The sequence below is a fragment of the Paramisgurnus dabryanus genome, chromosome 3 (assembly GCF_030506205.2).
Source record: "Paramisgurnus dabryanus chromosome 3, PD_genome_1.1, whole genome shotgun sequence".
Classification (NCBI taxonomy): Eukaryota; Metazoa; Chordata; class Actinopteri; order Cypriniformes; family Cobitidae; genus Paramisgurnus; species Paramisgurnus dabryanus.
In genome coordinates this window covers 41,935,623-41,999,198 of record NC_133339.1, presented here as the reverse complement: position 1 = coordinate 41,999,198, position 63,576 = coordinate 41,935,623, and the positions used below count along the sequence as shown (strand labels likewise).

General features: G+C 38.6%; 1 protein-coding gene across 1 annotated transcript; it reads right to left on the bottom strand.

The window, feature by feature from the left end:
• Positions 1-33,538: 33,538 nt before the first annotated feature.
• On the bottom strand, positions 33,539-34,661 carry LOC141281972 (5-hydroxytryptamine receptor 3E-like). Its single transcript, XM_073814127.1, has 3 exons — positions 34,559-34,661; positions 34,292-34,452; positions 33,539-33,853 (listed from the first exon to the last, which is right to left on the bottom strand). The coding sequence occupies exons 1-3, from the start codon at positions 34,659-34,661 to the stop codon at positions 33,539-33,541; spliced, it is 579 nt and encodes a 192-aa protein (XP_073670228.1).
• Positions 34,662-63,576: the final 28,915 nt, after the last annotated feature.

Sequence of the window (63,576 nt, the reverse complement as noted above, 5' to 3'; positions counted from 1 at the left end):
TAGATTAGTTCCTTTGTAACTACCTATTAAGTTGAAACAGTAGTATAAAGTGTTACCGTATGTTTGGCAAATATGATTTACACTGTAAAAAAATCTGCATTTTTGTCAAATCAACATATAATTTTTAGTTACTTTAACTTAACAACTATTTTTTTGAGTTATGTCAACTTATCACAGGTCAAAACTTAAAAGAGTAGGTTGAATTGGCTTGCAAAATCAAGCTGTTTTAACATCATGCTGCATTTTTTTTTTTACATTGTACAGCAGCATTCCTGTAAAATACACTACATGGCCAGGAACTCAGTTACCTGTGTTTCTCTGCACTGTAAAAATACAGTATTTTAAAAATACAGCAAAGTATTTTTACAGTGTGTAAATTAAATGCCATTGACATACTGTTAATGTACAGTAATTTACTGTTGTGTTGTGTTGTAAATGTACAGGAATGCAGTAATGAACTGCACATTTATTTGTAGTATTACACTGTAAATCTTAATACAGTAAAAACTGTAAACTAAACAGTACTGTACAGGTAAAGCTGCTGCCAGTTAATTATTGCAAACTTAAAGGTTTTAAAGTGTATTAGTATAAAGAAAACAAATTAGACACTTAGTTTCTTAAACTACATTACATTTAAAGTTTTACATTAATTTATGTTCATATAGACCCTTTTACTGTTTGGACACAATGATGACGTGGCAGCGTATGCACGCGCATCTTGGCAACGGAAGAATGATAAGAATCAGCAGTGAAGCAACACAGACAATGTTATTTTAAAAAGTTTACACTATCAACTTTTTCAACACAGCTACAAGATCCGTGTATTATAGTGGAGTGGATAGAAGATTTGAGCAGATGGCCAAAAATAAAGTTGCCAGATACATACGTATATTATTATGTTATTTTAGTGCAACCAAACGCAACAACCAGACATTTTGATGCTGGGAAACTGTTTTGATCAACTTTCTGAGTTGCTAACACATTAGAATAACACCACTTCTGTTGCCTAAATGCATGCAGGCTATTTGATCACGTGCGTTGTAAAAGGGTCTATAGCAAACTTATTGATATAACACAAAACTTTATGACATAGTCCACGACAATCATTAAATTAACTTAATCCACCATAAAAATACACCCGAAACAGCATTTTGTAGATGAAAGTGTCCCTGTATACCAAAACAAACAATAATAACTTGAACAGTGACTAAATATTCAGAAGCAAAGATGGGTATTCCTCAGAGCATTCACAACTTCCCAAGTTATGGATTTTGTAAGTTAAAAATGTTAACTAAAATGAGTAAGTTTTTTTTTTTACTTTATTTTTTTTTTAAATGTTTAAGCATTTAATCCCCCGGGTCACACTTTTTCATTAAAATATCCAACAAAAGAAATTGTTATGTGATTTAAATGATTATTGTTGTAAGCTCCACTAGGAGGCGCTACTGATTCCGGTGGTATTGTTTTTAGCGCCGCTGGTTTTACTGTGGCTACTTTCTGGTTATTGTTTTGTTGAAAACTACGTGATCGCCAATGTCATTCGTTCTTGGCAAATCATGTTAAGAAATCGTTGAAGACTATTTCCAGCAATCCGTTAATTCATGACAGAAATTTAATGGAAATTGCATTTTCTATGTTGATAGAAGCACTGGGGACCCAGTTATAGCACTAAAACATGAAAAAAGTCAGATTTTCATGAATGTCCAATTTAAAGGGACGTGAATAGAATTAAACAAACACTGGGGAGCCACATACACTAAAAGGTTGTATAAGAGGTTATTCAAAATGAAACCAATTCTTGCCAAGAACAGACAGAAACACAATAACAGTGATTATGTATAGAACAATAAAGGTCTCATCTATGATTTTTGCCACTCTGTTCCAGTATAGTGATGCCTTCTTCTGAGTGTTGACTGTACATGTCGGCTCTTGAATTCTCATGGGAAACGTGTCTACGCCATCTGTAAAAAGAATGACAAACAATGGTTTTGGGGGGCAGTTGTAGCCTAGTGGTTAGAGAGACTTGTCCCTGGCCCGAGAGTTGCTGGTTCGAGTTTCATGGCCGGTGGGTTGTGATTGCATTTAACCCCACGCCAGATAATTCTAAAATTATATTTAAATTAAAACAACAAAAAGTTTTTTAATTCAACTTTAGGTACTTCACAGCCAATTTGTTATTGTTTTAAATTAAAAAATAACTAGGACAAGAAATATATATTTAGTTATTTGTCAGTTCAAGTTGTTTACATAATCTCTTCTATATATGACTCTTTTTGACACCTGGCTGATATTGCAGTATTTTTTACATTAAAATCTATTAATACACAAGTGTTTATAGGATTATATATGGACCAATAATAAAAAATAATTTGTAAAATATAGAAAAGATATGTAACACTACATTAGTATGCATATAAAGCAAAAAATGTATGATTAACTCTTTCACCGCCAGCGTTTTTTTAAAAAGTTGCCAGCCAGCGCCAGCGTTTTTCATGATTTTCACCAAAGTTTAATGCCTTCCAGAAAATGTTCTTCTTTAAATATATAAACATACAATATACCAAATGAAAGAACAGACCCTCTGCTTTCAAACAAAAAAAAAAAAAAACGTTTCATCCTACCTTCAGTGGTTCTTTTGTAATCAGCTTTTGAATATGGGTACACTGTAAAAAAATTCCGTAGAAATTGCAGCTGGGTTGCCGGTAATATACCGTAGATTTACGTTTATGTTTTTTACTGGCAACATTTTGTTCAAAGTTAAATGAACATTAAACATTTAAAAGTCTTTGTCTTTACAGAGTAACACTAAAAAAACAGCATCAAGCAAACATTCTGGGAAACAAAATCTGAAGCAAAAAAAAACAGAAAAAGGTTGATGATGATTTCTGGTTCCCAGAATGTTTTGCATGAGGCTGTTGTTGTATAGTTTTATTCTGTAAAGATAAAGACTTGTTAATATTTAAAATTTATTTAACTTTGAACAAACTCTTGCCAGTAAATAACATAAATTTTAATCTACGGTAAATTACCGGCAACCCAGCTGCAATAACATTGTAATTTCTACGGATTTTTTTTACAGTGTAGGTTTCTGCAAAAACACCACATTTTGAGCAAAAAGCAGAGATAATTCCATTTTTGTGACGGACTTTTCATAGAGATCCCATTCAGAGCGATCTTTAAAACAGACACGGACAATGCAGCCGCTTGCCATAGGGCAATACTTCCGGGTTTAAAAAGTTGCCACCTGGTGGATAATAGCGGTATTGCGGAAAGACGGAAAATCTCGTCATTGGCGGGGAAGCTTTTTCTCTTAATTGACGAGATATCTCGTCAATGGCGGTGAAAGAGTTAAAAATAAAACCTGTCAATTACACAAGGGTTAACAAAAAACTGTATATTTTGCCCCCACACACACTTTTGAAATAATGGCTATCCCCCTGATGGGATGCAGGGCTTAATTTGAGGCGGACATGTTCCGGCACCTCTGACATTGGATCCGGAACCTTTTATTGGATCCGGCACCATATGTCACTATGGAAAATTAATAGCCTAAATTGAAAAAATTTAATTACTATTTGTGTAGTGTTCAATGTTTTTTATCGGTCTTGTTCGTCTTTATTCCCCTTTAAAGTTCCACAAAAAATTGTGTTTACATTTTCAATGTGTTTCGAGGTGAATAAGATAATTGCTGCTTGTGAAAACAATTGATGCAGTATATTTATTTTATTTTTTTAAATAAACATTGCCTTGATGTAGGCGTTGTTTATTTATTTTTTTTACCAAATTTTAAAGCCGCACCCGCCCGCCATCCGCTGATTGAAGATGCATGCTATGCTAATGCAAGCCTCGAGAAAAAAAGCCCTTGTCTGTTGTTGTAGAAAGGATCATGGTTCTTGCAGGTTTCAGTTAAATTTAAGACCTTTTTAAGACCATTATGAGTAAAATTTAAGACCAACACGACACATTACTAGAAGCATTCGAATGATCTCAGAAATTCTCAAGATGTTCTATTTTTATTGATTCAGTTATAGAAAAATATAAAATAAACACACTATTAAAACAAATACTCAAAATACACGGAAATACACTATGCTTAACCCTATTAGACCACGAGTGTTTGCGCCGACAAATTCTATCCATAGCCCTTTAGGAAGAGACTGACAATGGAAGTCCAAAAAGCTCTGCCGTCATGTGATTCATGAAGACTTCAGTTAGTTCCTGGAAGCTCATAGTGAGCCATTGAAATACATTGAGTTGGAGGCAAAGAGCTGTGATTTTTCTTAATTAATAATCAAGAAATGCAATGATTTACAATATTTATATATCCCACTAATATGTGCAAGTAGTATTTTTTATAAAATTCTATCAACAATGTTTTTTGACAAATAAAATCCACTAATAACAGATCACTTAAACTAAGGCCTAGTCCTGGCTTAAGCTGATCCCTGTCCAGGGAACCACCCCATAATGTTTATGCATGTTTATCTGCATTAAGAAAACGAAATTGACCATTAAAAGGCTGTTCGTGGTTTATTATGTGTTGCTAACGTTATCCACGAAGACCGTTTCTCAATCCGAAGGCTATAGCCAGGGGTTGCATTTCTAGGTCTTATTTCAGAATATTAAAGGAATAGTATGTAAGAAATTTATATCAATTAATCATAAAATTGCCCTGATATGTCACTAGCCATTAAGAAATAATTTTCATTTCAAATACTTATATCACTGACAATAGTGTTCTGGCCAGGATATTATCATTTAAAAAGTGGAGTTGCAGCCCTCAACTGATGTTTATGTTGTCATTTTGTGTATTGGCCACTAGTTGGGTGATTGCAGTACCAGTTTTAGCCACAAGTTTTGTGATTGCAATACCAGTTTTGGCCACAATCCTACATACTGTTCCTTTAACATTAAAATTAACTTTAAAATATTGATGATTATTTTTTAGTTAATCGTAAATTGTTGTAATATGCTTATTATGACTTGCGAATGTAATGCTCAGTTAACTAAACTAATAAACCAGGCTTGATAATGTATGCAGCAGCCTTCCTATTCGCCCTCCGAAGGATAAATCCTTCAGATTAAGAAACGCTCTGATTCTACCCTATTCATTTAACCGTAACTCCTGAAGCATTTGCGCTATGAAAAGTTTGAATGGTTCCTAAAAGAAGACAATTGCGCTTTTTGGCAATATATGGTTTATTACGGTACTTTCTTGCTTTCCGTCCGCCAATCGCTGCTGTTTGTTGAGAGCTGAAGGGGAAGCGCATTAGTTTCGAGTGCATTGCAGCAGAGAGCAATATTAAAGTCAAAGGAGTAAAAGTGCTTTGAGCAGTGAGGTAAACAAAATCCTCCAAAGTGAAAACTGTGTAACACTAAAGTTGACTCGCTGTTGATGGCTCGTGACTCGACGGCCCGACTATTTAAGTTGATTTTCAATAATGTTGATTTTTTTTTCCGCTTATGGGTCCTCTATGTTTCAGAACCTGGCAAATACTCAGATAAGCCACGGGCTAATTGGTTAAATTAACCCAGAAAAGATTTTTGCTTACACAAAACTAAGTTTAAGGTGTGTTTCTTGCCCAGCCCACAGTATACAGTCAGACAACAATCCTGTAATATAGCTAATGGCACGATTTGCGTGGATTATGACAAAGTGCGGACGCCGGTTTCTTTTTTAGAGACCCACCCATCTTTCTGCCTCCGCCACTGATTAGTTCTTCAGCGTTTTAAATTACTATTTTATTTTCTGCGGACAACGCTTTTCGGGAATGAAAGGAGGTAAGAAATTTAAGACTTGGGTAAATTAAATTTAAGACCTAGGATAAAAATCCGGGCGTTTTTAAGACTTTTTAAGGCCTTAAATTTAATATTCTGTATTTTAGACTTTTTAAGACCCCGCGTGAACCCTGCAGGATACTGATCCATCCAATGCAACAAATATATTTAATGGCTAATGTATACATAGACCTATGCTGAGTTTCATTCATTTATGATTAGATGGGCTTCAGTCAGGGGCGTCGCTAGACCCCTTTTACTGGTGCACGTGCCCCAGTGTAAATCTCAAGTTTAAATTGTAGCAGTTAACTAGTGCAATCCTTAAGACAATCGTGGCAAAAATTGATCAATTTGCAATGTAGTTACCCAATTTACGTTTGTAAAAACGACGAAGCGACGAAGCAGTAACTATGACTGAGATTATTTAGTATAGAAGTCATAAAAAGACTGGTTTCTTAAAATATTCTTGTAAAAATATTCTTGTAAAAATAAGTTATTAATCATTGCTATCATTGTATAATGTAGAAAATATTTATCTGCTTTCATTACTTCCAAACATGTTATGCCATTCATGCCTCCAAACATGTTAATAATGTTAGGTATGATGAAGATTGGCCTCTGCCATGTATATTTGTATCTTTTGCAGTAACTGTTGCACTATAGAATAGTGTGTTAAGCAAATGACATTGTATAGATAGAAGTGTTGCACACAGCAGGCTTTCAAAAAAAGTCAGCAAAAATTGGAGGGCGTGTGCCCCAGTAGAGTTTTATGTCTAGCAATGTGCCTCCATGTCACAGTTATTATATTGTCTGTTATATTTGCTTTTTATTTATTAAATACATGCAATTAGTTGATGCAACGTTTACTAAAATTAAAGCAACCTTATGTAGTTTTCATGTAAAAATGACTTACAGCTCCCCCATGTGGTTGAAAAGCGCAACAGTGCCTGGTATCAGACACTCTTCTGCAGGCAGGGGGAGGGGCGGGGCTGTGTTTCCTACGCTCCACCGCCACTTTCAGAGTGTGCTTGTAGCAGCTAGGAGGCTGCTCAGGTTGCAGCATCAGTACAATTTGTCCAGTTAAAAGTTGTTCTATCACTGAAATAATTTTAGAGACATTATTTAAAGGTAAAAAAACTACATAGTGTTGCTTTAAGATACAATTTATACAAAACAAAATTCACTTTAAAGAAAGGCTTTCTACAAAGCAAAACTTAATAAAAGTGGTAAAAAATCATGTATGCCGGATATATTGCTAAATGTTATATACACACATAGACACACACACACACACACACACACACACACACACACACACACACACACACACACACACACACACACACACACACACACACACACACACACACACACACACACACACACACACACAAGGCCTATATTTTATTTATGTGGCATGATTGTCATCTGTAATGATATATTGTTTATTATTGCAAATGTTTTTCATTTGTTTAATAAATCTCATAATGATGGCACATCTTTTGTAGTAGTCATAACCTGTAGCCTATTGCTATCTCAAATTATTGATTCGGTCAGGGCAATGGGGTACTTGGCTGAGAAAAAAAATGATAGGGGGTAATGAAAAAAAATTGAGAAGCACTGCTTTTGTTCCGTTACCTCCAACCCGCGTTTTGAGTCGCCTGCCCCCCCCACTGTGCTCCAGGATCTCCCACTTTACAAATTAAGCACTGACTGGATGGATGTGTGGATACAGATATGGCAATCCCTAACTGCACAATTTATGCCAGTCTTTAAGCAGCCATTTCACTTCACACTTATGTCACTCGCAGTATGACTACGATTAGCTTTAGTAGCTTACTGGAAGCCTTACGAAAAGAGCTTAAATATGGCAGTGCCAACATTTATGTCAAAAATTGTTCCATTACTCTTTTTTTTAAGGTATATTTTTTGGCAATTTTTTGCCTTCATTTAAACAGTGATAGAGGTGAGGACATGAAAGTACAGGGAGGATATAGGGTATGGGATCGGCAAATGACCACGAGAAAAGTGCAAAAGCACCACATGTCGGAGCGCTGCCCACAACATCATCGGCTCCGACCTATTATTCTTTTTGTACAGAATGTTGTAGGGATTCCAGGGTCTAAGAAAGCATATGTTTGAATCCAATGGCTACCTTTAACTAACTTTATTTTAACAATTCTTTTACTTTTGAGTTTTTGTTTTTTACATTAGATCACATGTTTCCATTATATGATCTCCTTTAAAAGCCTGCTGTTATTGCAAAGGCTGTAAGATGGGTAATAGATTTGGTTCTCTCCTGGTTGTTGCTAGGTTTGACTTCATTATTTTCAAGAATAACTGCCCAGATAGCATGCAAACCATTGAAACAATGTTAAAAACAGTTGATTTGTCAATGTTAACTGCATTGAATCAAAATCAGGTTTGCACCCTCCATTAATATTGAAAAAATATTGAGATTTCAACAAACCACAATTATTGTGATCAGTGTTTGCTTTAGTCGGTCCTTGACTCTTGTTATCACTAACTTAAATCTTTCTTTTCTTTTCTTTGAGTGTTTGTGTGTGTTTATGTAGAAACACATGTGCATTGGTAAAGAAAGATGTGTTTCAAAGTTAAGTTGAAAGTGATTGCTTTTTGTGAAGATGTCAAGATTTATATAAAATTAAGCTGCTTTACATGATTATGTTGATCCATTTTTGACAATTATAAATGTTTTGGTTTGTAAATACACTGTGACAAGACAAACAGAAAAATTGCTGACACATTCACACTGTAAAAAAATTCCGTAGAAATTACAATGCAGCTGGGTTGCCGGTAATTTACAGTAGATTCAAATTTATGTTATTTACTGGCAAGAGTTTGTTCAAAGTTAAATACATTTTAAATATTAACAAGTCTTTATCTTTACCGTTTAAAACTATACAATAACAGCCTCATGCAAAGCATTCTGGGAACCAGAAATCATCATCAACCTTTTTCTGTTTTTGCTTCAGATTTTGTTTCCCAGAATGTTTTGCTTGATGCTGTTTTTTTAGTTTTACTCTGTAAAGACAAAGACTTGTAAATGTTTAATGTTCATTTAACTTTGAACAAAATGTTGCCAGTAAAAAACATAAACTTAAATCTACGGTAAATTACCGGCAACCCAGCTGCAATTTCTACGGATTTGTTTACAGTGCAGACATCATTAATTATCCTACAAATCTCAACAATGGTGACAATCATCAAACAAATTCATATAAAACAATGCATGCTGGGAGTTATAAACTAGTTTAGTACTACGATGATACCCAGCATGCATTGCAGCATGAAGCTTTCTTTTGTTGATCATCACCATTGATGAGATTCGTAGACCGATTCATGATGTCAGAGATAGATTCAGTAGTTTAACTTTTTAAATGTGTTTTTGTAATCCTTAAAATAACAGACCTGACACTGTTTCCAACTAGTACTGTAACATCCATTTTTTTGCATAACTATAACAATATTTTATTAATATCATTTAGGTATATCTAAAAGAATTAAAGTACTTGATAACATCAGATCGTTGGTTTGTTTTCTTTGCAATAGCAGATGTAATTTAAAACACTGCTTCAGCAGCCAAAGAAAACTTACCATTAAAACACAAGAGTAAAGGGCCCAACTAAAGCAAACACTGATCACGATAATGGTGATTTGTTGAAATTTCAATATTTTTCAATATTAATGGAGGGTGCAAACTTGGTATTTGATTCAATGGTATTAACATTGACAAATCAACGATTTTTAACATTGTTTCAATGGTTGCATGCTATCTGGGTGGGGTGATGGTAGTGACAGCTTCTTTTGTGGCTAAATGTCACCAAACATTGAGTCTATAAGGATTCTAGCCTGCTTCTTGATAAATGTCACTAGGTCTTTGTATTGTCTGTTCCATTATATCATAAAATAATGCTCTCCAATTTTCTTGGATCATTTCAAATCTTGGTAATTAACATTGAAGACTTTATTGGTAGATGTCTATCCAGGTTTATCCATTCTTGCTATTACCAGGTTTAGAAAGTTCAAGAGGGCCATGCAAAGAGTTTACATAGGACTGGGTACCTCGTCTATATAGCCTTATATGGCTTAATAGATTTACAATGAGATTAGCTACATAAATGTGAGATAAAAACAGAGCAACTATTAGAGGTTTTATACATTTTGAAAAAAGAAAATGGAGGCCACCAACTACATGACGTCAAATGTACTTTTCGTAGTGACGTATGACAAATGTGAATATTTTTGAATAATATGCAAGCTGTTAGTAAATATGGCAATATAAGTTGGTATTACCAGAAGCTAGTTATTGTTGTTTCTAAAGTTTTATATACAGTAAGAAAAATAAGTATTTGAACACCCTGCTATTTTGCAAGTTCTCCCACTTAGAGACCATGGAGGGGTCTGAAATTATCATCATAGGTGCATGTCCACTGTGAGAGATGTAATCACAATGTATGATTTTTTTAACTATTTATTTGTATGATACAGCTGCAAATAAGTATTTTAACACCTGTCTATCAGCTAGAATCCGGACCCTCAAAGACATGTTAGTCTGCCTTTAAAATGTCCACCTCCACTTCATTTATTATCCTAAATTAGATGCACCTTTTTGAGGTCGTTAGCTGCATAAAGACACCTGTCCACCCCATACAATCAGTAAGAATCCAACTACTAATATGGCCAAGACCAAAGAGCGTTCCAAAGACACCAGAGACAAAATTGTACACCTCCACAAGGCTGGAAAGGGCTAAGGGGAAATTGCCAAGCAGCTTGGTGAAAAAAATGTCCCCTGTTGGAGCAATCATTACAAAATGGAAGAAGCTAAACATGACTGTCAATCTCCCTCTGACTGGGGCTTCATGCAAGATCTCACCTCGTGGGGTCTCAATGATCCTAAAAAAGGTGAGAAATCAGCCCAGAACTACACGGGAGGAGGTGGTCAATGACCTGAAAAGAGCTGGGACCACCGTTTCCAAGGTTACTGTTGGTAATACACTAAGACGTCATGGTTTAAAATCATGCATGGCACGGAAGGTTCCCCTGCTTAAACCAGCACATGTCCAGGCCCTTCTTAAATTTGCCAATCACCATTTGGATGATCCAGAGGAGTCATGGGAGAAAACACAATACAATTCAAACTTCAATGGTATTTCTTCTCCATAGGTGTATTAATACTTGATCAAGATTTCACTATCTCCTTTAAAATTAAAATTTTTTAACTCCACTCCACCGTGAATGGAAGGAAAAGCACAGAAAATGTAACCTGATCCAATTTTTTTTAATGTACGAAATGTTTTGACGAGTTTTTAATTCGGATCCAATATGCAAAGGTCTTGTGTCTTAGAAATCTGTGAGGACTTACATAACTTTCATTATTTCCATTTGATTGGAAGTAACAGCCAAAGGCAGTTCAGTAGGTTAAAATCGGGATCACATTTTGAGATTTTTAAAAATTATGAAAATGTTTAATGTGTTTGTAGCAACAGTTTTTAGTAGTATATAGCATGCACCAGCATACAAGTCATTACAGATGGGGTTCCTTTTAAATCTGCATCCTTAGCTGTTTAATTTCTTTCAATTTCTAGTTGAAACCTCAACATTTTTAATTTATTTTTCAGTGCTTCAGCTTGCACTAGCAGAGCAGACTTTTTTCCAACTGCTGTCATACGCGCTGAAGATAAACTTGATGCATTTAAAACATTTGAAAATCATGATATTTGACTATTTTAATTCTTAGAAACATTTGGTGATCTCACTGGTTCAACATTTAAGTTAGCATCCTTTAGAAATCATATTTCACTCCTTTGTCAAGTGCAAAATCCAAGTTTTCATTTATGTGACACACTTAATGTTTTTAAGTTAGGAGCCATCATCAGCCATGTTTCTTTCTTTCTTTCTTTCTTTATTCTTTACACCATTCCAGCATCTATGGTTATATTCATGGTGAGAACTGGTTAATTCATAGACAAGTTTATTCAGCCAAGTTAACTCTTTCACCGCCAGCGTTTTTAAAAAAAGTTGCCAGCCAGCGCCAGCATTTTTCATGATTTTCACCAAAGTTTAATGCCTTCCAGAAAATGTTCTTCTTTAAATATATAAACATACAATATACCAAATGAAAGAACAGACCCTCTGCTTTCAAACAAAAAAAAACCGTTTCATCCTACCTTTAGTGGTTCTTTTGCAATCAGCTTTTGAATATGGGTAGGTTTTTGCAAAAACACCATATTTTGAGCAAAAAGCAGAAATAATTCCATTTTTATGACGGACTTTTCATAGAGATCCGATTCAGAGCGATCTTTTAAACAGACACGGACATGCAGCAGCTTGGCATAGGGAAATACTTCCGGTTTTAAAAAGTTGCGGAGGGGCGCCACCTGGTGGATAATAGCGGTATTGCGGAAAGACGGAATATCTCGTCATTGGCGGGGAAGCGTTTTCTCTTAATTGACGAGAAATCTCGTCAATGGCGGGGAAAGAGTTAATCCAGACACAGGTTGGGGGAGGGACAATTTGGCACATCCAATTTGCCTAACTTGCATGTTTTTGGCCTGTGGGAGGGAACCTGAGTTCCCGGAGTAAACCCACACTGACACAGGGAGAACATGCAAACACTACACAGAAAGGCCACCTAACCTAGCCGGGGCTTGAACAGGGGACCTTCTTGCTGTGAAGCAACAGTCCCACATAGCAATTTTGTTCCGGCCCAGCTCCGGCCCACACAACCCGTTTTCCTCGGCCCACATAGAACGAAGAATGACGGCCCTACAGTGGCCCAGTTCTGGATTACAGACAATAGCCCATAACTGGCCCAGACCTGGGCCAGAACAGGCCCTACAAACAAGGCTACGATGGCCCTTGCATGGGCAACCCTCACTTAGCCCCCAGGAAGCTCTTATGCAGCAAAACCCCCAAAGGTAAATGAACACTGCTGGATATATATATTGTCCCAAACTTACAGAGTGTTAAAAAGTAACACTGAAGCAGAATTAAAAGCTCTGTTATCCTCTCTCTCACCATCTCTGTCTAAACCTGAAATTGCATTTTACTTGTAGAGTCATTTTCTTCACAATAAGGGTGACTTTAAATGAAACAAAATCTAAACCTAAAGTAAGAAAATTACTCTACAAGTAAGATGTAAAATGCAATTTTAGGTTTCAGACAGAGATGGTGAGAGAGAGGATAACAAAGCTTTTAATTCTGCTTCAGTGTTACTTTTTAACACTCTGTAAGATTGGGACAATATATACATCCAGCAGTGTTCATTTAACTCTGGGGATTTTGCTGCATGAGGGCTTCCTGGGGGCTAAGTGAGGGCTGCCCATGCAAGGGCCATCGTAGGCTTGTTTGTAGGGCCTGTTCTGGCCCAGGTCTGGGACAGTTATGGGCTATAGTCTGTAATCCAGAACTGGGCCACTGTAGGGCCGTCATTCTTCGTTGTATGTGGGCCGAGGAAAACTGGTTGTGTGGGCCGGAAAAAAATTGCTATGTGGGACGTGCTACCCACTGAGCTCCAAAAATTAACAATGAACATTAATTCATTAATTCATTTTAATTTTAACATTTACGAATAGATTTTTAAAATCTAAAGTTGTAACTGCTAACATTAGCTAATGCAGATCAAACTAACCCAAACAATGCTATTGTCATTAAAATATTTATATATTGCTCATACAGAAAGCACATTTTTACAGTAAATACAGCAAATTGGTTGTAAAATTTTTGTTGTAAAGTGTTACTGATAAGTTAAATAACGTTACAAGAAAATGCTATCTGCATTCAAATGTTGGGTTGACACTTACCATCATGACCAGTAGCATCATATTTGGTTTCCGCTGGTGCTTCTGATTTTGTTTCTTCTCCTTTAGAAATCAGAAAATTCACAAAGATGGTTTCCAGAATGCTTATGCCAATAAGTGTGAAAATCCCACCGCAGTAAATCCCTGTAAAAACAGCAAAGCATGAGGAACTGTTGCAATCTGTCACGTAGAGGCAGGCAAGACAAGGCAGCGGATCCAAGTGCAACAAAGTTTATTAATAAAATCCGAAAGGTACAAAGTAAGAACAGGAACAAAGACCGGAACACACAACATAAATCATATGACAGCAAACAATACTTGACAAAGGACAACTGAAACACGAGGGCAATATATAAACGAGGGTTAACAAGGAAACAAGACAAACCTAGGAAACACTCAACACGAGTACCAACGAACAAAAGAACGACAGACTGGGATGACAATACATAACTTCAAAATAAGAGTATGAGACTGGGGAAATAGAAGACATGAGTGTGACAGAGCCCTCCCCCTTTACCTCTCGATAAGCACCCCCACTCTAGCCCAAACCATGAAAAGACCTACTTTCACTAAAATGGTTGTTTTTACTAAACCATTTAGGGGCGGTTTCCCGGACAGGGATTAGACTAGTCCTAGACTAAAACATTTTTAAGAGCTCTCCAAACAGAAAACAACTTGCACTTATATACTGTATCTTAAAATACATCAGTGCCCTTTGTTTTGCCTCAAAATGCACACAGGTAATGTTTTTAGTAAGACATGTTTGTTAAAACTAGTTAAACTTGGGCCTAGTCCTGGATTAAGCTAATCCCTGTCCGGGAAACCGCCCCTTAGAGTATAAGAATAACTATGGTATCATTAGAGAGAAGACACTCTGAGTTTCATTTTCCAGGATGAAAAAAATAAAAAATGTAGAGAGGTTGAAGTACTTTTTTGCATAATTTTTTTTTATTAATAAAAACTTAATGATTAATATGTGTGTGAAACCTGCAATGATGCCAAAGCCACAAGTCTAAAGAAGTTATATTTCACGTTTGAAGTCAGTAGGCCCAAAATTGAGGTTCTTGCAAGGGTTTTTGTAAGACTAGTGCCTTTTCTAAGTGCCAGTCAGCCCCAAAATAAAAGTCTTTTGTTTACATGCATACACGTTCGTTCTTATTATTATTTATCCTTATGTTAGCATATAAAATGCAGTTTCCACACCAGGAAATAAAACGTCACACAAAGATTGTTGGATTTGTTATCTAATTGGCTACACGTTCTGTCTATCATTATTTTCCATGAAGTAATTGGAGGAACGAGCGAGTCAGATGACGTCACGATAGTTGATAGTGCTGTTTGGATATTATGTATTATACTCCCACTTTCTTTTTAAAACCAATTTGAACGCGGGTGTAATCTCATATACAATGTTACGATGTAAATAGTTCTCAGATTGTATATTATATTCTATTAGTAGACATTCATGAGAAATCTGATGTAAACAATGGACAATATATCTATATTTCATGGATTATACACATTTGTGGACAAAAATGGTCATTGGATGTATTCTATTAGACAGTTTTCATGAGTTATTCACACATCTGAAACAGACTGGATTCGACTCACGATCATTATATCAACACAAAGGTAAGGAGTCCCGTTTATATTTTGCATGTTGTCATCTGGACTTCTGTCACAAACTACTACATTTATGACGCTAGAGCATCTGTATCTCAAAACAGAGACCATAAACTGATGCTAAACCCGTAGACCTTTATTATTAAAGGGGCCCTTCCTCTGTCGTTTTTATTGTTTCATACTGTTTTCTGAGGTCTACTAATGACGTTCGCATGGTTTTTACATCCAAAAACATCAAAAGCAATAAGTAATAGGCCATTTTGTACCCTGGTTTTAAGGCTGGTTCGAAAAATGATCCAATTTTTCATAGTAAAACTAACTTTCAATACTTATTTAACCTCATGTTTAATCAGTTTACTGTTAAGTGATCAGAGTTGGGTATAACGCGTTACTGTGTAACGCATTACTGTACTCTAATTACTTTTCCTGATAACGCAGTAACGTAACGCTTTACATTTTAAATGTATGTAATTTGATTACAGTTACCAATGACAACAAAATTACGTTACTAGCGTTACAAATTAAGTGTTGAAAAATTAATTAAAATGTATTTTAAAATGACGTTTTGCCATTGCACGGCAACGTCTGCGAGCATGCGCGCAGCGTCAGTTAACGAGCATATGCTTACTCACTCGTCTGAGACGCAAGCAAATGGATCCTATGTGAGCGGAGGTTGATCCTTCAAGTGGAATACAGACAATACATGTCCAAAACCTTGGCATTTCAGAGTGGGCTTTGCGCGATGACATCTGGTCTGCTAGAAGCGGTCGTACAGGTGTGTTTTTAAATCACTAATGTTTTATTTGTTAACATTATTTAACTATGTTATTTTGTCATGAGCTCAATGCGTGCACTGCATTAAGTAATCATATGTTTATTTAAACAATTACCAAAACAACTTTTAATTGTTATATTTAACGAACTAACATGAATATTAACATTCTTTAACTTGACCAAAAAGCCCTCGCGAATGCGACGACGTGTTAAAACTATAGTTTCTGTCTCCGCGACCGCGAATGAATGTAGATAGTGTAGCATTCAAGAGAAATGCACAGACACTCGTTTAACTAAACTGCTGGCTTTATTTTAACAGAGCACCCGTAGGACGATGCTCACGCACATCCAGTCGCGCGCCCGCGCCAGAGCGTGCACAACATCATAGCCCAAAACAAAAACAAAAAACCCCTCCCCTCGTTGCACTAACCAATCACATTTCAGGGAATACATGGCAAAGAGAACAGAAACTCAGCGTTAACCCTTACAGAACAGAGTTGTAATAAACATCCAAGAACATCATTTTAAACACTGCTACAATAGATAGATAGATAGATAGATAGATAGATAGATAGATAGATAGATAGATAGATAGATAGATAGATAGATAGATAGATAGATAGATAGATAGATAGATAGATAGATAGATGTTAATGAATGTAGAATGTTTAATGAGAAATGTTAAACATCTGTAACTTATTATAAAAGCTACAAATATTTCTGGATCACTGACCAGTAATTTTAGGAGGGGGCAAAATCACACCAAAAATAGCTTTAAGCATTCAAATATGCACTGTAATCATTACTGTTTTCAAATGTTACAAGAAACATTTTCACATTAACACTGCGTTTGGGTTTATCTGTCCTTGTTTCTGACAGTTTCACTTTGTAGTTTTTTACATTTGATGTTGTCAAAGTAACTTAAAAGTAAAGTAATTAGTAATTAGATTACTTTTTGCATGTAGTAATCAGTAATGTAATCAAATTACAATTTTAAAGTAGTAATTAGTAATTTGTAGTGGATTACTTTTTTTGAGTAACTTACCCAACACTGTAAGTGATTGTCTTAAGACACACACACACACACACACACACACACACACACATATTTTATCATAAACCCTTTCGACACACACACACACACACATGTGTCTTTTATCGTAAACCCTTTTGACGCGTGTTCAGCAGCAGCACACACACACACACACGTGTGTCTTTTATCATAAACCTTTTTGACGCGTGTGCAGTATGAATTTGCGTGAATTCGCATCCCTCGGAAGAGAAGTCACTGGCCGCCACTGTGACACATAGTACTAAAGTGTTTTACTCACATAAGCTGCGCCATTCTGTCCGGATTCAATATTGATGGAGTAGCATTGCTTTTTAATCGCAGTCTCTCTTCAAATCCAGCATTCTTTTGAACATCCAAAAATGGAGCAAATGTTATGCTTCCCTCGTTTGATAGGAATGATGTCTCTCGACAAAAACAATGGCACGAATACGGCACGGTTGACGTTCAGCCATCCTTGCTGTAACTTAGGAAAACTCACTGAACTACACGTATTATGTGGCCGCGGTCTCAAGTTGGAGAGGTCATGAATAGTAATGAGCTTGATCAACTCCACGTCACACTGATCAGCTTTTCTAATTGACCTGATTTCTCCGCTTATTTCTTTTCAGTGGCTAGGGCTGACAGAGGAGGTAGAAGTTAATTTTCACATTCACGACACAACACAAACACGTATGGACATAACACATATAAAAAAATACAAGTAAAAATGGTTTATGTGGAAGGGCCCCTTTAATGCTTGTAGACAGTAGGCTATATAGATATTGTTAGCAGCTTAAAAAAACTGACGTCATCCCTCCCCCTAGCTAGAACGCGTAGAGAGGTTAAGAACAGCTTCCAGATGCTCCCAACACAAAAGCAAAGCAAGAGTCCAGGCGGTGGTGGAGCGGAGGTGGAACATGGGGAGGGAAAGTGGGCCAGACCCATGTAGAGGCAGAGGGCCTGGAGACCAGGGCGGAGTCAGCAGAGCGGCCATCTCGACTGTGGGCTCTGGCATGGCAGCAGCCAAATCAGCTCCCAGATTCGACACCAGCTGCCTGGTCCTGATGTTCACTGGGAAAGCTGGTGGGGGGCGTGTTGCCTGCTGCCCCCCAAAAAACTGTTTAGGCAAGGCCTCCTCCTCAGCCTCGCCCACAGTGAAAGAGGACCCAACTAAACAAACTGCTGGTCTATAAAATCCATTAGCCAAGCTTAAAGGAATAGTCTACCCTTTTGCCATATTAAACTATGTTATTACCTTAACTTAGACGAATAAATACATATCTATCTTTTTTTAATGCGTGCACTGTACAGCGCGTTGTGAATGTGTTAGCATTTAGCCTAGACCCATTCATTGCTATGGTACCAAACAGGGAAGCCAACAAACACTTCCGTGTTTTCCCTATTTAAAGACTGTTACATGAGGAGTTATACCAGTAAGTTTGGTGCCACAAAATAAAACTTTTTTTGGTACCATAGGAATGAATGGGGCTAGGCTAAATGCTAACACATTCACAACGTGCTGTACAGTGCACGCATTGAAAAAAGAAAGGTATGTATTAATTTGTTTAGGTTGAGGTAATAACATAGTTTAATATGGCAAAAGGGTAGACTATTCCTTTAAGGACCATCAAGGAGTTTGGTTTTAAGCGGTTTATTGAGTCCAGCAATGTCAAGGAAATCTTGTGTGTGGTCCTCAAGGGAACGATTACCTTGGCATAGGCAGATGAGCTGAATTGCTGGATTCATGTTGGTCGAGTATTCTGTCACAGAGAGGCAGGCAAGACAAGGCAGTGGATCAAAGTGCTTGTATAAAAAAAAACGAAAAATCTCACAGTGAAGCACTGTACCAGATCTTGATTCGTTTTGCCATAACCACATGATAAGTGACGTCCGAAGCTTAGTTTTCGCTCTCAACCAAGTGACTGCTTCGTAATCTGGTTCAGAAGTAGCGCGAACCCCTTGCACAGGTTTTGAGTGTCATGCACTTTGGTAGATCGATAGTGAACTGAGACTGAAACAGGGGGTAAGCTCTTTTGAATTTTGTGAATGGAACTGGTTGTTAAAGATTACTAACCATTTTCAATTGAAGATGCTGGCTTAAAAGAGTTTGTAGGTTTGTTGGATCCAACCTACACTCTTCCATCCCACCAGGCATTAAAGAAAATGGTGGAGGAAAAATACAAGGAGGTCAAAGAGAAGGCAATAGAAGAGGTAAATAAAAACAAAGCAGTAAGCCTCACACCTGATATGTGGATATCTCTTCATATGGATGCATATCTGGCAGTGACATGTCATTTTATAACTGATAATGATCAACTATCCAGAGTTTTACTGAGGGTAGGAACATTTTCAAAAAGTCACACTTCTTAAAATATAGCAGAAGTGAAGTCAGCTTTAATTGAGGAGTGGGGCATTCAAAACAAAGTTAGGTGTCTAGTAACTGATGCTGCTGCTAATATGATTGCTTGTGCAAGCATTCTGAAGCTCCACCACACAAACTGCATAGCACATGCCTTAAACCTAGTCGTGAAGAAAGCAACAGAACAAACAAAAGGATTGGAGGACATAAGACTAAAGGCACGGAAGATTGTGGCTCATTTCAAATGTAGTACAACAGCAAGAGAGAGATTATTGGTTTTACAAAATCAGATGTGCAAACCAACTCATAAATTGATTCAGGAGGTGGATACACGTTGGAACAGCACATACACCATGTTAGAGCATCTCTTTGCTCAGAGAGAGCCAGTAGGGGCTGCTTTGGTAACTTTGAAAACAAACCTCACACTGTTGACTTCAGAGGAGTACCAAAAAGTGTCATGATTTCGGTCTTACCGGTTTGCTGTGTGCTGTGTTTTTCCTTTGTTGTTTTGTGTTTGTTTGTGTGTCTATTGTGGATTTCCATCTCTTCGCTGTGGATTTGCTATTTGCCTGTGGACTATAAAGGACGCTGAACCTCTTGATACGCTAAAAAACTTTTCCATCTATCCTCGGTCTGCACGGCGAGCTACTGCGGGGCATTGTGCCCTACTGGGAAGCCCGTTTCTTGGGTCCTGTCTTTAACTGTGCTCTCTCTTTGTACCCATAGACTGCCATCTCATCTGCAGAATTCCCATCAGGTGTCGTTGTCCCGTACCGCTGTATTTCCACCTTCGGTGCCCCTCTGCCGTGGCTTAGCAGTGCGGTTGACATCTCCACAGTGCCCCGGGTTGAGAGTTCGCCCCCCCATCTTCCAGTCTTCCAGTGGTCTACGTGCCTCGCTCCATATTGGGGCAGTTAACCCCTGATCTACCCATGTCGGTGTCCAAGGCCGGGGTTTATTCTATCCCTTTCTTCGGCGGCAGCCTCCTTCTACTTCTCTTTGTTGTCAATTAAAAGTACCTTTGCATTGGGATTCTGACTCTGTCGTTCCTCACAAAAAGTAAATGAATGTCTTGGTGTAATTTGTCACGGTTAATCCGTGTCATGTCTTGTCTCTGTTTTCACCTGGACATTCATTGATTAATTACCTGCCTCATCACACCTGTTTGTCATTTAGTCTGCGTGTATATATACCTCTGTCTTCTGTTTGCTCACTGCTGGATCATTGTCATTACTACCCTGTCTGTTCCCTGTATTGGATGTTCCTGTGTTGCTGTGTTATTCCTCGTGTTTTGTTCCAGTTTTATTATTAAATGTTATTTATTTTGGAACCTTGCGTTTGCGTCCTGTCTCTCCTTCCGTGTCGCGACAGAATGATCCAGCCAAACTGGACGCAGCAGGTTCACGGAGGGCGGCTCCCCCAGGAGTTTCGTCGAGGGGGAGTAGTGACATCGGGGTTCATTCCCCATCAGCCCCGATGTCTCTTGGGGACCACCGTGAGCGATCGCTCGCTCCTGCGGGCCTGCGGGAGGAGGATCGGCCCAGGCGGTCCCCCAACGGTTGAGTCGTCGTCGACAGTCCCTCGGAGGACCACCATCCTTCTCACAGGGGGATCCGGAACGGACCACGCCCGATCATTTCCCTGGGGTGGCTACCGAGGGTCTCCGTTTCCGCGAGGGGATGGGAGATGATTTCCGGGGGCATCTGATCGTCGACGATTCCCAGGAGGGGGGTAATTCGTCTGCCTCGGTTCTCGGAGCGATCGCTCCGGTTCTCCTGGCGCAGTCCGGCCAACCGTCCTGTTGTTCTCATCCCGGCGGCTGCCGGCTTCGCCAGGGTCCCCAAGCCCTCCACCCCTCCCTTGGACTCTCGCTACCAGACTTTGTTTTTGTTGTGTTTTATGAGAGTGTCTGGTAGCCACTCGTAGAGGGGAGGGTAATGTCACGGTTAATCCGTGTCATGTCTTGTCTCTGTTCCGATTGTTTTCACCTGGACATTCATTGATTAATTACCTGCCTCATCACACCTGTTTGTCATTTAGTCTGCGTGTATATATACCTCTGTCTTCTGTTTGCTCACTGCTGGATCATTGTCATTACTACCCTGTCTGTTCCCTGTATTGGATGTTCCTGTGTTCCTGTGTTGCTGTGTTACTCCTCGTGTTTTGTTCCAGTTTTATTATTAAATGTTATTTATTTTGGAACCTTGCGTTTGCGTCCTGTCTCTCCTTCCGTGTCGCGACATAATTTCAATGAGGCTTCCACTGAATTGTCAAAAGAGAAGAGAGTGTCAGGGTCAAAGGTGATTCATCTTATAAGAATCCTGAGGCATGCAAAGACTACAAAGAGCTCACAGGTTCATGATGAGATGGCTGTGCAGTTGTGCAACAACCTCATGATACTTTTTGCTGAGAGAATGTCTACATATGAGACTATGAGCGTCATGACTTTGGCAATTCTGCTTGATCCACACTTTAAAACGATAGGTTTCTGCAGCCAGTCAGATGCACAGACTGCTGTGAGAACTCTTGTAAGTCTTATATTTTTTACTTACAGTCTTGTACTTTTGAGCTTATTTGTTATTAGGCTGTGTTTGGGTTATTGATTGGTGCACACTGGTTCACAATTTATAACCATAAGGTAGCCAAGAGATAAAGTAATGTTGTATGTCTCGATAGCTTGCATGTTGTGATCTTTCGATGAGTTAGCTAGCATGTTGTGCCTCGTCACGAATGTAGTGTAATGCTTTTAAATGATGACTACCAAACCACATTAAGGAGCGGTTTCCCAGACAGGGATTAGACTAGTCCTTGACTAAAATAAATGTAAGAGCTGTCCAAACTGAAAACAACTTGCACTGACATATCTTAAAATACATCAGTTCCCTTTGTTTTGCATCAAAATGCACATAATTAATGTTTTTAGTAAGGCATGTTTGTTAAAACTAGTTTAATTTCCTAATTAAACTAAGGCCTAGTCCTGGATTAAGATAATCCCTGTTCAGGAAATCACCCATAAATGTTTTATGGTCAAAATGCAGGTTCCTTAGTTCATGCATGTAATCCATGCAGAGTGGTAAGAATTTGCAATCCGCGCTCAAAGCATTTCATAATAACTCCACGCCATCCTTATTAACGCCTCGCTCCGTTTTCGCTCCACTGTAAATTTTCATTCTCTTTTGAAACAACACCAACCTCGATGGCTCGTTAAAATATCAATGGCCACTGAGAGTCTATTGCAGTTCTGTAGCAGAAAGCGCAATATAAGTAAGGATAGGAGGATTCGCACCATTTTTTTATTCCACTTTTGCATTTTTAAATTCTACTTAATTTTTTTTTTATTTAATTGTTTTTCTTTATTAACATAAGCTAGATTGACATGATTGGCGCTCATCTTTTGCTTCGCCGAACTTTAAACCCCGAACTTTCAGACATCCTCGCATTTTGTGCTGTGCTTTAAAAACAATTCACGAGTGCCCTCCATAGAATGTAAAAAATTGTGCTTTTACATTTAAGATGTAAACACGTGGTCTGTCCCTACAGAATCAAACTTAAAATGCAAAACTAAATTTAAATATTTTTCCCAAAACCTTCAAGGTGCCACCTGGCATAGTAACAACCTACACCTCCAAGCATAAACGCTCCCCATAAATTTATTTAAAAAGCTATACGTTCAGAAAGTAATGTTACAAGCCTGTAGGCAGGGGGGTTCAGATGGTTGGAACAAACCCCCTCTCACTTCCAAAAGTCCAGGATTTAAGTCGTTTTTTTTCATGTGATTAATTGTTTTTAATCAATCCTTGTGACAAATATTCTGGGATGCTGTTTCAAATATGATACATTATTGTAGCTGGACATGTGTGTGCCCCTTGTGTGCAGTTCAGAGAGAGTCCTCGCAATACACTTCAAAACAACTGTTGAAGAAGCGTCGCCTCTGAATGATGGGGGAGGGGTTATATATATATACAGGGTCCTAAATTAACTTTTTTGACCACCAGCCAATGTGGCTGGTAACTTTCTAAAGTTCTAAAGTCAAGCCGCTTCTGCCCTTCACACTTCACGCTAAATACATGCTAATCATTCCCCTGAGAAAAGGGTTAAGTTTCGCATCGGCCAGACCACCCACGAAAAGCCTGTGTTCCCCAGTCCCCTCTTTACATCAGGTTGCTGGACACCATGGAAATGTTGCCGTTCTTAGGACCATTCACACTCTATGCACCCCCACACCTAAACTCGCTATCATAGCAAACCCAAAATGTAGCAAAATTTTTTTGTTGTTATAGCGAAACCAAAAAAATCCTCACAAACAGAGCAATTTCCCCCCTTGCTATGATATTGCAGAAATGGGTACCTGCTGCAACCTTATCCTTTACATTTTTTATACATTATAGAAAATGTCTTGCAATCCATACCCCTGTCGAAGCTTGCTCCCAAACTTCATGTCTGGTGCTCCCAGTACAGTATGTCCAGGTGGATCATAGACGTGAAAAAATAGCTACTCGCTCCAATTCTCTCACAGACCTCCTGCATTCTTACCTCTTTGGCCTCTGACGAATGCATTCATATCCTCAGAGCCAAAGTATAAGCTTTGTTACAGAAAGGCGCTATAAAAATGGTCCCCACAGATTTTATAGTCCTTACATCCTCGTTCAAAAGAAAGACAGCAGTGTTAGACCAATCTTGGACTTACACGCTTTGAACCACTTTCTCATGAAAAAGCTGTTGAAAATGTTGAAAAAAAGTAAAGCGAATTATGGCTCTACTTTGCCCAAGAAATTGGTGTATATCGGTGGATCTGAAAGGTGATTATTTTCACTTCCCAATAGTCCCCTGTCGACTACTCTTGAGACTTGTGTTTGAAGGGATAGCACACCAATACACTGCCATACCCTTCAGATTATCTGTAGCCCCATGTACATACAGTATACCAAATGTGCGGATACAGCACTCACCCCTCTAAGATGGAGTGACACTGGCATGCTGAATAATTTTGATGATTGATGGTTCTAGCTCAGCTGGAGCAGGAGATATGTGCACACAGATCCGTTCTTCTCTAGCATCTGGAATATTTCGGGTTCAGGATCAACCTCAACAAGAGCTTGCTCACCCTAGGGCTGTGCCGGTTACAGAATTGGTGATGACGGTTATGACGTGAGTCAAATGTGACGGTTCATCACATAACCGTCTGGGGGGGGGGGGTGTTTAAATGCTCGTGGATTGATGCGTGTCATTTTACCATAAAATCATGAATGTGATGCCAAGTGTGTTTTAAACCATAATGACTTTGAGAAAATTAACAGAAAGCAATTAAATATTTAAAAAACACACTTGCCAGACTGCGCTGTCACTCTCTGCCCAGCATAAATGAAATCCTCTATCTGTCATTATCTTTATAATCTTTAGAGAAACAGATTTGTGCCATGGGCTTTTAATATCTATAATTGTGTCTATATCTGTCATTACACGGACCAGAACAGCACGAAAACAATGTGGATTAAAAAACGTCTTAAAGAGGTTTTGCTCATAAATGCATGTAAAATAAAGTAATGTGAACTTGAGATTGTTATACTGTTATTAAACTGCGCCATATGCGCTGCAAACGCAGCCGGTGTAAAAGCACAATGGCCACTAGCAGTGAATGTGCTTTCAGGAGAGTTAGTAGATGGGAGGATTTGAACTTGAATAGTGGGGCGGAGCCTTTCCGCGGTTAAAACATATTATGGTCATTCATGTTTATTTGATTCTATAAATTAAATAGAAGGAAGAGATGATTTGAAAGGTGAGACTTTGTTTAATATGTTTAATCTCAAAAGTAACCAAAAAGTGCCCTGGTCTCTCCTGTATGTCAGCGCAGTGTCTGCTCCGCTCTGTATTTTTCATTGCGTGACGTGATAACATGGTGGTGCATGTAACACAGACTTTTGACAATTGTTTTTAATTAGTATTTAAACATTTTTATGATATATATATTTTTATATTTTAATAACACGGTTTTGTCGGTTATAGAGTTCTAATGACGGTGTTCAACTATAACCGTCGGTCTCACGGTTATATAATAACCGTCACACCCCTAGCTCACCCCTACTCAGCGGATCACATTTTTAGGCAGGGTCCGAGCCTGGCAGGGTGCAGTAGTGGTCAGACACACAGTAACTTTGTTCAAAGTTGCTCCTTCATTCCACTTGATGATGTGAGGTCTCATGGCAGCAGCATTCTGCTGGGTCTGCTTTACATGCAGCCATTCCAATTTTGGCTAAAAGCGAGGGTCCTGTCATGAGCGTGGAGGTTGGGGTGACTAAAGCTCAAAGTGACACACGACTGCATGAGAGCGATGTTGCCGCTTGCCTAATCCTTTTAGGTGCTCATTTAGGAGTTCATCTCAGTGTACAGAAGGAAAGTGTGACTAAGAATGTCTCCAAGAGGGGATTGACTGCTAACTGCATTGGCAAACACGCCTTCAGCACATGGACTGCCCCTTTGTCACAACGGCATATCAAACATCTCAAGATAATGGCAGTTATATTGGTGTTTCAGCATTTCCAATCGAAAATTCAGCACCACCACCACGTCTAGATCCGATCGGACATCATGATGATGATTTAATTCATAAATCACCAGGGAGGGCTCCGATCTCATCCACTATACAGACTGACAAGGTGCCTCTTAATTTGGGGACAGCGGAATGTCTGCTGAATCAGAGCGACACATGTCCCGAGCACAGTAAACAAGGGAATGGTGACTGCACCCCCAAATGGTCGAGACAATCTGGGACATTTTCTATTGAGCAGAAATCAGCCTCTTTGACTCAGAGGAGAATGCCCACTGCCTGATGCCTTTCTCAAAGCAGAGTGACACCCTGTCCCAGACGTGTTCAAAGCACCGTCTTTATGCCTTTCCTATGCAGGTCCTTAGCAGGATCAAGGAAGACTAATGCGTAGTGCTACTAGTCGCCGCCTGTGTCAGAACAAGCCGTGGTTTTCCAATCTGAGAGGTCCCACTAGAGGTATGGCCTCCTCCTGGGCTAAGGATATACATAGCGGATATATGTGCGGCAGCCGGCTGGTCCTTGCCACCCACCTTTATTAGATTTCAAAGCTTAGATAGAGCCTTACAGAAGCAGGTCCTCACGGCTTAATCTTTAAATCGCCATAATTCGTGATGCGCCTGTCACCAGGTGACTATGGGAGGGCGGGAACCAAAAGTGACGGAGAAAGGTTCCGCGAAGATGGTTTCCGCCCGGGCCCGATTTTTAATTGCACTAGTTTACTTCCTGGTCTCCGAGACGACGAAAATGATGAGGAAACGAGCAACAGGTGTGGCGACTCAGTGAAGCAGCACATGATTGGAGGAGAGAGTAAAGACAAGATATAAAAAGGTCCAAGAAGCACAAAGGCAGGAGAGCTGTTTTCGGGCGTGAGTCCCTTTATGCCTTGGGCAAACCGAACCACATGCCCCGTCCCTGGAGGAGCCACAGGGCGCCGTTGATCCGTGAGTCACCTATGGTGGAAGGAAAGAGTGCGGCCGCCAGAAGAGGCAAAAAGGACGGGGCTGTGACGAAATTAAAGGGACACCACACCGGAGTGCTTGTGGTGTACTTTGTCTACGCTGTGTTGCTGCTTTGCAGATGAACCAGGCTGGTTGGATCGTGCTATTGGGGAAGAGAGAAGAAAGGGACAGTCAGTTGACGAAGGAATATTGAGGAGTTTCATCAGAGAAGGAGTGAACACAGAGCCATCAAGAGTGTAGCGAATAACAGTTGTGGACAACTAAGCGTGAGTAACCGATGCGGTACTAATCTGAGCCATACTTGTACGAAGAGTTGTTTTGGTGTGTTCCTTTGTGTTTTTGAGGTCCCTGGCCCCACTGGAGAGGACAGCGTGGGTGAGCCTTGGGTTGACCGGAAGTACGGACGAAGGACCTGATAGGAAGCACCGTTCGCTAGTAGAACAGTGGCCCTGTGGGGAAACGGAAACACAGGTGAGCCAGGGGAGAGGAATCAACACGCCGGGCCTGTGATTACACACATCTTACTCTCATTGGCGGTCCAGTTACTGCCCAACCATCCTCTCGAGGTCGTCGTAGCCAGGTGGCAAGGGCGATTTAAAAACCACGTGAAGTTTATAAGAGTGCTGTGGGTGAGTTTCACTGATTGATGGTGTTTACGCTTTACTTGCTGTGTGTATGCTGTGCTTGTAGCGTTCAAACTGCCTAGCCTCAGACGAGTCGCGAGACGACGACATCCGTTGTGGCCTGGGTCCTAAGGCGAGCGAGAATATTTAGCCCTGTGCCCGGGGTGTGTCCACGAGAGCTTCATTTATCCCTAGAGCAGACAGTGGTGAAGCCCAGTGAGTAATACCAAGAGTGTACTGTGCGGACTGTGGGTTGTAGCAGTGGATGTACTGACCTTTCCACCAGAAGCTCGTGGTGAGCGGAGCCCCGACGAAAGTTCGCCCCAACTCGTGACCCCGGTTGGTGAAGGAGGAGGGGGAGTTCGGGAAGCGTTCGGCTCCGTGTCATCAGCCCCACTAGTCCCTACGACGCCCGGACAGTTTGAGTGGATGGGCGAAGGAATACGGTGTACCAGCACTGTAGCGAAAGCCCACTGCTTGTAAGGAAAGCTCTGTGTACGAAGATCCCCAGTACTGTGAGTAACGTGACCGTAAAGTAAATCTGTTCTGTGCTTATAGCAAATACCTACCTGTACAAGTGAAGCTCTGTGTGTGTACGAAGATCCCCAGTACTGTGAGTAACGTGATCTGTAAAGTAAACCTGTTCTGTGCTTATAGCAAATACCTACCTGTACAAGTGAAGCTCTGTGTGTGTGTACGAAGATCCCCAGTGCTGTGAGTAACGTGACCTGTGAAGTAAACCTGTTCTGTGCTTATAGCAGATACCTACCGGTACAAGTGAAGCTCGGTGTGTGTACGAAGATCCCCAGTGCTGTGAGTAACGTGACCTGTGAAGTAAACCTGTTCTGTGCTTATAGCAGATACCTACCGGTACAAGTGAAGCTCTGTGTGTGTACGAAGATCCCCAGTGCTGTGAGTAACGTGACCTGTGAAGTAAACCTGTTCTGTGCTGATAGCAAATACCTACCTGTACAAGTGAAGCTCTGTGTGTGTACGAAGATCCCCAGTGCTGTGAGTAACGTGACCTGTAAAGTAAACCTGTTCTGTGCTTATAGCAAAGACCTACCTGTACAAGTGAAGCTCTGTGTGTGTACGAAGATCCCCAGTGCTGTGAGTAACGTGACCTGTGAAGTAAACCTGTTCTGTGCTTATAGCAAATACCTACCTGTACAAGTGAAGCTCTGTGTGTGTACGAAGATCCCCAGTGCTGTGAGTAACGTGACCTGTGAAGTAAACCTGTTTTGTGCTTATAGCAAATATCTACCTGTACAAGTGAAGCTCTGTGTGAGAACGAAAATCCCCAGTGCTGTGAGTAACGTGACCTGTGAAGTTAACCTGTTCTGTGCTTAGAGCAATTACCTACCTGTACCTGTGATGTCCTGTGTACATGGAGATCCCCCAGCGCTGTGAGTAACATAACCTGTGAAGTAAAACCGTTCTGTGCTCCCAGCAGATACCTACCTGTCCAAGTGAACCCCTGCGTGGAGGAAGGGCCTTCAGCCCCGGGGATAGCGTAACCTGTGGAGTAAACTTGACCTGTGTGCAAACCCTTACTTACCTGTTCTGCCGAAGGTCTCAGGTGGACGAACAGCGTTTGGCATCAAAGTACTTTATCTTGTCTGACTTTTGTTTGATTCTGCCTCCAGGAGAAGCGGAGCGCGCCACGGATTGTTGGGCCAGAGCCCCTACGGAGCCCCTGTCCCCAGTCTTTCCCTCAAGTGGCCCTGGAGGCGAAGAAGAGACACATTAGTTTTAAATTGCCCTTCCCCCTTTCCCCCCTTTCCTTTTAAATATTTAATAAAGTTTATTTTAATGATAGTATACTCGTCTGTCTGGTCATTGGGGTGGTCTTGGGAAACTCCTCGAGGTGGAAGAGTTGAGAGGGGTGTGACCCTTAGCATAGTTGGGTCCGCCCTCGGGGTGTGACACGCCCCAGTGTGCCCACCCTGTCATTCAGGCCATGTGTTAAGTGCTTTAGGAGCAGTTATTGTCTTATTCAAGATTTTAAATGTCCTTTGGTATGTAAGTGTTTATTAAAGGGGTCATAGCGTGAAAATTAGACTTTTTTCATGTTTAAGTGCTATAATTGGGTCCCCAGTGCTTCTATCAACCTAGAAAATGTGATAAAGATCAACCCAGTAACTTAATTTGAGTAAGCCATTTTCTGCAAGCATGTAAAAAATGTGGTTGTTTTGTGAGGTAGGTAGCAAGGCAAATGACAATAATACCGCCCCCTTTATCTGCACTATCCAACCACAGCACTGCCATTTAGTGCAGAGAGAAAGAGGGAGAAAAGAAGGACTTGACAGTAGAGCTGAAGATCTTTCCCCGAACCCGACGGGACCCGTCGGGACCCGACGGGCTCGGGCTTAATTTCTAACATTTTACACGGGCTCGGGCTTGCGCTCCGGCTTTGTGAGGTAAATGAGCGGTCAAGTTCAATGCAGCTGGATCAGTAGCGCAGGACCGCGCTGAAGCCATTTACAGTGGATTTAATAATTTTCCTCATCAAAAACATGTAGTCTAATCTTGGTGAGTAAAGGTTTTTCAATGTATAACTAAATATTAATTGAGTCTTAAATACATAATTTAGACAGAGGATATAGACTAATGTTGGCAGTAATGGAGAGAAGTGCCGACGCAAATCCTTCTCTTAATTTCGTTATTGCCAAATACCCATCTTAATTCAGAATGTATTATCTTAATTTAATTTGTTAAGAAATAATATTTTTTATTGGCCTATTTATAGCGTATTGCATAGGCCTATTTAGAATGAGATGTTACAATGTTACAGATGACTTATTTTATTTCTTTGTTTCAACTTCCAAGTGGCATGTAGATTATTAGTCATGAATAAATAATGTTAAAACATGTGTAAATTACTCGTTCTTGACAAAAGCTGTGTGTGTGCGCACATTAAAATAATGTCGGGCTGTAAACGGGTTCGGGCTTTTAAAAAGCTGTCAATCTAAATGTATGTTCGGGCTGCATTCTGTCGGGCTCCGGTCATTTCGGGCCTAACTTTTAAGGCCCGATTAAAGCTCTACTTGACAACACAATTGAGTTTCAATTACAACAAACCACCATCATTGTGATCAGTGTTTGCACTTTATCCGCTCATTTGCATTTTAAACGACACAAACGGCACACTTTTGCTCAGGCCTACAAATTTGCGATTTTTACATGCTATAATAAATTATCTGTGGAGTATCTGTGAGCTAAAACTTTACATACACACTCTGGGGACACCAACGATTTATTTTACATCTTGAAAATTTCTCATAATATGACCCCTTTAATACAAGTTAACAATATGTTATTGTAACGTGGGTTATTGTTTCCAACGTAAATCTCATTTCTTGGGCTACAATAAACACACGGATTGTAGGCAACAGTTTAATTTCTGGGCCTGCTGACGTAGACAAGACCGACATTATCATAATTGCTCCCACCTGGAATCACAGCCTGTAAATTAACTCCTGTCAGCATTGCATTGTGAGCGAATCTTTCAAACATGATAAGGAGCATCACATTTCCGGTTGACATCAGAGGTATTCAGGCCAATTACAACGTACAGATTAGCTGGCCAATCGGGGACACAGCGCTTTTCAGATCAAAGATTTTTGTACAAAGTCAAAGAGTTTAAGGAAAGCAGTATATCTAAAGCTACAAAAATGTACGGTATGTGGAAAATAATGTGTTTTATTACCCATAAACCACGCAATCACATTGTATTATCCAAAATGCACAAAATAACATTGTTTTTTGTTAGCAACGAAATAAGTGCACTTTAAGAGATGCAATAGGCTTTGAAACCTTTGTGCTCACACTGCCATATTTATATGGGCCCTACGAGTGTCCTGTCCCTGGCCTATGCCCAGACTTATATGTGACCAGTCACGGAAAGTAGGGACACAAGTCAGATCTGGGCCATTTTGATTTATAAAGTGCAGTTTCTAAGCGTTCCAACGCTGTGTAACACATGGAAATCTGATAAGATTTGGAGAAGTTGTGGCCATTTGAATTTAGGAACTCAGAAAAACTCAAACCGAGAAAATAGAGACGAAAGGGACTCTCTTTTCGAGCTGGGGGAGACAATAGGGCTCATTTACATCTCATTTAGCTAAGCCATACCGCCTGTAAAGCCGTTTTGAGATACAGATGTTCTAGCGTCATATATAGTATTTTGTGACAGAAGTCCGAATGACAACATGCAAAAATAAACATGACTTTTTACCTTTGTGTTGATCACAAGTCGAATCCAGTCTGTTTCAGATGTGTGAATCATCCAATGACCATTTTTGTCCACAAAAACGTATAATCCGTGAAATATAGATATAAAGTCTATTGTTTACATCAAATTTTGCATGAACGTCTGGTAATAAAATATAATATACAATCTGAGGACTATTTACATCGTAACATGTAAGGGTATATGAGATTACACTCTGGTAATTTACGTTCTGTTAAACACATGAAACCGCCTTCTAAGTTTGTATTTAAAACAGGGAGGTAGTATAATAGATAATCCAAACAGCACTGAAAACGTGACGTCCTTTAGGGATGTTACCAACCAATCACTCACTCGTTCCTCCATCAGCCAATGACTTCATGGAAAATATTGATAGATAAAACATGTAGTCAATATATATAAAGAATTCAACGATCTCTGTGTAACTTATGTGTGTTTGACTTCATGCTGCGCTGCAAGAACTGACAGACAGATGACGTCAAAGTACCGCGAGAGCGAGTCGAAATTAAACTACTCCGTAAGATTTCTTGAAGAGCTCTCGTGGTACTTTGACTTCATCCGACTGCGGCGCCGCATAAAGTTGAGTAAGCCAGTGACGCGGCTGACGTACGATGCGGCTGACTGTTATCTGTTCCACCCCAGCTTCTTTTTTTTCTTTTGTTTTGTGCGCCCGAGTTTGTTTACAGTCTGGGGAGACGCACGCTGTAAGTTGGAAAAAAAACTTAGCAAACATGTACAGTCACGTGACTTCATGCGGTTTACAACAGAACCGAAAGAGAAGACAGTGCTGAATATAGTTGTAATTCTTGCTATTTTTGGACCAAAATGTATTTTCGATGCTTCAACACATTCTAACTGACCCACTGATGTCACATGGACTACTTTGATGATGTTTTTATTACCTTTCTGGACATGGAAACCGTACATAGATTTTCAATAGAAAGGACAGAAAGCTCGGACTAAATCTAACGTTAAAACATCTTAAACTGTGTTCCGAAGATGAATGGAGGTCTTCCGTGTTTAGAACGACATAAGAGTAAGTCATTAATTACATTATTTTCATTTTTGGGCGAACTATCCTTATTTAGTAGTCACGCTGTTCCCTTTGGGGGCGGGGGCGAAAACAACTGCTTATACAGTATGTAAATATACACAGACAAGGCCCCCCCCCGCGCTGTACGGTAGAATCTCCGGAAAAACAAGCCGATTTCAACCGCAAAATGTACGCTTTTAAATGTACAAAAACTGCTATCTCAAACATGGAGAGGCTTCTTCGTGATCTTAACTAACAGTTTCTGCAAAAAAACGAAAATCACAAATTTTGAACTTTGTTTCTCATTATCTCGAAACTTGTGCTGCAGACTTGTGTCACTGGTTTCTGTGACGGGTCACATATAGGCAAATCATCTGCCCGAAATGGCAGGCTTGAACACAACTGGTCTGTGATTTGTAAATATGTTAACGCATAGGCTTTAGTATCATAAAACAATAGTTTTCCCATAGCGTCATTTGCTGACGCAATGGTCATTCCTGTTATCTCAGGGAACTGGGGTTATGTGAGTAACCTTATCGTTTTGCTTTGTGGGTATTTCTTAACGTCGGCTTTGTTCACTCATTTAGTACCAGTATTCAAATCTAAATTGTCTTCTGCTAAGGGAACTGGTAAATCTCTACATTTTTCATTATATTGATGTTATACCGATAGGATCAAGTGTGTAATTTTATTATATTATAATTTTTTAATGCTGACAGTCATGTTGACTTACCAATCAGTGGGATTTTACTGGAGGTAGATGGCAGCTTGTCATGAAGAATCAGCAGTAACACAGAAATGGACAGCAGTAAAGTCACTTTAAAGCTCAGCTTGTCTGCTACAGATGCCTTTATGAAGAAGGAGGCTACATCTAGCACAAGGACACAGAATACTGGAAAAATTAAGTTGATGATATACATCCGAGATCTCCTCATGATGGTGATCTGCAATATGAAAATATAAACAGTAACAACAATACAGTCCAAATAATTTATTATGTTACAGCCTGTCTGTATAATTCTGCAATTCTGAAACTATTGGTGATTATGCAAGTAAAAAGCCTAAAATTAAGCCTATGGGTCAGCCATCTATGTCAGATTATACGTATTGTAATTTTTAGGCATTTGTACTGTATATTATACTACATTGTACTGTTCTGTACTGTAATATACTGTTAATTATTTTGGACACCCTTTCTAAACAACAGGTTTGGCTTTTTCAGGAATTTCACAATTAATGTACTGTATACAATTACATTCTAGAATATTGTGTCTTATATGCATCTTAAATTTGTGCAGAAAGCAATGCCTGGGTCCTGGCACACAATTTTAATTTATCTCAGAGGATATTTTTTTTCAGGGTTTCCAGACCAGATTATGCACATTTTCAATGTTGTTTTGAGACAAAAGTTTATTAATATATAAGAGTTTTAACATTATCATCATGATGGATCTGTGCTCTTTGCTCTCTACCTGAAATACAATGCGACTTCTATTGACCCACAAAGTCTTGGAAGAGGTTGTTGTCGTAGTTAAATTGAGAAAATCCCACTCTCCCTCAGTCTGAAAGTTATTCTTGGATTCATTGACAAGGGATTTCGGATCTGTGCCTTCCTTCAATTTTAGCTGATCGTCTGTGGAAAAATATAAAGTAATACATGTTAAAATTTGACAATCAAACAATTCATGTGAACAACTGTAATGGTTATATTTCATTTATGTGTTTGTTTTTGATTTCACCTGTATAGGTTAAAGATTGAAGAGTTAAACTGCAGATTTGTGTGTCAAATGGAAACCTGTAGAGATCCATCTTACAGGTTGTGGTCAGAGATAAAATATCCATTGTCCACTTTAAGCCACGAGAATTTATTTGCATATATGGAGACTCCTTCACTGCAGCCTCTGTCTTGACACTGAATCAACAAAACAAAAAGCATCAGATATTCAAATAAAATAAAAAAAATTTTTATTGTAGCAAAGTGTAGTTGTAGCCCAGTATATGCCTGGGTGTTCAACACAGATCTGGTCTACACAAACAGACCTCATAGTGTAAGTAGAAATGATGAGTGTGCCCAGATTTGACCCAGAGATTATCAAATAAAGGGCGGTGGCCCAGATGTGGCTCTGTCTCTAAATTGGTTTCAATATAACAAAGAATTATTAATTTAATTTTCAGTAAGAGCTTTTGAAGATGTATGACAAAAATAATGTTGCAAAATGGTTTGAAATAAGTGAAGATTGGTGTTTATGGAGTTGTTTAATCTTCTGGTGAAATCTTGACAGATTTCATGTGTTTATCTGTAGGGTGGCCATTTGTGCCAGTTCCCCCGGACACGTCCCGAACATGTTTTCGGGTGCGTTCTCTGGAAGTCGCGTTGGTCGACTGCATATGCCATCAAGGTTTAATATTTCGGGTTCGATTTCAGAAAAGCAACCGTTACATTTCAAGGTAAAATGAAACTACAATGGTTCTATGTCTTAAAATAAATAAATCTTAATTTTCTGATGTATTTTAACTAAAATGTGAGAACCTCGATGACATATGCGGTCGAGCAACGCGACTTCCGGAAAAGCACCCGAAAACATGTTCGGGACGTGTCCGGCGGAACTGGCACGAATGGCCACCCTATTTATCTGTTATTTGCTGTCATGAACATGCAACCACAGAACCCACATGCAGGTGGCGGATGAAAACAAAACTTTAAGACAAAATACCAGAAAGCAAAAACCCACGAGGGGGCAAGACTTGACTTGACTTGACTCACATAGATGATTCAACAATCAGTCAACTATAGCAAGATTCTACAATTCTGATTCGAATATGAAAATCCTTAGTTGAGGACACCCCCAACCTGTATGATGGAAAAAATGCTTGCTTGCATTGCATTTAACACAGGCCATGTGATATGTCTACTGTCCAGTTATTTATTTCATGTCCCATTTCAAGTTACTTATTTTGAATTCCTTTTCACATAGAATAATGTTTTGTTAATAATATACAGTATTATTACCGCCAATGTAGGGCTAGTTACACTAGTTCACTGTTTACATGTATTTAAATGTGCCACAGCAAAATCCCCAGTGTTAAATTAACACCGGCTTAGTGTTTATATGGGTACCACCAGCAGGGTGTTAAAAGTAACACCGAAACAGTGTTAGGCTATGTTTACATGTGGGCGGCTATTTTCATAAACGGACATTTCAACCTCTCCGGTTTCAAAAATAATATCGTGCACACATGTCAGTTTTCAGAAAAGTGTTTATTTACACGTACCCGTGCATATTTGCCGTCAAGAGACACTCAAGCCCACGTAAGCCAATCACCGGCAGCGCTGGTGGTGACGTGAACTGGTTCTTCATGTTGGAGGGAGGAGTTATTGCAGTAGGTGATTGATGACGTCAACGTACCGCCAGAGCGAGTTGAGGAATCACACGTAGAGGTCTAATTTCGAATCGCTCTCGCGGTACTTTGACATCATCCGTCTGTCGGTTCTTGCAGCGCTGCATGAAGTCAAACACCCGTAAAATTGCTGACCTCCGAGCACTCGTCTCTACTCCTCGACATAATGGAGCAGCTGTATTTGCAAATACAAACACACGAAACGAGTTTGCACGAACATAAATGTGATCTTGGAAGCGTTCAGAGTAGCAGTCACATGTAAACATAGGTCGCACTTTTGACGTAGGTGCGAGCTCTGGCGCATACTCTGTGACGTTGCCTGCTTAAACATCCGTTTGTCTCACTTTACATGCAACCGTGCAAGATCTCCACTCTGGCCGGAGTTTTTAGAAACAATCGGTTTCAGAGGCGAGTTCTGTGTTTGCGTGTAAACGAAGGGCACAAACGAAGGTAAATCTCTCAGTTTTTAAAAATAACCATGTACGTGTAAACAGAGCCTTAGAGTTAATACGATACTTAAGCAATCATTTGAGTGATTATTTGATTATTGAAGACACCTGGTGATAATGAGCAGAACTACAACTACAACTTCCAGTCACTGCCTTAGATAAAAGCCCCTCTCTCCTCTCAAACTCTTCCACCAGACAGCCATAACCATATATAAATCAAATCTTCCTACCTTATTTTCTGGTTAATCAGGAATGTCACCAAAGAATGTTTGCCCACGCGTTCCCACCATTAACTGTGAACAATGAAATTCCCTTCCATGATTTCTCGATTGTTGTGCACGTCAAGCTGTGCTGCACAGTTTCTCGCTGACGATCGGTAATAGTTGATAAATTAAACTTTTCCCAAAACCTGTCGGGAGTAGGGCAACAACATAATCTCCATTCAAAATGTTTAACAAACACTTTTCTTGTTCGGGCTTAAGTTGGCAAGTGCCGGTTCTCCACAACAGAGCAAATAGCTTTCTGTGCCTCCATGTCCACTACAAACCATGTCCCTCTGTTCGTTGATTTGTTGGCCGTCTCGATGCCGGAGGAAAACGGTTTGAATGGGAGGTATCTCAGACTGAGTACAGAAGCGTAATGAAATTTAGCGGAAATTTAGTCAGGCTAATTAATTGCAACAATGGTGACATAATTAGGGCCCGAGCACACCGGGGTGTGAGGACCCTATTGTTCTTCAAGGAGTTATTATTAGGGCCCGAGCACCGAGGAGCAGGCCAGAATGGCCTGCACCGTGGGTGCAAAGCCCTATTGTTTTTGCTCAGTTTCTTTTACTTTTTCTTCTCCAAAATGAATCGCATTTTTGAGGGCCTAAACATGCTCGAAAACTCATGAAACTTTGCACACGCGTCAGAAGTGACGAAAATTTACATGTGGTATAGGCACCAGAAATGGGCGTGTAGAAATGGCTCGATAGCGCCACCTGCAAAATTTCAAGAGAACAGCTCTCCCGCTACGAAAAACGTACAGATATGAAATTTGGTAGGGTCATCTATCACCTCAAGACCTACAAAAAAGTCCCTTGGAACCAAGCTCTAAACCCCACAGGAAGTCGGCCATTTTGAATTTTCTCTGTGATTTCTGTGCAAATTTTGCCATTTCCAGGCTTCGTACTTTAACGAACTCCTCCTAGAGATTTAATCCGATCATCATCATATTTGGTCAATATCATCTAAAGGCCTGTGCAATGTTAAATTGCGAAGCATTTGACTTTTCGTTAGAGGGTGTGTCCGTGGGGGCCTGACAAATTTCACAATTTTCGCATGAAACAGGAAGTTGTTATAACTAAGGCATACAATGGCCAATCTGCCCCACACTTCACACGTTTGATAAAAGTCTTGGCCTGAACACATTTCAATGCCAATATTTAGCTTCCGTCATAGCGCCACATAGAGGTAGCAGGAAATGCCATGTTTTATGCCGTGATTTACTGCTCTTACAGATTTAATCAAATCATCATCATTTTTGGTCAGACTAATCTTAAGCCCTTTGCGATGATAAATTGCGAAGATCTTGACTTTTCGTTGAAGGGCGTGTCCGTGGCGGCCTGTCAAAATTTTATGTTTCGCCATAAAACAGGAAGCTGTTGTAATTCAGGCATACATTGTCTGGTCTGCCCCTTACTTCACACGTTTGATTGGGGTCCCGGCCTGAACACATCAATATGGCATAATTCAGTAACACTCATAGCGTCACCTAGAGGCAGCAGGAAATACCATGTTTTACGCTGTGACTTACTGCTCTTAGATATTTAACCATATCAACATCATATTTCACAAGTGTAATGTCAAGACCTTGTGTGATGATAAAAAGCAACAACCTTTACTTTTCATTAAAGGGCGTGTCTGTGGCGGCTTCGCAAAGTTCCGCTAAATGAATTGCATTTTTGACAGCCTAAACAAGCTCAAAAAGTCATAAAACGTTGCACACACGTTAGAAGTGGCGAAAATTTACATGTGGCAAAGGCGCCAGAAGTGGGCGTGTAGAAATGGCTCGATAGCGCCACCTGCAAAATTTCAAGAGAACAGCCCCGCCGCTACGAAAAACCTACAGATACGAAATTTGGCAGGGTCATCTATCACCTCAACACCTACAAAAAAGTCTCTTGGAGCGAAGCTCTAAACCCCACAGGAAGTCAGCCATTTTGAATTTTTCTGTGATTTCTGTGCAAATTTTGTCATTTCCAGGCTTCGTACTTTAACAAACTTCTCCTAGAGATTTTATCAGATCGTCATCATATTTGATCAATCTCATCTAAAGGCCTTTGCGATGTTAAATTGCGGAGCTTGTGACTTTTCGTTGGAGGGTGTGCCCGTGGTGGCCTAACAAAGTTCAGCGTTTTCGCCATGAAACAGGAAGTTGTTATAACTAAGGCATACAATGTCCAATCGGCCTCACACTTCACATGTTTGATAAGAGTCTTGGCCTGAACACATTTCATTGTAAATATTCAGCTTCAGTCATAGCACCACCTAGAGGTAGCAGGAAATGCCTTGTTTTACGCTGTGATTTACTGTTCTCAGAAATTTAATCAAATCATTATCATATCAGGTGAGACTGATCTTAAGCCCTTTGCGATGATAAATTGCGAAGATCTTGACTTTTCGTTGAAGGGCATGTCCGTGGCGGCCTCGCAAAGAGTGATGTTTCGCCATGAAACAGGAATCTGTTGCAATTCAGGCATACATTATCCGATCTGCCCTATACTTCACACTTTTGATAAGGGTCCTGGCCTGAACACATCAATATAACAACAATCAGTTACAGTCACAGCGCCACCTGCTGCACACAGGCGGTGTGGCACATCAGTTTCCCTTTGAATATCCACCTATATTTACCCAATTTAATTCATATCGCCCTGGTTCACTGCTTTACTAATGTCATAGGGTGGTGGTGCACATGCGTGCGAGGGCCCTTCCATTGCTGATTGCAGCTTTAATTAGGGCCCGAGCACACTGGGGTGTGAGGACCCTATTGTTTTTGCTCAGTTTCTTCTGCTTTTTCTTCTCCAAAATGAATCGAATTTTTGAGGGCCTAAACATGCTCGAAAACTCATGAAACTTTACACACACGTCAGAAGTGACGAAAATTTACATGTGGTATAGGCGTCAGAAGTGGGCGTGTAGAAATGGCTCGATAGCGCCACCTGCAAAATTTCAAAAGAATATCCCTCCCGCTACGAAAAACGTACAGATACGAAATTTGGTAAGGTCATCTATCACCTCAAGACCTACAAAAAAGTCCCTTGGAACCAGGCTCTAAAACCCACAGGAAGTCGGCCATTTTGAAATTTCACTGTGATTTCTGTGCAAATTTTGGCATTTCCAGGCTTCGTACTTTAACGAACTCCTCCTAGAGATTTAATCCGACCATCATCATATTTGGTCAGTCTCATCTAAAGGCCTTTGCGATGTTAAATTGCGGAGCTTTTGACTTTTCATTGGAGGGTGTGTCCTTGGCGGCCTGACAAATTTCAGCGTTTTCGCCATGAAACAGGAAGTTGTTCTAACTCAGGCATACAATGTTCAATCTGCCCCACGCTTCACATATTTGATAGGAGTCCTGGCCTGAACACATTTCAATGCCAATTTTCAGCTTCAGTCATAGCGCCACCTAGAGGTAGCAGGGAATGCCATGTTTTACGCCATGATTTACTGCTCTTAGAGATTTAATCAAATCATCATCATATCTGGTCAGACTGATCTTAAGCCCTTTGCGATGATAAATTGCTAAGATCTTGACTTTTCGTTGAAGGGCGTGCCAGTGGCGGCCTGGCAAAGTGTGATGTTTCGCAATGAAACATTAAGTTGTTGTAATTAAGGCATACAATGTCAGATCTGTCCCCGACTTCACACATTTGATAAGGGTCCTGTCCTGAACACATCAACATGGCATAATTCAGTAACAGTCATAGCGCCACCTAGAGGCAGCAGGAAATACCACCTTTTATGCTGTGACTTACTGCTCTTAGAGATTTAACTATATCCACATAATTTTTCATCAGTCTAATCTCAAGACCTTGTGTGATGATAAATAGCAACGACCTTGACTTTTCGTTAAAGGGCGTGTCCTTGGTGGCCTCGCAAAGTATCGACAAATGAATCGCAATTTTGACAGCCTAAACAAGCTCAAAAAGTCATGAAACATGTCAAATGTGATGATTTTTTTTTATTTGAAATAAGCTTTAGAACTGGAGGTGTAAAAATGGCTCTATAGCGCCACCTACAAAAACTTAAGAGAGCAGCCCCCCCGCTACGGTAAACGTACAAATATGAAATGTGATAAGATAATGTATCACCCTAAGACCTACAAAAAGTCTCTTGGAGCCAAGCTCTAAACCCCACAGGAAGTCAGCCATTTTGAATTTTTTCTGTAGTTTGAGTGCAAATTTTGCCATTTCCAGGCTTCATACTTTAACGAACTCCTCTTACAGATTTCATTAGATTAAAACCATATTTGGTCTGTGTCATGTAAAGAACTTTGCGATGCTAAATTGCGGAGATCTTGACTTTTTGTTGGAGGGCGTGTCCATGGCGGCCTGACAAATTTCTGCTTTCTGCCATAAAACAGGAAGTTGTTCTAACTCAGGCTTACAATGTCTAATCTGACCCACGCTTCACATGATGGATAAGTGCCCTGGCCTGAACACATCAACATGAAATTATTCACAAACAGTCATAGCGCCACCTTCTGACAGCAGGAAATGTCAGGTTTTACACTGTGATTTACTGCTCATAGAAATTTAATTAGATCATCATCTTGTTTGGTCAGACAGATCTTAAGGACTTTGTGATGATAAATTGTAAAGATCTTGACTTTTCGTTGAAAGGTGTGTCCATGGCGGCCTTGCAAAGTTTGATGTTTCACCATGAAACTGGAAGTTGTTGTAATTCAGGCATACAATGTCCGACCTGCCAAATACTTCACATGGTTAATAAGGGGCCCTGCCTGAAACCATCAACATAGCAGAATACAGATACAGTCATAGCGCCACCTAGATGCAGCAGGAAACACTGATTCACTGCTCTAAGAGATTTAACAATATCAACATCATATTTGGTCAGTCTAATTAAAATATCCACATATATTTGCACACTTAAATTCATATCCCCACTGTTCACAGTTTTTCCTAAGGCCATCGGGTGGCGGTGCTCATACGTGCGAGGGCCCTTCCATCGCTGCTTGCAGCTTTAATTATTTTTATTTTTTTTCTCCGACTTCAGCGGGACTTTAGAGGGCCTAAACATACTCGAAAACTCATGAAATTTTGCACAGATGTCAAGAGTGATGAAAATTTACATGTGGTGTAGGCTTTGGAATTAGGCGTGGGAAAATGGCTCTATAGCGCCACATTCAACGAAGCAGCCCTCGGACTGTGTTTGACGTACAATTACGAAATTCGGAACACTTCTGTAGCATGACAAGACCTAGAAAAAAGTATCTTGGAGCGAAGCCATAAACCAAACAGGAAGTCAGCTATTCTGAGTTATTTTTGTGATTTGGGCGCAGTTTTTGTCATTTCCAGGCGTCATACTTTAACTAACTCCTCCTACAATTTTCGTCGGATCATCTTCATATTTGTTGAGTGTCATCTTAAGGCCTTTGTGATGCTAAATTGCGAAGGATTTGACTCTACGTAAAAATTTGCTGGAGCGCGCTGCGACGCTTCGATAGCATTCAGCTTAGCCCCATTCATTCAATGGTACCATTTAGATTTAAAGTTAGAAGTGACCAAACACATCAACGTTTTTCCTATTTAAGACGAGTAGTTATACGAGCAAGTTTGGTGGTACAAAATAAAACGTAGCGGTTTTCTAAGCGGATTTAAAAGAGGAACTATATTTTATGGCGTAATAACACTTTTGGGAGTACTTCGACTCGCCTGAAAAGTCCGCTCCCCTTCTCACTCTCATAATGGGAGAGGGAGGGTGTTACTGCACTGAGTCGAAGTACTCCCAAAAGTGCTATTACGCCATAAAATATAGTTCCTCTTTTAAATCCGCTTAGAAAACCGCTACGTTTTATTTTGTACCACCAAACTTGCTCGTATAACTACTCGTCTTAAATAGGAAAAACATTGATGTGTTTGGTCACTTCTAACTTTATCTCTAAATGGTACCATTGAATGAATGGGGCTAAGCTAAATGCTATCGAAGCGTCGCAGCGCGCTCCAGCGCTTACGTGCACGCACACAGATGATAGAGGGATGTATCAACAGTTCTTAGTTAAGGTAATAACATATTTTAATATTGAAAATGAGTAGACTATTCCTTTAAGGCCTTTGTGATGCTAAATTGCGAAGGATTTGATTCTATATTAAAATTTGTGTCTGTTTCGGCCAGCCAAAGTTTGATGTTTCACTATGAAACAGGTTGCTGGAACTCAGGCATACAGTGTCCGATCTGTCCCAAACTTCACATGATTGCTATGGTCCTGACCTGAACACATCTACATGTCAATAGTCACTTATGGTTATAGCACCACCAGCTGGCAACAGGAAGTGACATGTTTACAATGATTATGCAATGTCCGATCTTTCCCAAACTTCACATGATTAATAAGAGTCCTGGACTGAACACATCTACATGTCAATAGTCACTTATGGTCATAGCGCCACCAGCTGGCAACAGGAAGTGACATGTTTACACTGATTATGCAATGTCCGATCTTTCCCTTACTTCACATGATTAATAAGAGTCCTGGACTGAACACATCTACATGTCAATAGTCACTTATGATGCCAATAGTCAGTTATGGTCATAGCGCCACCAGCTGGTAACAGGAAGTAACATGTTTACAATGATAATGCAATGTCGGATTTGTCCCAAACTTCACATGATTGATAAGAGTCCTGAACTGAACACATCTTCATGTCAATAGTCACTTATAGTTATAGCGCCACCAGCTGGCAACAGGAAGTGACATGTTTACAATGATTATGCAATGGCTGATCTGTCCCAAACTTTACATAATTGACAAGAGTCCTGGACTGAACACATCTACATGCCAATAGTCACTTATGGCCATAGCGCCACCTGCTGGCAACAACAAGTAACATGTTTTACACTGATTATTCAAAGTCAGATCTGCCCTACATTTTACATGATCAATAAGAGTCCTGGACTGAACACATCTACGTGCCAATATTTACATGTAGTCACTCATACTCACACACACTCGCTCGCTCACTCTCGCTCGCTCTCTCTCTCTCTCTCTCTCTCTCTCTCTCTCTCTCTCATGCTATCTTACACGATGCTACCTCGCTGTCATTTGTAATTAGCAACAAGAAATGTGGCACATTATACTACACTTTTAAATGGTTTACCTACGTTTACATGCTTAAATGCCTATTTACTACTGTTCATTTTAATTCTTATGCCACGGCGTGGCGGTGTCATGTGTGCGAGGGCCCTTCCATCACTGCTTGCAGTTTTAATTTATGTTGCAATGCATGATGGGAGTCATGAGTTTTATACTATGGTAGATCCCAGCATGCTTTGCAACATTATGTTTGTCACCATGATTCCGATTAATGGGGTGATTCATTATATCTGCACGTTAGGCAAAAAAGTATTTCCAGCAAGTATTTAACAATAAAATTTGAAAAGCTTGATCTGAGGAAAGCTATTTTACTGAAATCCAATGCAGAATAATATGTATCTGTCAACATCTAATTTTCTACAAAAACGGAATTTTTTTGACTGTGTAAACAATTTACTTAAATCTATAATCTCTGTTATAAATCTATATAAACTTTGCTGGAACAACATTTGAAACAAATAACGTTTAATAAACACTGTTGCAAAGACCTCAAAGGCAAAAACAAGAGTCAACCCACCCAACTAAAGGAACCACAGATCACCATATAATGGTGACCAAACAATTTCAAAGTAGACAAAAGTCAGTCTGTTTTGTAATAAGAGAGATGTCTTTTCAGTTGATTTTATCTAAAGTACTATTCGGACGGGATTAGTTTTACATAGGGATGTGGGGTAAAGGTAGTTTTTATCAGAGGTTCTCAGTGATTTTAGTCCAGTCCGAATGCTCCATGTCAGTAATCATTACGGACAATGTCAGTAAAGATTACGGCGACTTTTACCTTCTGTAAAAAGGTCCGGAGAAATTACCTCAGGTAATACTAATCCAGTGCGAATAGACCAGCTGTAAATATACACGTAAATTGCGTCATTTCCTTTTAATTTGCGGGTTTCTTTTAAATATAAAAGCGCTTAAAGAAGCATTTACTTGCGTTCTAGACGGAGAAACAAGTCAGTTACAAGTCAGTTTCTGAATAAAACACGACACAAACTTTTAAAAAAAGTCAAATTTACTTCTCAGAGGCACGGAACTGTTTACGAAACTGACGTTCTCCCGAAACTGAAATTAATCTCAGTGTTTCGCGTTTTCCTTGTCTGTTTCATGTTGTTTGCACATCTGATATCAAGAAGCAAGGTAACGTGCACGTGAAGACGAGAGGTGACGCGCTGCGCAAACGAGTTACCCCTCCCACTTCTGAATGTTTTACAGAGATTTCTAATCCCGTCCGAATTGACCATTAATATTACCGACGTCCTGTGGTAAAATTACATTACGCCATCCACCCCTGTAAAACTAATCCCGTCCGAATAGGGCTTAAGGCAGTGACTGGAAGTTGTAGTTGTAGTTCTGCTCATTATCACCAGGTGTCTTCAATAATCAAATAATCACTCAAATTATTGCTAAAGTATCTAATTAACTCTAACACTGCTTCGGTGTTACTTTTAACACCCTGCTGGTGGTACCCATATAAACACTGAGCCGGTGTTAATTTAACACCGGGGATTTTGCTGTGGCCCCAGCCTGGCCTGAGTACAACCTCCAAACTTCCATCAGCTTTATAGCTCCTAAACACAAATTGGCTGCAAAGGACTAAACAAATCGCAAGCCTTGACTTAAAGATGCAATTTGTATTATCTGCGCCGCTAGATGGCGCCAGATCAAATCAATAACAATGACGTTGTTTAATGACGCTCTGAAGCAGCATGGAATTATGGGATTTATAGACTTTAACTCAACCGCTGCTGGCCATCAATCAGACGCGAACAAGAAATCACGTTGACGGATAAGGTAATCAAGTCTTATAAATGTTGCGTTTGATGACATCGTTTATTTCATTATGTAAGTTTATGTGATGTTCAAAACGATATTGTTAGTCATAGATGTTACAGTATTAGTCAACTTACAATCTATAATGATTTTTCACATAATGTATTGACAGTACAAATCTTATTGTGAAGTGTCTTAAAATGACCATTTACAGTATATTGCTGTACAATACCTCTTGATGTGCATATCGTCCGCGGGAAGACGCGCTGATTACAGTCTACACACTAATGATGTGATCAATATAATAGCATACGTTTTTTTTGAAGGGTTACGAATCAAAACAACTCACCCATCGCGTAAAACACAAGCAGGATCAGAATCTCTGTCTAGTTAAATGTTGTAATTTCTCGCTAGAAATGCAATTAAAATGTGTAAAAAGTGAACATATACGTTTATTAACACTAAATTTGTGCTCCAGTCGCTGCCTTGCCGCCATTTTATTTTTTCGAACTCGACCACTGTTGTCATGTGGTTTTTACGTCAGTAAAGGCAGTGACAAAGGGTCACATGAATATTAACGTCGTTGACAGGAGACTGCACTGCCCTGTGTCAATGTTTTGAATAGAAAATTTCTCACGATTTACAAGTAGTTGAAAACATTACAAACAGGGGCGGAGCGGGGGGATGGCTTTTGAGGCTCGAGCCCCGAATGTTTTGTCAAAAGCCCCGAATCTTTTCAGATCTGTAAAATTAATTCATCCAGGACGCTAGGTGGCGGCACTCAGCTTTAACTCTCCGGTCCCCCACTCAACTGAAAATGAATAAGAGATGCGTGTTGAAGGCAAAATAATATGCTGAATCTCCCCACAGTAAACGCATTTTCAAAGTGTCTTTATTATTACAGTGCCTTCGTTATTACTGTAAGTGTATATTTATAGTTATGTGATGTAAATAATGTTAAATAGCGTCAACTGATATATTATCTGCATGGCTAACGGCTAACTTACTGTGGTGCTCTGGTCTAGTCTGCCTCATTGGTCATTGGTAACGTTGTATTTAAAGTACATTTAATAACAGTGAATTAAAACTTTGAAAAAACTTGCTCATTGTTGCATATATACTTTTTTATATATGGATATACAATTTATATTTTTAAAGACGTCAGAAGTAAGAATGTGAGAAAGTATATAGTTAGTTAGGTAGCTTATGTTTTGTCCATATGCATTTGAAATTCGCAATGATTTTACCTCAGAAATACATTGATAGACAGTTATAAAATGTGAATCCCCAATCTCTTACATTAAAATATCCTTATGTGTGATAACTGTCAGTGCAAATAGGAAGAGAGGAGGGTGGAGAGAGATCACAGACAGACAGACAGACAGATAGACAGAAAGAGAGAGAAACGCTTCCATAAGCAGGTGAGAAATTGTTCTGTCAATGAAGTCAAAAATTGTTATTCTTATGTAGCTTTATAGTTACTGGATTAGCCTTCAGCAAACATGTTTGCCTATTTTTGGATAAGAGAAGTTAAAGTATCATTGTCAAAATTTGTTATGTTGCAGTTTCAAAATGACAATACCAGTGTTGGGTAAGTTACTCAAAAAAGTAATTAATTACTAGTTACTAATTACATCTTCAATCATGTAATTAAATTACTTTACAAATTACTCCAAAAAGTATTTAATTATTACTAATTACTTTCTAAATCCTATTTAGTACATGATACTAGGAGAGGCTTGAAATGGCTAGAAGAAACAATATATAAAAGTACATCAATTATTTTGGTCCCACTTTAGGGTTAATTTCTCTCTATTAATTAACTATTAACTACTTTTGCCTCAATATACTCCAACTACTGCTTATTAATACTAAAGTAGTTGTTTATTTTAAGTATTTGTAGAAATGGGGAGGGTTAAGGATGTAGAATAAGGTTTTGCAGAATCAGGCATTAATATGTGCTATTTAAGTAGGCCTACTAAAAAACAGTCAACATCTCAGTAATATTAATGCTAATAATCAACCAGTTAATAGTGAGAATTGTAAACTAAAACCATGTTAAATCCATTATTTATTATAGTATACATAATTGTTCTACAGTCCATAGACAGTATTTAGTTACATCAGAAGTAACTGTAATTCGATTACAAGAAAAATAAGAGTAATCTCTTACATTACTTTTTCAAGTAATTAAATTACAGTAACAAATTACTTAGTAACTAGTTACAGTACACCCAACACTGGACAATACAGAGAACACTTAGATTAAAAAATAGTTTATAAAGCTGCCGTAAATGGAGAAAAAATATCAACAGGGGACCAAGCTTTGAAACCCCTAGATTTGGGCTAAGCCCCCAATGTCTACAATGTCTGGCTCCGCCCCTGATTACAAATATTGATAGTAATCAGCTGGACAAAATATATAACACTGGCCTAGTGGTTTTTGGACATTTACTGCAAATATCTTACAAATTGCATCTTTAAAAACATAATTTCTTGTGCAACTGTCCACCTCTTGGATAACAGGAGAAGAAGCCTGCACTCTTCCCACTGCTTGTAACACGAACAAAGACATCCCAACACCGGACTGATAATCCGACCATGTGGAATGTAAATATAATTTGTTTTTACCAAACTTCTTTCAGAGACCTAAGTTGGCACTAGTGGATTGTAGCATATATGTTAAACATTGCCACCCTGCAGAAAGTATAGGTGTTTTGGCCTACTACCTAATAATACTCTCTGACTCTTAAACCCCATTTTATTACAACTGTCCTGCCAGAATCTCAGAAAATCCTTCAGATAAATTACAACAAACTCCCTTCAATTTACATATTTTCTTATTTGTTAAATTATCTATTTAGATCATTCATATTGTTAAAGTGAAATTCTTTAGCTGGTGCCCCGAATAAAGGAGGGAGGGGTCATCTGACTCACATGCACACACACTCTAGGTGAAACTATTAACATTAATTGGTGCCGTGTTAAAATCACTAGCACTGATTCACAAATACACCAAAACTATTGCTTCTATGGAGCAACATTGTCGGTGCTTAATCCTGGGAAAATAGTGCTAGCTTCCCTGCTAACACTAATGTGATTCACTGCTCGACACAAGGCTGCACATTGGTGGACTGCTACCGCACAGTGAAACGATATGGCCAACATAGACGTGATCAGTGTTGGGCAAGTTACTTCCAAAGTGTAATACATTATATATTACAATATTACTGTCTCTGAAATGTAATGCGTTACACTACTTTTGCGTTACTTTTGAGTTACTTTCATCAAAATAAGTATGACTAGGCATTATAAAATGTAGTTTATTGATGCTTATAAATCTAGAAGTTATAGGTTGGCCCTCGAGCTTTGAATAGGCACAGTGAAGACTTATGGCAAAAAAGAGTAAAAATCACTGTCAGAATCATAAACATAGACAAATGATCTGGTAAAAGTCTGGTAAATTATGGTACACATACCAAACACAATAGAGCCCATTATAATGCAACCTATAGCCTAATAACATGGCAAGTGTGGGATTTTTATGTTGTTTTATTAATCTTGCTAATTGCTAAAAGTGTTAAAGTTACAAAGATGTCCAAATAAGGACTGTGGAAATTGATTTTGTTCCATGTTATATTTCTTTAATTAATCATTTTATTCTATAAACATTGTGTGTTTCATATATGCACTGAGCTATTATGTACACAGTAAAACTCCCAGTGTTAAATTAACACTGCTGGGAGCATATATGGTCCCACTCTACAGAGTGTTAAATTTACACTGAATCAGTGTTAAAATTAACGAGATAATGAAGTGATGATTAAGACATTAATGGTGAACACCTGCTGGTCATTCTGTGTCAAATTAACTTCATTTTAGAATTGTTCATGTCTTTTATTTTATTTTTCTGGAGAAAGTAATACTAAAATAATGAAAAAGGTCAAAATATTAAATGCAATAGATATATAAAAACTGCAGTGTGTATATATGAGTCTATCTTACAGAGTTTTAAAAAGTTACACTGAAGCAGAGTAAAAAGCTGCAATCTTTAACTTTTGCCTCTCTATCATCATCTCTGTTTGAAACCCAAACTTACAACTTTGTTGTAGAGCTATTTTGTAGACGATGATAAGTTTAACTTCTAAACAACTGTTGTCAGAAAAAATAAAAGTGCTCAACTATTCAAGCATCCACACATGTGATTTAGTAGACAAATCTTCTTTCTGATACGATGTAATCACAAGTCAAATGGATATTTATCACAAAAATTATCACAATAAATCTCCAGTTTGTGTTTTAGATTCATTTGAAGTCACCATTATTGTGATTAGTGTTTCCTTTAGTTAGGTGTTTGTCCCTTGACCTTCACTAAACTAACTCTCCAATATTAGCAATTGCAACAGTGTTTCAATAAAAGCACTTGTTTGTTGCTTGATGTAGAAAAAATCTTATCAACCCACCTAAAATTGCTTGTTTTAAAAATATTAATATATGATATGATATGAAAAAGGTAAAGAAAAAAGCATAAAAAATGTGTCTCTATGCAAATGACACAGTTTTGGATAAGGGTGCTTTGATTCTATAGTTTTTTTTTTGTTTTTTTTTAGAGACTTCATGACTTCGGATACAAATCTCAACAATGGTGACAGTAAATGGTAAGAAAGTTGCACAACTGTGTCATGTTGCAATGCATGATGGGAGTTATGAAAGAGTTTTCTACAATCCTGGACCCAGCATGCATTGCGGCATGAAGCTTTGTTGTTGATTGTCACCATGGTTGAGTTTTATAGGGTGATTGTTGATGTCATGAAGCTTTGTTGTTGATTGTCACCATGATTGTGTTTTATAGGGTGATTGTTGATGTCTCAGGGTGTCCGACTGAAACCACAGATTAGATTTGTGTAAAAAAATTAACTTTTAAGGGTATGGATTTACAGCATAGGAACATCACAGGTTTGACTGAACATAAAAAAATTTAACTTACATTTAGTGTTTTTTTTAGTTTGAGATCAGTGAATCACAATATTTAACAACAACTACTGTAGCACACCAACAGTTTATAACTTCATCTGTGTCACCTCCATCTGCTCCAACAGATGTGTTTAATAAACAAAAGAAGGCCAACTCTAATCTTCAAGACTCAAGTGCCCAACTAATGGAAACACTAATCGGGACAATGGTGACTCACTTTATTAACCAGAAATACAGCTGTTGTATAGAGATTAAACTTATCATCCATGTAACTCTACAAGCAAGTTGTAACTTTAAGTTTCAAACACAGATGATGATAGAGAGGCAAAAGTTAAAGATGGCAGCTTTTTACTCTGCTTCAGTGTAACTTTTTAAAACTCTGTAAGATAGACTCATATATACACACAGCAGTTTTTATATATCTATTGCATTTAATATTTTGACCTTTTTCATTATTTTAGTATTACTTTCTCCAGAAAAATAAAATAAAAACTTAGAGACAGGAACAATTCTAAAATTAAGTTGATTTGACATGAAATGACCAGCAGGTGTTCACCATTAATGTCTTAATCATCACTTCATTACCTCATTAACTTTAACACTGATTCAGTGTAAATTTAACACCCTGTAGAGTGGGACCATATATGCTCCCAGCAGTGTTAATTTAACACTGGGAGTTTTACTGTGTAGAAATGAGGTGTTTATGTTTGAGAGTGGAGAGTTACCAGTTTTTGTATGTGTGTAAAAGCTACAAGGAGCATATGCTGAGGAATTTACGCCTGGTATTGATCAAGATAAGAGAGAGGCCTGAGGGGGAAAGCAAACAGGCGACTATGTCATTAACTAATGCCTTAATGTTCACAGGATAAAATATGCAATGTATTTCTTACTTAATCAGTATTAATCATTGAATAATTGATGTAATAAATATAAGATGTTGTCTTTGATAAATTTGTATTAACCAATGAAATGAAGGTTGCATACAGAATAACTTAATGGGGGCAGGGCAGCTCAACCTTGAAGAACAGAATCTCCTGTGTGTCTGTGTGTGTGTGTGTTTTCTTTCCTAAAAGATGGTTTTTAATAATGATTAAAGTGTTTGCTTAGAAGTAGTATTGCAGTAAAAGATTTAATATGTGTTTATCTATCTAAAGAAGTTAATGTGTGCCTTATTCATATAACCAATTTTACAAATAATGAAATGATGTCATGATATTGAAATATGTTTTACATAATAATCACTTTCATCTTACAGCTTATGTTTTTTATAAATGAATGTTTTATTAATGATTTGTTTCTAAGAAAGCATTATAACATGCTATTTAAAGTGGAGGAGTACTGGAGAAGAACTGCAGGGCTCCCAGGGATGAGAGGAGAACAGATTGTTTTTTTCTTTGTCTATGTGTGTCCATCTTTGCCTACAGGCTAAAATTGGGTGTGGTGATGGAGTCAGATGGACGAGGGGAACGGCCTTTGTGGGTGGAGATTTTCTGAAGAAAGATCGACGTCACATATCTTATAAATATGCATGTTACTTCCTGAGCTGGTTGTTCGCTACTTGAGAGGACCCAGCGCTGTTAAACTTTTTCAATCTGATCAATAAATATTTGAACTTAGATATTCGTATCTTGTGCCTTTCCTCTAAATTATGAACATGCAAATGGACGCCTTAAAGTCCAACAATTGGTGACCGCCGACGTTTTGTGGAGGGAAAGGAGAGAGTGAGAGGAAGGAGGGTTTCACATTGAAGAAACCAGAGTAAGGGAGGGCTCCATTTCAACACAAAAGACCGGTCTTCTAAAATAAAGGTAAGCAGAAACCTGTTATATCAAATTCTGCTATTGGACATATACCAAATTAATTGTGTTGATAAGGAGCTACGAACTGAAATTAATTATTTAAACAATAAGAATTGATCAGAGTGAAAAACTTTTTGAAATCTTTGAATTTTTTTATTAAATTTATGCACAGCAAAATCCCCAGTGTTAAATTAACACTGCTCGGTGTTTATATAATCCACACTAAGATTGGTGTTAAAAAAACACTAAATCAGTGTTAAAGTTAATAAGATAATGAAGTGATTGAGTCATTAATAGTGAACACCTGCTGGTCATTCCATGTCAAATCAACAAAATTTTGGAATTGTTCCTGTCTTAAAATGCTTATTTTGTTGACTCTTTTTCTGGAGAAAGTAATACTAAAATGAGGAAGAAAGCCAAAATATTAAATGCAATAGACAAAATGACTAGAGTTTAATGAACACTATCATCATCTCTGTTTGAAAACTAAAATTACAACTTGCTTGCAGAGTTACATGGATGATAAGTTTAACTTTTAAAGAACTGCTGTAAATCTGGTTAATAAAGTAAGTCACCACTGTGCCGATTAGTGTTTCCTTTAGTTGGGTACTTGGGGCTTGAAGTTTAGTGTTAGTTTTCTTCTGCTCATTGTGGCAGTGTGTATATTAAACACATCTGTTAAAGCAGAGGAAGATGAGAGAAATGAAGTCTGTAACTGTTACTATGTTAATTATTATGAAAGTATAAGTCTTGGGATTCAATGATATCATAAAAAAGTAATCACTGAATATAAGTGTTTAATATATGTTCTGCCAACCCTGCGAATCTCCCATGAAATCCAACAGTCCTGTAAAATCCACATACCCTGAAGAGTTAAATATTGTTTACCCAAATCTAATCTGTGGTGTTAGACAGACACACTGAGACATCAACAATCAGCCTATAAAACACAATCATGGTGACAATCAACAACAAAGCTTCATGCCGCAATGCATGCTGGGTACCAGGACTGTAGAAAACTCATTCATAAATCCCATCATGCATTGCAACATGACAAAAATTTTGCAACTTTCTTACCATTAACTGTCACCATTGTTGAGATTTGTATCAGAAATCATGAAGTCTCTCTTAAGCAAAAAACAACAACAACAAAAAAACACTAAAGCATGACAGCAGTCTTATTTAATACAATGTCATTTGTATAGAGCTTTTTTATATGCCTGTTTCTTCTTAATTGATTTGTGATCAAATGTTTCAATGATTTGTAGAGTAGAATATAATAAAAATAAACAATCTGAGAAGGTCTAGGAGGGCTTCCCTCTACATGAAGCAATGAACAAGTGGTCTTAATAAAACATTGTTGCTATTGCTAAAAGAGGAGAGTTAGATCAATGAAGGCCAAGGGACAAATGCCTAACTAAAGGAAACACTAATCACAATAATGGTGACTTCAAATGAACTCATAACAAACACAAACTTAAGATTTAATGTGATACATTTTGTGATAAATGTCTATTTGACTTGTGAGACATCACGTCAGAAAGAAGATTTGTCTACTAAATCACGTGTGTGGATGCTGGAATAGTTGAGCACTTGTATTTTGTTCTGACAGTTGTTTAGAAGTTAAACTTATCCATTTAGAAAATTACTCTGCAAGTTATCATTTTAATTTATACATTTATTTATATTAATTTATATAATTTATATTAAACAGAGATGCTGATAGAGAGGCAAATGTGAAAGATTGCAGCTTTTGGAGGCATACACCCAACAGTATTCATCTATTGCATTTAATAATTTGTCTTTATTCATTATTTTAGTATTATTTCCTCCAGAAAACGAGTCATCAAAATAAAAATGTAGAGACAGGAAAATGTCCAAAATGTAATTGATTTGAATGACCAGCAGGTGTTCACCATTAATGTCTTAATCATCACTTCATTATCTCATTAACTTTAACACTGATTCAGAGTTATATTTTTAACACCAGTCTTTTTTAACACCGATCTTGGTGTGGATTATATAAACACCAAATAGTGTTGATTTAACACTGGTAGAGTTAATTTAACACTGGGGATTTTCCTGTGTGGGTTGAGAAACCTTTAGGTGGAAGTCCTAGGAATAATCTAATTGAGTACAGTATTAAATTTATGGGTTGAGAAACCTTTAGGTGGAAGTCCTAGGAATAATCTAATTGAGTACAGTATTAAATTTATGGGTTGAGAAACCTTTAGGTGGAAGTCCTAGGAATAATCTAATTGAGTACAGTATTAAATTTATGGGTTGAGAAACCTTTAGGTGGAAGTCCTAGAAATTATCTAATTGAGTACAGTATTAAATTTATGGGTTGAGAAACCTTTAGGTGGAAGTCCTAGAAATTATCTAATTGAGTACAGTATTAAATTAAGGGTGTGGAAACCTTTGGGTTACAGGCCCAGGAAATTCCATTGTGCACTTGATTCTGCAGTTGTATTTTGGTATATTTCATTTTGACGTTGTATATATATAGAGGAATTGTATTTACAGTTGTATAAAGAATGGTTGAATTTCAGAAAGAGTGTGATGAATATGTGTGTTCACCGGTGTATGTGCCATGGAAAAAATGATAATAGTTTGGAAAGGGACCAACTGTAAAAGACTAAGAGAAAGAGTTGAGAATTTGGACAAGATTGGCTATGGTTGCTGCTGCCATGCAGGCTATTGAATCAAATAGAAAAGGGGAAGTTTACAGTGGTGCAGCTGCAAAGCAACAGGAAGTTAAACAAGGAAACAGTCAGCCAGACTCAAGTGTGACAACTACGGCTCCTCCTCCAGCTCCAACCCCAGTGAAATCGATCTACCCCTCCTTGCACACACCTCCTCCTTATGAGAAAGCCAAAGCCCCAATGCAACAGCCTGTTTTTCAAATCAATAGCGGTGAATTAAATTTAGATGTAGATTTTATTTGTGTGAAAATGTAGTGTGTCTGTGATATAATGAGTCTGTTAAAACCATAAATGGGATTAAGCAAAATCTAGCAGAAAGACAGAGGCGAAGCTTTTAAAGAAAAACAACAAATTACAGAAAAGAGTAGAGACCAAGTTATTAAATGTGGAAATGAAGATGAACAATTGAAAAAGGACAGAAAATTGTTAAAAGGTGAATGACACAGATAAATTGTATAAAGGACAAAAAGATTTAACAAAATGAAGAGGAGTCTTCATCTGATGATGGAAGGTGGTCACAAGATAAATTTTATTTTAAATTGAAAGGCAATATTTTGCAATGGGTTAAGTTAAACCTTGAAAGGCTGAAAGCTCTCATCCTTTGACATTCAAGAAAGTGACTAAAAAGCTGGCAAGAAACAGACAATGAAAAACTGTGTGTGATATCAAAGTGCTGGAGTTGCAAAGAGAGGAGTAACTCATAAACTGGACTGAAAGCACATTCTATTTGAATGGGACTATACTTGAACTAAAGCGGTGAAGGGGGCACTGCATATGGTCAGAGACATTTACAAGGATGAAACACCAAAAAGACTGAGTGGAATCCAGAAAGAGACTAACAAAGACAATAATGTTCTTGGAGGCAAGAGAAACTGGACAATATTTCACTGGACACTGAACTTTCTCATCTTCATACGAGCCTTTGAGTGAAAAAGGGGAAAGAGTAAACAGCCGTTCAATGTTTAGTAAAGACCTTGTTACTATAGGGACACAGACAATCTTTATGAGAAAATCAGCTAGACACATTTAAAGGCTGATAAAGAACTTTGTTGTTAGGTGTGACTACCTGTTCTGAAATCAAATCAGACTCCTATTAATCTGACAGGAAGAAATGCATAATTGAATTTGGTATCTACAGAGGAAGTCAGAATTCCACTGATGGTATTAGGCTAAAAAGCAAATATATATGGCATAGAACAGCTATGGCAGAAAGGAAATTAAAATAGATAAAAGAAATAAATTGAAAAAGAAAAAAGAGAACACCATAGAACAAAATAGAAGGTAAACAAGAAAAGCTGTGAGAATAGAAAAATAACTGATTATTGTAACAAACTTTGTATTTAAGGAAATTGCCAGCCCAGACATCATATATGTGCATGAAGGTGTTCACATGGCAGATCTGATCACTGAGGGTGAGCCGCAGGATTGGATACCATTGACTGATATAAAATTATTATTATTGTAATTAATTATAATTGTTATACCATTGACTGAAAAAGCAAATAAATTGAGAGATGGTTTGTTCGCGGTACCACTGACAACTAACCCACCGTTAATCACAATGTTTACAGATGGTTGTTGTTTCAGAGCAGCAGATGACACATTCAAGGCAGGCTTTGCTGTGGTTGAGCAAGTTGTGGGTGATTTTGTAACACGACTGAGTGGTAGATTGAAAGGTAAACGGTCAGCACAGAGAGCCGAAATGACAGCTGTAATCAAAGCCTTGCACTACACTGGTGAAGAGAGGGTGATTGTTTATAGTGAATCTGCATATGTGATTGGTGAAGTATATATGGAACTGCCATATGGCAGATAGGTGGGTTTGAAACCAGGAAAGGCCGGCCTATAGTAAATGCTAGCAAAGCCTGACACATACTACAGGCTGTGAAGGTACCTAATGACGTGGCTGTTGTCAACTGCCTAATAAACCACTTATATCCCCAACCATGGTTTCCAAAGACAAAGTTAGATCTGACAAAATTGACAAAAACGGACTGGAATTGACATATAATTTCGGGGCTGCTTATCACCCCAATGTTAGAGTAAAGCTGAAATAGTGAACCTGACTTTGACATTAAAACTTGACTTGACAAACTATGTGCACAGACAAAAATAACATGGCTTGACGCATTACCAATTGCATTAATGTCTATTCACTTTTCTGTTAACAGGATCACTGGTTTGACACCATTTGAATTGCTTACAGGTCGTCAGTTTCCGGGTCCGAGGAACGCCTTGGTGTAGGATCCAATCCTGCCACTAACTAATGCTGTTTATTTCTACAAACTAACTGCTATGATTGAAAATTTTTCCTGCCAGGCTACCACACAACGAAATTGTGAGAACGACCCAGCTGTTAAAAATGATGATTGGGTTTCTAACAGACACAGGTGTGGACCTGAGGACTCAGGTCCAAGAGAGGGAAAGTGTTGAAAGTGAAAGTGAATCAGCTGGAATACAGAGAGGACAAACAGGAAGTGGTAACACATTAGTGGTAACACTCGCACAACACCAACAACAAAGTCAACAAACACTCTGTAAAATTGTGCATTAAAAAGGTGACATTTTTTCCAGCCCAGTAACAGAACCCCTAGCACACTGTGTGAGCACAGATTGTGCCTACGGAGCAGGTATAGCCGTACAATTCAAAGCGAAGTACGGTACACAAAAGGTTGTAAGACAGAACAAACACACAGGTGAATGTGCAGTTACCCATGAGGACGACGGCAGATTGATTTTTCATTTAATAATAAAACAAAATTGTACTGATTTACCAACATATGAGAATTTTACCTACAGCCTCAGATGTATGAGAGAGTGGTGTGAGAAAGAAAACATAACAAGTGTATGCACTCCCCGGCTGGGGTGTGGCTTAGATAAATTGGATTTCCACAAAGTGCTGGAAATCCTGACAGAAGTGTTTAGAGACCTGAATATCACAATTACCATATATTCATTATAACCTGGGTAACTATATACCAGATTGACCTTTGAATTTTGATCTTTGAATTTCTTAAGTTTCTTATACAATTCTAAAGTATTAATTTCATATTTAATTTTTCTTTTCCTTTTTGAATTTATGATTGTTATTTGAGTATTAGCCAATAGGCATAAGTGTATTTTTTCCACAGAGATGAAGCTATATGCAAATTGGAAGGTTCTGTGGGCCGTAGGAGTTATAACTGCAATTATAGTCACCATAATATTTGGCATAAACAATGGAGATCCCTGTGTAACAGACTGATAGTGTCTGCAATAGAGAAAAAAGAAAATCCACCCAAATACAGCATGCCGCTATTAGGCCTAAAGAACCTGGATGAGGAGGAAGAAGAAAATGTGTGACCTCTTTCAGAGGTCAAGAGAGGGAATTGTGGGATTTTTATGTTGTTTTATTAATCTTGCTAATTGCTAAAAGTGTTAAAGTTACAAAGATGTCCAAATAAGGACTGTGGAAATTGATTTTGTTCCATGTTATATTTCTTTAATTAATCATTTTATTCTATAAACATTGTGTGTTTCATATATGCACTGAGCTATTATGTAGAAATGAGGTGTTTATGTTTGAGAGTGGAGAGTTACCAGTTTTTGTATGTGTGTAAAAGCTACAAGGAGCATATGCTGAGGAATTTACGCCTGGTATTGATCAAGATAAGAGAGAGGCCTGAGGGGGAAAGCAAACAGGCGACTATGTCATTAACTAATGCCTTAATGTTCACAGGATAAAATATGCAATGTATTTCTTACTTAATCAGTATTAATCATTGAATAATTGATGTAATAAATATAAGATGTTGTCTTTGATAAATTTGTATTAACCAATGAAATGAAGGTTGCATACAGAATAACTTAATGGGGGCAGGGCAGCTCAACCTTGAAGAACAGAATCTCCTGTGTGTCTGTGTGTGTGTGTGTGTGTTTTCTTTCCTAAAAGATGGTTTTTAATAATGATTAAAGTGTTTGCTTAGAAGTAGTATTGCAGTAAAAGATTTAATATGTGTTTATCTATCTAAAGAAGTTAATGTGTGCCTTATTCATATAACCAATTTTACAAATAATGAAATGATGTCATGATATTGAAATATGTTTTACATAATAATCACTTTCATCTTACAGCTTATGTTTTTTATAAATGAATGTTTTATTAATGATTTGTTTCTAAGAAAGCATTATAACATGCTATTTAAAGTGGAGGAGTACTGGAGAAGAACTGCAGGGCTCCCAGGGATGAGAGGAGAACAGATTGTTTTTTTCTTTGTCTATGTGTGTCCATCTTTGCCTACAGGCTAAAATTGGGTGTGGTGATGGAGTCAGATGGACGAGGGGAACGGCCTTTGTGGGTGGAGATTTTCTGAAGAAAGATCGACGTCACATATCTTATAAATATGCATGTTACTTCCTGAGCTGGTTGTTCGCTACTTGAGAGGACCCAGCGCTGTTAAACTTTTTCAATCTGATCAATAAATATTTGAACTTAGATATTCGTATCTTGTGCCTTTCCTCTAAATTATGAACATGCAAATGGACGCCTTAAAGTCCAACACAAGACACACACCCTCTTTTCATTTCTATTCTTTAATTCACTTTTAATTCAGATTCACAGCACAAACCTGGCATGCACTGGATTGACACAACCTTATCAAAAAGTGCTATTGAAGGATTAGGCCTCAGGGAATATAGCTCATTTCAGTACAATATAAGGATTACATGTAGGCTAACATATAAAACACAGACAAACAGAGGAACACTGCTTTTTGCCAAACAATGCATATGCTCCCATACAAAGGCTGGTAAAAACTTTAAACAGTGATGTTTAAATGTTCTATTTAGATAACCATGTTTAAATCTACACTAATGTTATGTTGTAGTTTAGGTTGCTGTTTGTAATAAAACTGTAGATAGCATAGGAATAGCCTAGCAATCTATTATGTATATTATGGACTGTAACCATAGCAACGTTAGCTTACCTTGTCATTGCTGGTGTGATATGGATTTGGCAAGATTTCTAAAAGTCTCTTTACTTCTGAGGTTCAATCAGCATGGGAGACCGATAGAAACTTTCTGTTGCTTTTACTTAGTGCTCTCATTCACAGAACTATGCGTGTGCGGCGCTACCGGACCTGATTGCGACCACTTTAGTCAAAGCCGTGGACTTCCCAGATTCGGCTCTTTAAGAAACGCGTCTATATTTAACGTGCACCGCGTCCAAATCGCATTTCAAATACAAAACTAGATATTAAAGTTTGAGGACAAACTTTATGTTGGCTTGAAAAAGCGTAGCCTGAACGTTTTAAACAGTTTGACAGAAGTTTAGTTTAGTAGGCTATCTGGTTGTTAGTATGTTTAAGTATGAAGGTAGCATGATTTAGCATGAAGCTAACATGATAAGCATGAAGCTAGCATGATGCTAGCATGATTAGCATGAAGCTAACATGAAGTTAACATGATTAGCATGAAGCTAGCATGATGTTAGCATGATTAGCATGAAGCTAGCATGATGTTAGCATGATTAGCATGAAGCTAGCATGATACTAGCATGATTAACATGAAGCTAGCATGATACTAGCATGATACTAGCATGAAGCTAGCATGAAGTTAACATGATTAGCATGAAGCTAGCATGATTAGCATGAAGCTAGCATGATACTAACATGATTAGCATGAAGCTAGCATGATGCTAACATGATTAGCATGAAGCTAACACGAAGTTAGCATGATTTTAACATGATTAGCATGAAGTTAGCATGATGCTAGCATGATTAGCATTAAGTTAGAATGAAGCTAACATGATTAGCATGAAGCTAACACGAAGTTAGCATGATTTTAACATGATAAGCATGAAGTTAGAATGATGCTAGCATGATTAGCATTAAGTTAGAATGAAGTTAACATGATTAACATGAAGCTAGCATTAAGTTAGCATGATTAGCATGAAGCAAGCATGATGCTAACATAATTAGCATGAAGCTAACATGAAGCTAGCATGATTAGCATGAAGCTAGCATGAGGCTAGCATGATAAACATGAAGTTAGCATGATGCTAGCATGATTAGCATGAAGCTAGCATGATTAGCATGAAGCTAGCACTATTTAGCGTGCAGCTAACAAGATTTAACATGAAGTTAACATGATTTAGCATGAAGTTGGCAAGATTTATTATGAAATTAGCATAAAGCTAGAATGAAACTAGCATGAAGCTAATATGACTTAGCATGGAGCTAGCATGAAGCTAACATGACCCAAAGACCCAACCCCCATGTCTCTATGATGTTCAGATCCAGAGATATAAGGTTTTTTTTAATATGTTGCTAAGGTGTTCATATTTGATTGCTAGGGGCGTGGCTTAATACCTCAATAAGAATCCTAAGAGACTGATTGGATGCCTGAGTAAAATGAGCCCACCCCTATGTCTCTATGACACTCTGGTGCAAAGATATCCATCTGGGTTTTTAAAATGGTAGTCTATGGGAGATGTTGCTAGGGGCGTGGCTTAATAGCTCTGGGGTGATCCTAAGAGACTGATTGGATGCCTGAGTAAAATGAGCCGACCCCCATGTCTCTACTACACTCTAAAGTGAAGATATTCCATCTGGGACGCTTTATTCCCTTTTATGGGCATGTTTCCTGCCCCATTATAAGTCAATGGGAAATTTTGTGGGCCTCTTACACCCCAGGGGTACAGCTGACACCCCATTGTGAGGTATGTTCTTACACAGCCTGTCAGCCTCCTTAAATGTGGTAAGCCACAAGTTTCTACAAGTTTCTCACTCGCAGCTATGACCCGTCAAAGTTTGTCTCAATGGAAATTTTGGGGTGTTTGAGCGCCTCATTTAGGAATTCGGAAGGTCCCATCAGTTAGAAAAGATATAGCACACCTCGTCAGATCAGACCGAAAGTCTGTCCAAAGTTTGATGGCTGAAGCTTGAAAGCTCTAGGACGAGTTAGAGTTAGAAATTTTGTCTCAGAAAAACGAAATAAAAAGAATAACTAGATATTAAAGTTTGAGGACAAACTTTATGTTGGCTTGAAAAAGCGTAGCCTGAACATTTAAAATGGTTTGACAGAAGTTTATTTTAGTAGGCTATCTGGCTGTTAGCATGATTAGCATGAAGTTAGCATGATTAGCATGAAGCTAGCATGATTAGCATGAAGCTAGCATGATGTTAGCATGATCAGTATGAAGCTAGCATGAAGCTAACATGATTAGCATGAAGCTAACATGAAGCTAACATGATTAGCATGAAGCTAGCATGATGCTAGCATGATTCGCATGAAGCTAGCATGAAGCTAACATGATTAGCATAAAGCTAGAATGAAGCTAACATTTATTCCGTTGCTAGGGTACTAAGTTTGGTTGCTAGGGAGAAAATTGGCATCCCATAATGATCAACCTTCAAGCCACAAGTAAAACGGTCCAACCCCCGTGTCTCTATGATGTTCTGAAGCGGAGATATAAGGCTTTGTTTATTCCGTTGCTAGGGTACTAAGTTTGGTTGCTAGGGAGAAAATTGGCATCCCATAATGATCAACCTTCAAGCCACAAGTAAAACGGTCCAACCCCCGTGTCTCTATGATGTTCTGAAGCGGAGATATAAGGCTTTGTTTATTCCGTTGCTAGGGTACTAAGTTTGGTTGCTAGGGAGAAAATTGGCATCCCATAATGATCAACCTTCAAGCCACAAGTAAAACGGTCCAACCCCTGTGTCTCTATGATGTTCTGAAGCGGAGATATAAGGCTTTGTTTATTCCGTTGCTAGGGTACTAAGTTTGGTTGCTAGGGAGAAAATTGGCATCCCATAATGATCAACCTTCAAGCCACAAGTAAAACGGTCCAACCCCCGTGTCTCCATGATGTTCTGAAGCGGAGATATAAGGCTTTGTTTATTCCGTTGCTAGGGTACTAAGTTTGGTTGCTAGGGAGAAAAATGGCATCCCATAATGATCACACTTCAAGCCACAAGTAAAACGGTCCAACCCCCGTGTCTCTATGATGTTCTGAAGCGGAGATATAAGGCTTTGTTTATTCCGTTGCTAGGGTACTAAGTTTGGTTGCTAGGGAGAAAAATGGCATCCCATAATGATCAACCTTCAAGCCACAAGTAAAACGGTCCAACCCCCATGTCTCTACGACACTCTAAAGTAAAGATATTCCATCTGGGATGCTTTTATTCCCTTATATGGGCATGTTTCCTGCCCCATTATAAGTCAATGGGAAATTTTGGGGGCCTCTTACACCCCAGGGGTATAGCTTACACCCCATTGTGATGTATGTTCTTACAGAGCCTGTCAG

Excerpts from the sequence above, each read along its gene's own strand:
- LOC141281972 (XM_073814127.1), bottom strand. The coding sequence starts at position 34,661 with ATGGATATTTTATCTCTGACCACAACCTGTAAGATGGATCTCTACAGG. Across the intron at positions 34,453-34,558 it reads TCAATCTTTAACCTATACAG|ACGATCAGCTAAAATTGAAG; the intron begins GTGAAATCAAAA and ends ATTTTTCCACAG. Across the intron at positions 33,854-34,291 it reads GAAGTCGCATTGTATTTCAG|TTTCAGAATTGCAGAATTAT; the intron begins GTAGAGAGCAAA and ends AATCACCAATAG.